Below are 68,266 nucleotides of genomic sequence, written 5' to 3'. Positions count from 1 at the left end.
CCAGGACAGCCAGGAGGCTACACAGAGAAACCCTGTCTCAGAAAACAAAAACAAAAAACAAAACAAAAGATTGGCTTAACTTCCCCATTCCCAGTTCTCAGTCACTGAGCACTTTGAAGCCTTTTAGAACTCTCACTAGATGTCCTGAAGCCTCCCAGGTTTATCATTTTATCATTTGTTAGTTGCAGCTAACACCCAAAGAAACTCTCACAAAATATCTTTGAACATTAAAATAAAATGCGGTGGGGAGGGTGTCTTGGTATCGAGTAGATATGGTTCTCAATCTAAAGAGATTGCAAATAGTGCTAAGAGTATGCCCTCCTAATAAGACATCACATTTCCTTTTCTCCCACAGGCTGACCAGTGCACAGGTCTGCAGGGCTTCTTGGTTTTCCACAGCTTTGGCGGGGGAACTGGCTCTGGGTTCACCTCCCTGCTGATGGAGCGGCTCTCTGTTGATTACGGAAAGAAGTCCAAGCTGGAATTCTCCATTTACCCAGCCCCCCAGGTTTCCACTGCTGTGGTTGAGCCCTACAATTCCATCCTCACCACCCACACCACCCTGGAGCACTCTGATTGTGCCTTCATGGTAGACAATGAGGCCATCTATGACATCTGTCGTAGAAACCTCGACATCGAGCGCCCAACCTACACTAACCTTAACCGCCTTATTAGCCAGATTGTGTCTTCCATCACTGCTTCCCTCAGATTTGATGGGGCCCTGAATGTTGATCTGACAGAATTCCAGACCAACCTGGTGCCCTACCCTCGCATCCACTTCCCCCTGGCCACTTATGCCCCTGTCATCTCTGCTGAGAAAGCCTACCATGAGCAGCTTACAGTAGCAGAGATCACCAATGCCTGCTTTGAGCCAGCCAACCAGATGGTGAAATGTGACCCTCGCCATGGTAAATACATGGCTTGCTGCCTGCTGTACCGTGGTGATGTGGTTCCCAAAGATGTCAATGCTGCCATTGCCACCATCAAGACCAAGCGTACCATCCAGTTTGTGGACTGGTGCCCTACTGGCTTCAAGGTTGGCATTAATTACCAGCCTCCCACTGTGGTACCTGGTGGTGACCTGGCCAAGGTCCAGAGAGCTGTGTGCATGCTGAGCAACACCACAGCCATTGCTGAGGCCTGGGCTCGCCTAGATCACAAGTTTGATCTGATGTATGCCAAGCGTGCCTTTGTGCACTGGTATGTGGGTGAGGGCATGGAGGAGGGGGAGTTCTCTGAGGCCCGTGAGGACATGGCTGCCCTAGAGAAGGATTATGAGGAGGTTGGGGCAGATAGTGCTGAAGGAGATGATGAGGGTGAAGAATATTAACTCATGTGCTGCAATTTACACTTCTGTGGTCTCATCTTTGTCTTTGTGTGTGTTTTAACTGTCCTAAACTGTCAATAAAGGTATTTCCATTTTAAATGGGAAACTGGTGTCTGTCTGGTTCACAGCTTTTTCCCTTTGAGATTGCATCTTGCTAGATTGTCCAAGATGGCTTCCTGTTTGTACACCTTGAGTGCGGTCATATTACAGCTGCCACTGTCCCTTATTTGAATCATGGATTCATGACCCATTGAGTGGGTCCAATGGAGACTAGTGACTAGTTGACCTTTTTCAAATACCTTTTAGGTGCTGTGTTCTGTGCTTACTGATTAAAAATAATTCATAGTTTGGACTGGGGAGATGGCTCAGCAATTAGGAGCCCTGAGTGCTCTTCCAGAGGACCTGAGTTCAATTCCCAGCAACTACATGGTGGCTCACAACCACCATATGTGTCTGAAGATAGCTATAGCAGTGTACTGTTAGGTTAATCCAGAAGGAACTTTATCCAGTCTTCCTGCCCCTGACAAGGTGTCCCAGATCCGAAGGGGGTCTCACTACAGCCCTACAAGGAAGCAGTGGCAGCTTTGATAGAGAAAACATCTGTGCTTTAGGTCAGTGTCTGCCACTTGAACCCAAGCCAGCTTGATATTAGATCCATCAGATCTTAACATCAATATGCTGGCTCTGTAGTGGGACTGTGTTTTAGTAGTAACTAGGGGCGTTGAACTTTGGTTCCATGTGCTGGAGCCGATGAAGGTAAGTGTATATTGATGAATGGATGGGTGAGGAAGAAAGACCTGGCTGAGACAGTCACAGTCTTACCAGGTTGGCGGTGTCTGGGCACTTGACTGTCCTTAACAGTCAATTGTGAATATTTGAAGAAAATCAGGGAAATAGGTCTGAGTCCTCATTTGAACCTTCAAAATGGGCCAGGGTCTGTCCATTACTAACTGGTCTCCTGTAATAGTCGTCACTGACAGGATGATATAAATGAGGCAAGGTAGCGGTGGCTGTGCGCACCTTTAATCCCTGCACTTGGGAGGCAGAGGCAGCTGGGTCTCTGACTTTGAGGCTGGTCTGGTCTATAGAATGAGTTATAGGACAGCCAGGGCTACATAGGACCCATGTTTTGAAAACAAATTGCTAGAGTAGGTGGGGCTGCTATGTGACCCAGACTATCTAGACTTAGCTGTAGTCCTGCACCCCCAGTTAATACAGTCAGGAGCACAGCTCAAAAGGTAGAGTGCTTTCCTTTGTGTTACCAGCTTTCCCAAGATCCCTGCACCACATGAGACAATGCTGCACCGTCTTCCTGTAAGCCAGCATTCTGACAGAGCAGGCAGTGAGAAAGAAACTCAAGACCATTCAAAGCTAGCTTAGATAAGGGAGACCTTGCCTCAGGATGGGTAACATTCAAAGCATTTAAGGCGCTCCCACAGAGCAGCGGTGAAAATTAATGGACCCTGCAATGTCTGCGCCCTTCAGGTACTGTCACGAGCTGAGGTTTAAATGGAAGGCACAAATAAGGGGTTTGCCCCTTACTGACTGGTCTATGCCGTCTCCACTGCCATCTACCATCAGGGTGGCCGCCCTCAGAACTGTGTAACTGATGTCCTCTGTCACCAGGGCACAAGGCTGTGCTGTGGGGCAAGCAAGCAGAGTTGCTGATGTGGACACCTTTGTCCGGTGACCTACTCCAGTGGGGCCGGGTTACCAGCTTTCCCAAGACGGCTTTGTACGGTCTGGCTGCTGCAGCCTCCGTTAAGTGTGTGCCCTGAGGAGCACACCTAGAAAACTGTTCACTGTGCAGGCGTGGCTCCTTGTCTGCAGCCCTGCACTACGGAGACTGAATCCAACGCCAACCTGGGCGGACTCCTGAGTTTAAAGTTGTTTAAGAGAGATCTTAGCGCTCCCCCCCAACAACACACCCACTCACCCACAGCACCACTAAAACCCACAGGCCATGTGGCCTGAACTCAGTTGTAGGGGATTTGACTCCCCCTTCAGGTCTGTATAAGCAACTGCAAATGGACTTACATATACTCTTTTTTTTGTTGTTGTTGTTTTTTGTTTTTTTGTTTTTCGAGACAGGGTTTCTCTGTGTGGCCCTGGCTGTCCTGGACCTCACTCTGTAGACCAGACTGGCCTCGAACTCGACATACAAACTCCAATATAGCCGGGCAGTGGTGGCACACACCTTTAATCCCAGCACTTGGGAGGCAGAGGCAGGTGGATCTCTGAGTTGGAGGCCAGCCTGGTCTACAGAGTGAGTTCCAGGACAGTCAGGGCTACACAGAGAAACCCTGTCTCGGAAAAAAAAAAACCCAAAAAACTCCAATATATTGTGTAAGGCATGTCTGTGGGCTCAGCATAGCAAGCACTCTTTTCTCTCTCTGTTTCAGATAGAATCTCTGCTTTAGACATTTCTGCAGCATTCCCAAGTGCAGCATTGTGCTTCCCCCGCTAGGGGGTAAGCCTGCTGCTGAGCCTCCGCTCCCTCTAAGCTGAACTTGACCTGTCAGCTGCTTCTCAGGCTTGTACTTCCTGAAGCTGGGGTGTGTGTGGGGGGTGTTAGCTAGGATGACAGCTAGATGTCTGTATTGGCCACAGTGTGTGACTGGAGAAAATGGGACAGCCAGGAATGGGGGGTCAGATAAATCTGTGTCCGGCTAGCATGACACCCCTGGACTCCTGAGGGGCTCATTTTCCAAGCCTGCATTTCCCGTTAAAACTGCCCCCAAAGGAAGCCCATTTTCAAATGGCCATACGTACGTGGTCCCTTCAGCCCTCAGAATGACCTGGTGCCGCCTGAAGCCCCTGCCCCCACTCCCCAGCAGCCAGCCCTAGCCAGGAGCAGCCCTTGCCAGTTCCCTAAGCAAGTCTTTGGATGAGTCCTTTTATACACGAGCCAAGATGTGAGGAGCTCAGAAGCTTTCAGCCGGGTGAGGAGAGGTGAGCGAAGACCTGCTTAGCTGAGGAAAAATATCTCAGAGCCGCGCCCGGGGAATTGAAGAGCAAAGTGCCAGCGGTTGGGGAGGAGGAGTATGTCCTTGTAATGAAGATTTTCCCTCTCCTGTGTGGGTAGGAAAGTGCTTAGAAGTTAGCCTCCAGCAAGAACAAATATACCCCAAGGTTCTGGTCTCTGCTTTGTGGCTGACAATCATATGATCTGCCCTTGAGCGCAAATGGAAAGTCTGGGCTCAGAATTGCTCTGGAGGTCTGAGGGGATAAACGGACAGAGCCTGAGAGGGATGCGTGCCTCTGAGGGTGGCCGTGGCTTCCAGCCTCCTCGTCCTGACTGGGAGCTTTCTCTGCCCTCACCTGACCTCTGCAGAGTCTCTTCTGCTGCCCCCCCCCTCGTGGTGGTCCTGAGGGGCAAGTGGGGCAGTAGCAAAGGTCTTCTGATGTGAGCAAGCAGAAACAGGAGGAGCGAATGTGTGCTCAGGCCTGCGGGCAGCTGGTGGTGAGCGTCCCTGCGCCTGGACAAAGCGGTCAGGCCATGGATGCTTTGTAAGTCAGAACTGAGATCCAGGCTGGAGAGATGGTGGCTCAGCACTTAAGAGCACCTGCTGCTCCTGCAGGGGACCCGTTTGGGTCCCAGCACCCCACGGCAGCTCTCTGTCATCTGTAAGCTCAGTTCCAGGGGCCACTCCTGGCTTCCATGGGCACCAGACACACACATGTAAGTGCTCATACACTTAAAAAGAAAAAGCCTGCAGAGAGCCTAGTCTATTTTAAAAAATTATTATTATTATTATGATGATGATGTGAGTATACTGTAGCCATCTTCAGACAACCCAGAACAGGGCATCCGATCTCATTATGGATGGTTGTGAGCCATCATGTGGTTGTTGGGACTTGAACTCAGGACCTTAGGAAGAGCAGCCAGTGCTCTTAACTGCTGTGCTACCTCTGCAGTCCCCAAGAGCCTAGTCTTTAGACCTCTGACCTCTGGAATGTTCTGCGGGACCCTGAAGGGCTTGTGGGAGGAAAGGTTACATTTATAGCTTATCTTCACCTGGAGTTCCAGATGTTGATAGACAAAGCATGAAGAAATTAAATATCTAGCTTGGAGCTGCAGAGAGACTAACTGAAGTCTGCCCCCAAACTATGACGGAAAGTGGCTCCTGAGAAGCACCTGGGGACATCGTCATTGTACCTGGCAGGCAGCCTTTCCAGGTCAGGGGGGCTGTGCCACAGCGGTAAGTGCTGGATGGAACTATAGCCTGAAGAGACCTGTGGTCACTGGTCCTTCCCATACATCCCAAGAGTTCCTGCTAGCATTAAACAGATCCTGAGTGCTAAAGCCGGGTGGCCCAGCCCCCAGGATGAGGCTTCTTTAGTGAACAGGATTGCTTTTTCTAGAAGTCAGAGACTCTCTGTGAGTAAATTCTCCAATCGAGGGGAGATACAGTGTCCTTGAGAGAGGACAGCTGATACTCACCTGGACTCCTGCTGATGAAATAGCATCTGATATCTGATGGGACAGCTCACGTCTGGAATACTGCCCCCTTCACCATCAGGCCAGGCTAGTCGCTGCCTGCCAGCCAAGGCCACAAGGTGGGGTGTCCAGAGATGACCTTGGCAGATGGCGTTTGGGTAGCTGTCCAGGAGACGAGGCAGCGGAAGCTGAGAGCAGAGCCCTGTGTGCATGTGGGCAGGGTGTGGAAACTCACCTTCAGCCTCAGCCTCATGGAGAACGTGATATCTCAGCCTGTCAGCACCCAGTTCATTCCAGAAACCTTGCCTTCAGAGTTAGTCAATGCTGTGCAGGTTCCTCCCCTACTGCTCAAGTCAACCTTCAGCAGAACTGGACGTGTCTGCTTGAGGCGAGGCAGGAAATCTACGACCTTACATAACAGCATTTAACTCTTTAAAAGATTATTTTAGCCTGGTGGTGGTGGTGGTAGTGGCGGCGGCGGCGGCGGCGGCGGCGGCAGCAGCAGCAGTGCACGTCTTTAATCCCAGCACTTGGGAGGCAGAGGCAGGTGAATTTCTGAGTTCGAGGCCAGCCTGGTCTACAGAGTGAGTTCCAGGACAGCCAGGGTTACATAGAGAAACCTTATCTCGGACAAAGAAAAAAGAAAAAAAAAGATTATTTTATGTGTCTATGTGTCTGCGGTGGGGTGGGTCTGTGTACGTGCCCAGGGAGGCCTGGAAAGGGCGTAGGATCTCCTGGGGCTGGAGATGCCAGTGGTGTGAGCCACCCTGTACCATGTGTGGGTGCTGGGAAATGAACTCAGGTTTTCTAGAACGCTTTGGACAAGTCCTGACCAAAGAGTCATCTCTTTGGCCCTTGGACACATCTCTTTAAGTAAGACAGGAAGTGCTTTGAAAGGCTTGTCTCACCACCAGATTATTTCCTTCTCCTTCCTCCTCCCACACCACCTTCCTCTCCGTTTTTTCTCTCACCGTATAAAACTCCAGGCCTCTCGCATGCAATGGACAATCATTTTATCTCCTGGAAGCTTTCTTTCCCTCTGTCTCTCTCTGTCTCTCTTTCTCTCTCTCCCTTTTTCTTTTTCTTTGTAGTTGTTGTTGTTGTTTTGGGTTTTTTTGTTTGTTTGTTTGGTTTGGTTTTTTTTTGGCTTTCTGAGACAGGGTTTCTCTGTGTAGCCTTGGCTGTCCTGGAATTCACTCTGTAGACCAGGCTGGCCTTGAACTCTCAGAGACTGCTGCCTCTGCCTCCTGAGAGCTGGGATTGAATGCTGGTGTGTGTGTGTGTGCGCACTGTGTGAATGCGTGGCCTGTGCAGGGCACATGTGTGTGCACTGTGTGAATGTGTGGCCTGTGCGGGGCACATGTATGTGCACTGTGTGAACATGTGGCCTGTGCGGGGCACATGTGTGTGCACTGTGTGAACGTGTGGCCTGTGTAGGGGCACATGTGTGTGCACTGTGTGAACGTGTGGCCTGTGTGGGGGCACATGTGTGTGCCCTGTGTGAACGTGTGGCCTGTGTGGGGGCACATGTGTGTGCACTGTGTGAACATGTGGCCTGTGCGGAGCACATGTGTGTGCCCTGTGTGAACGTGTGGCCTGTGTGGGGGCACATGTGTGTGCACTATGTGAACGTGTGGCCTGTGTGGGGGCACATGTGTGTGCACTGTGTGAACGTGTGGCCTGTGCGGGCACATGTATGTGCACTGTGTGAACACGTGGCCTGTGTGGGGGCCCATGTGTGTGCACTGTGTGAACGTGTGGCCTGTGTGGGGCACATGTGTGTGCACTGTGTGAACGTGTGGCCTGTGTGGGGCACATGTGTGGAGATCTCTTCTTCCACTGCTGTTCGGGTTCCAGAGAATCACCTCATACGACTTCAGAAGATTCCTTCTTAAAACTGGAACAGACAGCAAGCAAGGAGACTCACACGCTTGGGAGACTGAAGCAGGAGGGTTGCCGTGAGTCTCAGGCTAAGCCTGGACTAGAGTAAAATCCTATTTAAAAAGAAACTAAATAAACCTGCATGGCAGATGGGACGCCTCGTGCCCACCCCAATACAGACATTCTGGAAACAGGTAGGCCAATGGACATGAGTTCCAGGGCGACCATTCTACATGGCACAGTCCACATCAACAGGCATGGTGATACCTGCCTTTAATCTCCCTGAGACTAGAGTTAAAGACAGTTGTGAGCCACCCGTGTTGGTGCTGGAAATCAAACCCCAAACCTCAGGAAGAGCAGCCGCTACTCCTAACCACTGAGCCATCCCTGCAGTCCCCCCCTCCAGTTTTGTTTTTATTTACCTACTTATTTTATAATCTAACAGTCATTTTTTTCATTAATTAAATTTTCAAATAATTCATTTATTTTTATTTTATGTGCATTGGTGTTTTGTCTGCATGTAAGTCTGTGTGGGGGCATCAGATTCCCTGGAACTGGAGTTACAGACAGTTTTGAGCTGCATGTGGGTGCTGGGAATTGAACCATGCAGGTCCTCTAAAGAGCAGCCGGAATTCTTAACCACTGAGCCATCCCTCTGCCCCCCCCCCAATTTTTAATCATGCATATGTGTGTGCATGTGTGTGCATTAAATTCCCCTGGAGCTGGAATGGATGGCTGTAAGCAGAGCAATGTGTGCCAGGCTGGAAATGGAACTGTGGTCCTTGCAAGAGCGGTGGGCACTCTTACCTGCTAGCCATCTTTGTAGCTCCTGTAAAGGTTTGTCAGAGTGCAAAATTTTCTTCATAAAATGTTGTCTGTGTTCACACATGAGTGTAATTCATAGAGAATGGGTATAAGTAAGTACAATTTAATCGTTATAATTTTAATTAATTAATTAATTAACTTACACTCCATATTTTATCCTCTCCATGTCCACCCTTCTACTGTTCCACATCTCATACCTCCTCCTAATCATTTTTTTTTAAGATTTATTTATTATGTATATAGCATTCTGCCTGCATGTATGCCTACAGGCCAGTAGAGGGCACCAGATCTCATTACAGATGGTTGTGAGCCACCATGTGGGTGCTGGGAATTGAACTCAGGACCTCTGGAAGAGCAGACAGTGCTCTTGACCACTGAGCCATCTCTCCAGTACAATCGTTATCATTTTTACCTCTTTCCTGTCTGTGCTCACTGATTTTTATCCTGTAGCTTACTGTGATCACAGATGTCAAACACTAGGGTAAGCAAACCCTAAAGTGCCCTTGGTAAAGGTGGTCCATTCTTCCTGTTTCTGGTCTTTCCGTCCACTCATTGGCTATCGAAGGCACACACTGAAGTGTAGCCACCAATCCCTAGAGCTTTTCTCAATAGCATCAAATTGACAAAATTAAACAGCAGAAAGCTGGCGATGGTGGTGTTTGATTTCTGCACTTCAGAGACAGAGGCAGGCAGATCTCTGAACCCAGCTTGGTGTACAGAGTGAGTTCCAGGACAGCCAGGGCTGTGTAGCGAAACCTTGCTTGAAGAAACAACCAAGCCGGATGTGGTGGTGCATGCCTTTAATCCCAGCACTTGGGAGGCAGAGGCAGGTGGATTTCTGAGTTCGAGTCTGGCCTGGTCTACAGAGTGAGTTCCTGGACAGCCAGGGTTACACAGAGAAACCCTGTCTCAAAAAGCCAAAACAACAACAACATAAAACCAAAAAAACCCCAAAATCAACAAACAAACAACAACAACAACAACAACAACAACAAAAAACCAACCAAAACCAGCCAGCCAACCAACCAACAACAAAAAATGGTTATACAGGAATCCACTATAGGAATGTTATGTGTGAGAGCCTGTGTGTGCCTGTAGTTGGCTTTATGTTTAAGCAGAGTATCACACTGGCCTAGGCTGCCCTTGAATTCATAGCAATCCCTTCCTGCCTCAGCCTCTGAGTGCCTGGACTGTAGGCCTGAGCCTGCTGGCCTGGTTCTAGTTCATTGATAACCTGGCTAACAACTGGTTCTAGTCCAGTCCCAGGCATTCAGTACACCAGAGCCAGGCCTTCCGTCACCAGGGTAAACCCTTGCTTAAAGGAGTCAAGGTAATTTTAGTCCCCTTGCCAGGGATTGGTTGAGGAACCAGCAAGTGATGTCATTATGGAAATGGGAGATGAGGTAATGTCTGCTGGGGTGGGGGATGGGCCAACGGAAACGACTCTCGCTCTGGGAAAGGAGTCTGGGTCAGGGTCCTTTTGCAACCTTTGGACAGCTTGTGAGTGTGTGACACTGTGCGAGCTGCTTGCTGCTGTTACAGCTTTCCTGAGACAAGGGACAAGCAGGAGAACAGAAGCTAACATCTTAAACGTGAGACAGCAGAAATATAAAAAAATAGTAACTGGTTCCTGACAACATTTTGAGCCGACTTAACTTGTAGCTCTGCCTCTCATTTCCTGCTGAGGGAGATTCAGATGTTTGAGATCGCCCCCCTCTTTCCAGCCAAAGACATTCCAACGTAAAACACTACGCAAGCATTCACAGAAATCCTTTTCCATTTATTTTTCTGCTTATGGGTGAGGTGGTGTGAAGTTCAGAGGTCAACTTGTGGAAGTTGGGTCTCCTTTCATCAAATGGGTCTCAGACCAAGTTATGGCCGGGTCTCAGACCTGGCCAATGTATGTGCATGCTGTGTGTGTGTGTCTGTGTGTCTGTGTGTGTCTGTGTATACAGGGTCTTACATAGCCTAGTCTAGACTGACCTGGAACTCAGGTAGCTGAGACAGGCCTTGAACTCCTGAATCTCCGGCTTCTACCCCTCAAGCGCTGGGTTTACAACATGAACCACCAACACACTGGCTCATAGAAACTTTTAGTTACATGATAATAACAGTATGGCCCTAGCAGGGTGTAGTGGCTCATTCCCATAATCCTCTGCACTGGGGAAGCTAAAGCAGGAAGACTAAATTTGAGGCGGGTCTGAGCTACAATGTGTTTCAAAAGACAGCGGGGAAAAGATGCTAGCACTTCAGCTTGTTTTTTCTTAGAGACAGAGTGTGGCTGGCTATCTATGTTCTGGGCTGAGGTGATGTTCACTCGATCTTTCCTGAGCTGGTGCTCGGGCTTGTACCATTCTGTCCTGTGTCTCCTCCTACCCCCCCCCCCCCCCTTCGAGCGTGCCTGCCCCTCTAGGGACTAAATTCCCTTTTAAACAAGTGAAACCAAGCACCAATGCGTAAGTGCGAGACAGAGTAGATTCATCCAGCGAGAGAACATCCTAACCCACTGAGTCCGCTGTCCACTGCTGAGATCTACCTGAGAAAATCAAGTTTAGCCCACTGGTTCCAATGCTTTCAGGCTTGTGCCAAGGCAGATCTTATTGTGGAAGGGCGTGGTAGCAGGAGAAGAATGCTCAGCTAGCTCCTCTCCTCATGACAGCTGGAAGCAGACCCAGAGAGAGGAGAGGTCCAGGGACAAGATCTCACCCTCAGGATAAAACCGCCATGGCCAGTTTCCTGTAGACCCTCTGCTTCCTTCTCCCTCACTTAAAGGTTTTGAAATTATGTGCTTATGTGTGTGGGTGTTCGCGTTCGAACACTACAAACGCAGGAGAGCTTCTGGAAACTGTCCTGGTAGGCACACGCCGCTGTCCTGTCTCACCGAGACTTCCCTTCCACTATCCTCATCAGGAAACAGGACTGGATGCACTCCATGTTCCCTCCCATTTAGCCCGGAGTTCTAGGCTGCAGAGGAGCCTTGGGAAGGAAGAGAGGGAGACTGCTGGGTGGACCTCACACAAGCTGTACTTCTCCAGACAATCCAACTGAATTCTGGAGAGTTAACAGTGTGGGGGTGCCCCCTCCTTGGACCACTGACTGATCTGCTTCAAAGGCAGCGGGGAGGGTAATGGCAGAGTAAGTGCTTAGTAGGCACAAGGTTCCACCCGTCGCCAGCAACACACAACACACACAGACAAGAGAAAAAAAGATGGCGGGTAATGGAGGGAGGGAGGAAGGGAGTGCACCAGAGGTCAGGTGTGGTGGTGCATGCCTGTAATACTGGCAATTCAGAGGTGGAGGAAGAAGGATCATGAGTTCAAAGCCAGCTTCAGCTACATAGTAAGGTTGAGGCCAGCCTGGGCTACATGAGATGGTATCACAAAAGAAGAAGGTGTTAGGTTGGAAGCATAGCTTAGTGTTTGCCTTAGGTTCTATTCTCAACACACACACACACACACACACACACACTTTTTTTTAAAAAATATTTATTATTATATGTGAGTACACTGTAGCTGTCTTCAGACACTCCAGATGAGGGCGTCAGATCCCATTACAGATGGTTGTGAGCCACCATGTGGTTGCTGGGATTTGAACTCAGGACCTTCAGAAGAGCAGTCAGTGTGCTCTTAAATGCTAAGTCATCTCACCAGCCCCCTCACCACATATACTCTTTTTTTTTCAATTTATAGGCTCAATATATTTTTTACGTTTTGCTTGAAAGAAATTTCAATATTTTATAGTCCTTCAGTAGACAATATATACACTGCACTTTTTGCACTTTATGACATTTAAAGGGTATTGAAATAAATCTTTCCAACATTTTGGTAACAAAACATACAATGTTTCTCCAAATACTTATGCTATCTACATGATCTGTTTGCTCTGATAACCACTAATCACAAAAATCTGCCCGTCCTCCTAACTATGATCTACTAAGGCCCTAAGCCCCCCAATCTTTCCCTTCCATCCAACCTCACATTGTTTTCAGTCTCACCTGCATTTCTCCAGTTTCTCACCGCGTCAGCACATCCTAACCTTGACCTTCATGCTCCTCCCTCCACTTGCCCAAGACAATTTTTGTTTGTTTGTTTTGTTAACTTTTTGACTCTAGGTCTTTCTATGTACCTGAAACTCTTTATGTAGCCTAGGCTGGGGTGAGTTTGAACATGGACTACACACATACATACATGCACATGTGTAAGTTTATATTGATGTTAAATGTCTTAAATAGAAGGTGGGCATGGCAGAGCCTGCATGTAATCTCAGCACTTGGCAGACTTCAGTGTGTAGCCACCCTGAGCTATACAGCAAGACCTCTTCCTTCCTTCCTTCCTTCCTTCCTTCCTTCCTTCCTTCCTTCCTTCCTTCCTTCCTTTCTTTCTCTCTCTCTCTCTCTCTCTCTCTCTCTCTCTCTCTCTCTCTCTTTTTCTTTTCTTTCTTTCTTTTCTTTTCTTTTCTTTTCTTTCAAAAGGTTTCACCCACTGGTCAGGTGTGGTGCACGCCTGTAATCCCAGCACTTGGGAGGCAGAGGCAGGCGGATCTCTGAGTTCGAGGCCACCCTGGTCTACAGAGTGAGTTCCAGGACAGCCAGGGCTACACATGAGTTGTTTATAAAACAATCCCTGATTATTGTACCAGCCTGTGTGATTGCTGATGTCTCCCTTCCTCTGGGGCGACTCTACCAACAGGTTCCATTCTGTCTCAATGTGTATGGCTGTATATGTCCATGTAGAAACAGAAGGTGCCTCCACCTGCTAATATAGCATTCCCACATTTGTCATGGAAATTAGGTGTCTGCTCCTGACGGCTCTGCCTTGCCACCACTTGCTGAAAACGTTTCAAACTTGGAGACAGCTTAGCGCATTGAGGGCCAAGGGCAACATTGGGGACACGAAGACAGAACTGAGGTCACCATAAAGGGCTTTTCTATGCCTACCCTTGCTCTCAAATAACGACTAAGAGACCTGGTATTTTGTTGTCGTTGTTGTCTTGTTTCTGTTTTTGTTTTTGTTTTCAAGACAGGGTTTCTCTATGTAGCCCTGGCTGTCCTGGAACTCACTCTGTAGACCAGGCTGGCCTTAAACTCAGAAATCTGCCTGCTTCTGCTTCCCAAGTGCTGGGATTAAAGGTGTGCCCCACCACTGCCTGGCTTTTAGGTATTTTGTTTTGTTTTGTTTTTCTTTTGGGGGGGGGCTGATCAGCTTTCTATTAGCCAATCAGAGATGATGGAAAACATTGTTTACATAGAGGCAGGATGTACTTGACCTATGTCAGCGTCCTGACTGCAACCAGATCTCTGAGCTCAGTAATCAGCATCTGAATACACAGTCCACAAAACCATCCTCCCCCAATAAACTAGCACTGCTAAGACTCTATTTTATACCTCCTTGTATAATTCTCCTTATCTGCGAAAAGGAACACGTTGAATATTTTTGAAGCATCCTAAACCCCAGGATCCCAAATGTTTTGAATAAACCACTCCTAAGTCTGTAGATATGTCATTTTGGCTTCTGACCAGTAGGTGGCAGCAACACCTTTATTTTTCAGAACACACCCCTCCCCCCCCCCCCCCCAAAAAAAAAAAAAAAGGTCGGAGAGAAAAGGAAAGATGGGAAAGCCTTATAGGCGTTCTGTTGGCGTAGGTCTGGGCTAGATAACCCAGACACAACGGTAAAAGCTGACGCCTGCTCTCCACAAGAGCGCGTCTTGGGGAGGAGGAGTCAGACCTAACCTACTGCGTGACTTCAAGCAAATGGTTTCATCTGTTCATCTTCATCTTATTTAACTTTATTTGAAGTTTTTTTAATTTATTTTTACCTTATGTGTTAGGATTTTTTGCCTGCATGTATATCTGCAGACCACACACATGCAGTATCCACAGAAGCCAGACCAGGGCATTGGATCCTCTGGAACTAGAGTTACAAAGGGTTGTGAGCCACCTGTGTGGAGCTGGGACTAGAACCCACTCCCTCGGGAGGAGTAGCCAGTGCTCTTAACTGCCAAGCCATCTCGTCAGCAGCATCTGCCCTCCCCCACACCCCACATTTTATTTTTTTTTAAAGATTTGTTTATTATGGGCTGGTGAGATAGCTCAGCGCTTAAGAGCAGTGACTGCTCTTCTGAAGGTCCTAAGTTACTTATAATAATAAATATTTAAAAAAAGATTTATTTATTATATGTAAGTACACTGTAGCTGTCTTCAGACGCACCAGGAGAGGGCATCAGATCTTATTACAGATGGTTGTGGCCACCAAATGGTTGCTGGGATTTGAACTCTGGACCTTCGGAAGAGCAGTCAGTGCTCTTAACCACTGAACCACCTCTCCAGCCCCATATTTTATTTTTTAAACTAAGAATAACAACAGCAGTGTACTGACCAGTTTTGTGTCATCTTGACACAAACTGGAGTTATCACAGAGAAAGGTGAGGAAAGCTTCAGTTGGGGAAGTGCCGCCATGAGATCCAGCTATGGGGCATTTTCCCAATTAGTGATCAAGAGGGGAGGGCCCCTTGTGGGTGGTGCCATCCCTGGGCTGGTAGTCCTGGGTTCTACAAGAAAGCAAGCTGAACAAGCCAGGGGAAGCAAGCCAGTAAGTAACATCCCTCCATGGCCTCTGCATCAGCTCCTGCTTCCTGACCTGCTTGAGTTCCAGTCCTGACTTCCTTTGGTGATGAACAGCCATGCAGAAGTGTAAGATGAATAAACCCTTTCCTCCCCAACTTGCTTCTTGGCCCTGATGTTTGTGCAGGAGTAGAAACCCTGACTAAGACACCCAGCAATCTGGGTAGAACATCATGATACTAGGAAGTGACTGAACGTGTCAAATGCTTGTCACATTTGGTGTTTGAAAATTACCAAATATGCTGGGCAGTGGCGGTGCACGCCTTTAATCCTAGCACTTGGGAGGCAGAGGTAGGCAGATTTCTGAGTTCTAGGCCAGCCTGGTCTACAGAGTGAGTTCCAGGAGGACAGCCAGGGCTACACAGAGAAACCCTTTCTCAAAACAAACAAACAAACAAACAAACAAACAAAAATCCAAGGGGGGGAAAGAAAATTGAAACCCTCTCTCAAAAAAATTTACTAAGCCAGGAATGGTGGTGCACACCTTTAATCCCAGCACTTGGGAGGCAGAGGCAGGTGGATTTCTTTTTTTTTTTTTTTAAGAATATTTTTAAGATGTATTTATTTTTTATATGTAAGTACACTGTAGTTGTCTTCAGACACACCAGAAGAGGGCATCAGATCCCATTACAGATGGTTGTGAGCCACCATGTGGTTGGTGGGGTTTGAACTCAGGACCTTCGGAAGAGCAGTCAGTGCTCTTAACCGCTGAGCCTTCTCTCCAGTCCCGGCAGGCGGATTTCTGAGTTCGAGGCCAGCCTGGTCTACAGAACAAGCTCCAGGACAGCCAGGGCTATACAGAGAAACCCTGTCTTGAAAAACCAATAAATAAATAAATAAATTACCAAATGTTGGTATTAATAAAGTTCATGGAGGCACAAGGAGGTAGTAAAGACGGCCCAGGATGTCCCCTACCTGGAGCGGTGGAGCTCGGGAACGGGTGAGGAGGGAGGACTCCTGCTCTTGGAGCACCTCTCTAGGTGGGAACCCTGTAGTTTGACTCTCCCTTGAAAAGTTGGATGCCACACCCCACTTCTACCAGATACCAGACCCTCCAACACCCTGAGGATCTTGTAATGCCCTCTGTGCCCACCAGGACAGAGAAGGCTCCTCCTGCGGCTGCAGGTTCTGTGTCCCTCTGCGCTCAGGTCCCACCTAAGTGATGGGGAAGAGACCATGGGAGTCAAGGGACATCGTGACAGTCGGTGGCACGGATCCATGTGTGAGGGGAAGCGTGGGGGTGGGTGACCACATTTCCAAGTTCACTTCGGAATCCTTGCCTCTCCTCCCTTTGCGGCCAAAGCTGGGACCTTAGATGTGAGCCCAGGGGCCTGAGTAGCAAAGAAATACTAAGGGCGTTACCTATCCTGGGGACATGGCATGAAGGCGTGCCCCAATCCTGGACCTGGACCTCCAGCTAATCCTCGGTTACTAAGACTTAGACATGTGCCATACAATATGCTCTCCTGTTTCTGGTCCTCTGTCCTGGGGCAGAGGTGAGTGACATTGACCACTCACTGTGAGTAACATTTGTTGAGCACCTACTGTGAGCCTTGCAGGAGACTGTCACCACCTCTGTTCTCTGGAGAAGAAAACAGAATTTCAAGAAGAGAAGACAGTACTTCACTTTGGGTCCTGCAGGTGGTAAGTATTCAGGCTGGTGGCCTGACCTCGCCTGCCAGGGCTGTTCCCTCTGTGCTACCTTAGCCTCTGCTACCCACATCCTCAGAAATACCTGGGAATCTTGCTGTCCATGAAGACTGAGCTCCCAAACCACAGGCCCCTGTGTTACACTCTCTCCTCCATGCGCCAGCCCCTCCTCGGCCTTGCCAGAGTCCACCTGCAGCCCCCTCCTCAGCCTGCAGACTACTTCTCCAAAGCCAGTTTTGGGTCCCCAGCATATAGCTGACTGGTTCCCACGCTGGTGACCCACAGGCCAACACTTGCCTTTTTTGCCACTCTTTTCGTGCTGTTTCTCTGTAAACCTGCAGGGCAACCGCAGAAGCAGAAGCAGAAGCAGAAGCAGAGAGAACAGTACAGCACTGGCCAAACACCAAGTGCCTAACATTTTATAACTCATCCGTTCTCCTAATGTTTTAGGATGTTTAGAATGTTTAGGCACTATTGTTAGCATTCCTGTTTATGGTTTGTGTCAACTTGACACAGGCTGGAGTTATCACAGAGAAAGGAGCCTCCCTTGAGGAAAGGCCTCCCCGAGATCCAGCTGTGAGGCATTTTCTCAATTACTGATCAAGAGGGGAGGGCCCCTTGTGGGTGGGGCCATCCCTGGGCTGGTAGTCCTGGGTTCTATAAGAAAGCAAGCTGAGCAAGCCAGGGGAAGCAAGCCAGTAAGGAACATCCCTCCATGGCCTCTGCATCAGCTCCTGCTTCCTGACCTGCTTGAGTTCCAGTCCTGACTTCCTTTGGTGATGAACAGCAATGTGGAAGTATAAGCTCAATAAACCCTTTCCTCCCCAACTTGCTTCTTGGTCCTGATGTCTGTGCAGGAACAGAACCCCTGACTGAGATGCCCTTCAAGAAAGCCCAAAGCATACTGCTCATTAGGTCGAACAGCCATGTCCCGAGTCCTAGCACACTAAGGAAGGGAAGTCCAGCTTCCCCTCCAGCCACCAGCTAAGTGGTACTTGGCTCCTTCTACCTGGGGTCCAGCACTACTCTAAGCCACCAGTGAGAACAATAAAAAAAAAAAAAATCCCAGATTCTCCCTGCCCCAGAGGCTGACATGAGAGCAGAAACAACAAACAAACAAAACAAAACACACCAATAAAACCTGTTACTTTTCCAGCCTTTACAATGCATGCGTGAGGCATGTACATATATTTATTAATTTAATCCGGTGTTTTTTCAGCTGGTGGGTCACAACCCTCACAGGGGTTGCATATCAGATATTTACAGTAGCAAAATTACATTTACGAAGTAGTAACGAGGTAAGTTTATGGCTGGGGGTCTCCACGGCGTTACAGCCTTGGGGAGGGGGAAGAGCTGCTGACTTAGCCCTCTGCTACTTTGCTGACAGGAAACGGAGGCCAACAATGAGGGTCCTTCTCTGGGGCAGGGGTACTTCAGGGAAGGACGGCAGCTACAGCCATCTTACCTGTGTCCTTTCCTCCTCTGTCTTTCTCCTCCAAGAGCTTCCAGCCTGGCTCCTCGCCACGCCACGAGGAGCAAAACCTTCTCTGCCTTTGCCTTGCTGTGTCCCTCACGCAGGCTGGCCCTCCTCAGGCCACACTAGCAGAGCCCTCCTGTGAGGCTTCCTGGTCCCCTCTCTTCTAAGGCCCTCTGGGAGTGAGCTGGGGGCTTAATCACAAAGGGCAGAGGAAGACAGGAACTCCATCTGCAGCCCCCTGATCTGCCCAGCCCTACTTCAGCCGTCTCGGAGCCACCAGCTCCACTAGGCAAGGCTCGTGCTGCTCCTCGCCTGCCCTGACTCCTGGCCTCACCGTTTGCTCTTAGAACTGGACTGCGTGGAGCAAAGGCAGCAATCACCAGAGCCCTGGACTGCTGCAGAAAACGCCGAAGGCACCAAGGCTCACAAGCTCACCTCTGACCTCCCAGCCCCTTACCCCAGCCCAGATGGGGTGGTACCCCTCTCCACTCCGACAGCTGGGGCGTGGCAGGCTCTGGTTTATTCGCCTGGTCCCCCCTTTCCAACACCCCCCCTTTCTCATCCCCCTAGCAACCAAACTAGATCCATCAAGGAGCAGGACCTGGCAGCCGAGCCGGGAGAGACTAATAGCCCGGAAGGAAGGAGGGGCCTGGAGAGGAAAGGGAGGCTAGGGACGTTAGCCAGCCCAGGGCGTTGGCTCTGGCCCATCTCAGAGGACACACAGAAGGTGGGGGAGTTCTCTGCTCTGCAGCATGAAGAACCTGGCCAGCAGGGAAGCATCCAGCCTAGAACCCCAAACCTGCTTCTCTTACACCCGTCTTGTTCTCAGCTGGGGTAGACTCATCCTGCTGGAGAGTCTCAGAGTCCCCAGTGGCAGCAGACACATGGCTCCGAGCAAACCCAAAGGGCCTCAGTATCCTTTCTCCCGCAGAGCATCCACACAGCCTCTGTCCACTCCTGGACCGTGTGTGAATGCATTCTGGAAGTTGTGTGGCACACAAAGGTCAGATGCCAGCCTTTCTGCTAACTGGGGGTGGGGGCACTGTTACGGGGCATAGTGGTGTGTTCCTGTAATGTCTGTGCACACAGGCCTGTGGGGCACGCTATGCACATGCGTGCTTGTAATATCTACAAGCTAGCTAGTGAGTAGCGGTAATCTATCTGTGGACCTGTCTGAGGACGTCTCTCTCTCTAACAGGCCGTAGTGGGTGGGTCTTTCCCGTCTCATCTCCTTTTATCTGCACCATGTCTGGGTACCTGCCCCTCCTCTGTACTGGAGGCTGGTGCCTACTAGTCTAAAGTCTTCCAGCCCTGGCAGATGATGTCCCCTCAACCCCCTCCCTTTCCTACTTCAGGAATTCCTCTGGTTCCCGTAAGGCCTGTGACTGATCAGCAGATGGTGTGCAGGGGGCCTGAATCCAGTAAAGGCCGAAAGTGAACCACAGGTCCACTCACTCAGCTTAGCCCCTGGAATGGCACAGACCCTCGGAGCCCTGGACACCCTCAACCCCCTGTGAGGTGCCCACTCTTTGGGGCAGGTGTTCCATCCAAGTTTGGGGGCTGTGTCTTTAAGGTGGAAACATCACCCTGCAACTTCTGCTGGGCCAAGGGGAGGGGGAGGGGACCTGGTCAGTCCATTAGCCGCAGGGCTGGCGCCAATCACCAGCCCTTTACTGTGCCCTGGGGAGTAGGCAGAGATAAGGCCTTTCCCAGCCCCCTCTGCCTCAGCCCTCGGTGTGGCCAGTGATGGGGGCAGCTGACAACAGGTGAAAGAACCCCGATGTCAGGAGACAGGAGGAGGCACGATTCCCTGGCTTAGGCCAGGCTAGCTCTCCCTCCACCTACCGCACTTCTCATTGCCCCAAACTTGCCCTTTAATCTCAGGTCCTCCTATTCCCTAATTTTTACCTCCTCCTCTGAGAAGGCCTCCCAGGTCAGCCATGTCCTCCCGCCATAGGCTGCAGCATTGGATGCACGCTCAAGGGCTCCGACCCATAGCCCACCTCCATCCTGCCATTACATCCTGGATCTCAGCCAGCAACAAGGGGGGAATCAAGCAGGCAGGGTGCCAGCAACCAGGAGAGGGAAGGGGTGGTGTCGCCGCTCTGCAGGGTGGGGCATCCCCCTCCCCACACAGCCCAAGGCTGAAGTCAGGCCAGTGGGAGGAGCTGTCGCGTCCCCGCACAGCCACCCGCCCCCTCTAGACCGCAGGGCTATAAAGCCGCCCCGCATCTGTCTGCAGCTCCTTCCCGCTGGCCTAGTTCTGCCAAGCGCTGAATGCCATCTTCCGCCAGCATGAGCCATCATCACTCGTCGGGCCTCCGGTCCAGCATCAGCTCCACCTCGTACCGCCGGACCTTTGGGCCGCCGCCCTCACTGTCCCCCGGGGCTTTCTCCTACTCCAGCTCTCGCTTCTCCAGCAGCCGCCTGCTGGGCTCGGGGTCCCCGAGCTCCTCAGCGCGGCTGGGGAGCTTCCGTGCCCCTCGAGCGGGGGCCCTGCGTTTGCCCTCGGAGCGCCTCGACTTCTCCATGGCCGAGGCCCTCAACCAGGAGTTCCTGGCCACTCGGAGCAACGAGAAGCAAGAGCTACAGGAGCTCAACGACCGCTTCGCCAACTTCATCGAGAAGGTGCGCTTCCTGGAGCAGCAGAACGCAGCCCTGCGCGGGGAGCTGAGCCAGGCGCGGGGCCAGGAGCCGGCGCGCGCCGACCAACTGTGCCAGCAGGAGCTGCGCGAGCTGCGGCGCGAACTGGAGCTGCTGGGCCGGGAGCGCGACCGGGTGCAGGTGGAGCGCGACGGGCTGGCGGAGGACCTGGCGGCGCTCAAGCAGAGGTCAGAGGGCAGGACCCGGCCTGCCAGGCGCTCCCTCCGCTCCCGTGCCTTTCCCTCGGGATCCTGCAGCCCTAGGGCGTGGTCAGGCTGGCCAACCCCAGGCCGAGCCGGCAGCATCCTAGCTGACCTCCTCCCAGCACTTTGCTTGAGCGCCCAGGGAAAGTGACAAGACATGAAGGGGATGTCCCTTCTCTGTTCCCAGTCCGTTAGACGGGCACACCGAATCCCCTCTTTTAGATCCAGAACAGCTGCATAAGCAGATGGGGGCGGGGTGCTGGGTGTGGCACGAGGTCTGGGAGGTCACCCCGCAGCTCAGCATCTTCCCATTTCGCCTGCCAGGTTAGAAGATGAAACCCGCAAGCGGGAGGACGCGGAGCACAACCTGGTGCTCTTCCGAAAGGTGAGTGAGGGGGTCACGTCGAGTCCCAACAGCCCAGCTGCACCCCCAGCTGCGTCTCCAGGGTGGCATCGATGGTTTAGGGGAGGCAACTCCGAGGCAGACCGGGAAGACCTGGCTTTTCCTTTGCCTGAGGAACCCTCCTTTCTCTTGAACCCCTGTTCCCTTTCACGAAGGACGTGGACGACGCCACGCTGTCCCGCCTAGAACTAGAGCGCAAGATCGAGTCTCTGATGGATGAAATTGAATTCCTCAAGAAGCTGCACGAAGAGGTGGGTGGGCGGGGGGGTCTGGGAAGGCTTGGTGTGGGGAGCTCGCTGAAGCTGGGGAGACAACAGGGATGCGTTGTGATGATAACCCCACCCTTTAACAGGTGTTTTTGACTCCCACCCATGCGCCACCTGTTGGTGAGAGGGGTAGCTACACCCTGAACCTGACAACTGCCTTAAGGGCAGCCTGGGCTCAGGTCTCAGAATCCAGAGCGGGTGCGCTCCCTAGCGCCCCCTTCTGTTCATGCAAAAAAGGGAGGAGCTTTTTTTTTTCCTATTCACAACCCCGCCCCCGCCCCCCGCTTCCCCCCCCCCCCCCCGCCTTTCCTGTCGTGTAGGAGCTTCGAGACCTGCAGGTGAGCGTGGAGAGCCAGCAGGTGCAGCAGGTGGAGGTAGAGGCAACAGTGAAGCCAGAGCTGACTGCGGCGCTCAGGGACATCCGTGCACAATATGAGAGCATCGCAGCGAAGAATCTGCAGGAGGCAGAGGAGTGGTATAAGTCGAAGGTGCGAGAGCAGGGGAGGACCCTGGGGGACCAGGGTGGGAGGCACTGGGAATGGCGGCGCGTATCCCAGCTGGGCTTGTTTGCTACTGTGCAGTATGCTGACCTGTCCGACGCCGCCAACCGCAACCACGAGGCCCTACGCCAGGCCAAGCAGGAGATGAACGAGTCCCGACGTCAGATCCAGAGTCTGACGTGCGAGGTGGACGGGCTTCGTGGCACGGTGAGCACTGTGAGGCTGTCTGGGGCAGTGGGTGGATGCTGAAACCCCTTCCGACGGCCTCTGCCTTTCCCCCGACCCCAGAACGAGGCGCTGCTCAGACAGCTGCGGGAGCTGGAGGAGCAGTTCGCCCTGGAGGCTGGTGGGTACCAAGCGGGTGCAGCACGGCTGGAGGAAGAGCTTCGGCAGCTGAAGGAAGAGATGGCGAGGCACCTGCGAGAGTACCAGGAGCTCCTCAACGTCAAGATGGCCCTGGACATCGAGATAGCCACCTACAGGAAGCTACTGGAAGGGGAGGAGAGCCGGTGAGTGGAGAGACTACCGGGACAGGGCAGACATGGCTGGCACTGGGGCCTGACGAAGGGAATGACCAGGCTGTGTGCTTTGCCCACAGGATCTCAGTGCCAGTTCATTCCTTTGCCTCCCTAAGTTTAAAGACAACTGGTGAGTCCTCCGTGCACGGGCTCCAGCCTGCATCTCCGTTATACCTTCTGCCCTGGTTGTTCTGGATATGTTCATTCTAGATTGATTCCTCCGCATGTACCGAGGTTCCTGGCCTTCAGGGGGTTGGCTGGGAGCCTGAAACTATAGACTCCCAAACCTTACCGTGTCCTCTCTCCTGCCTTCTCCAGTGCCCGAGGTGGAGCCTCTTCAGGATAGCCACAGCAAGAAGATGGTTCTGATCAGGACCATCGAGACTCGGGATGGGGAGGTGAGGCAAACTGCTTGATCCAGAACTCCTCCATTTCTAATGTTTCTGAGCCCCCAGTCTGGCCTTGCTCAGATCTTTGGGTATTGAGGGTACATTTTTCTTGGGAAGTTCACTAGATATAAAGTGTGTGTGTGTGCGTGTGCGCGCGTGTGTGCGTGCGTGTGTGTGTGCGTGTGTGTGTGTGTGTGTAGGCACACTTGTGTCATTGTCAGGAGTCAGTTCTCTCCCTTGCTGTGAGTTTTAGGGGTCAAACTCAGTAAGGTTTTTGTGACAAGTTCCTCTACCTGCTGAGCCAGAGAAGGACACCAGATAGATGAGCGGATAGCCAGGTGTTGGTGATACACACTTTTAGTTCCAGCACTTGGGGAGCAGAGGCAGGTGGATCTCTGTGTTTGAGGCTAGCCTGGTCTACAGGGTGAGTTTCAGGATATCCAAGGCTACACAGAGAAACCCTGTCTCAGAAAAACAAAACAAGGGGTCTGGAGAGATGGTTCAGGGATTAAGGGCATTGGCTGCTCTTCCAGAGGACATGGGTTCAATTCCCAGCACCCACAAGGCAGCTCACAGCTATGTTTAATTCCTGTTGCAGGGATCCGACACCTTGCCACAGACATAGTATGCAGTCTATCACTGATGCACAAAAAATAAAAATAAACAAATTATTAAGAAAAACAGAACAACTACAAAGGTAGAGTGTACAAACTGTACTTGTCAAGTTGTGCAGGCAGAGTATAGGATGATTTTTTTTTTTAGAGGGGGGGATGCTTATTGTCCCCTGTGTGCCTTGACCCCAGCAGGTGGTGACAGAGTCCCAGAAGGAGCAGCACAGTGAACTGGACAAGTCTTCTATTCACAGCTACTGAGCCCTCGGCCAGAGCTCTGACCCTGCCCTAAACCTGTTCTTAATCTTGAGTCCCTGTCTAGCACTAGTCAGTAACCAGCCCTGCCCTGCATGCGGCCCAGCCCCTCCCTGTCAAGCCCCAGCCTAATCCAGAGGCTGGGCCTCTCCCTGATGCATAGGTGTGACCCATAGCTTTCCTGTCCTTGGAAGAGGTGGAGGAAGATACCCAGGACAACGATTTGTTCAAGAATGACCCCATGGTCAGTGGGGTGGGCCAGAGTGTGAGACTCACTCTGAGTCAAATAAAATCGCTGCTGAGAGAAAATCCTTACTGTGTTTGTCTGGGGAGTTTCTTTTCTGTCTCGTTTCCTTGGCACTCATGACGCCAGCGGACCCTGTTGAGTTTTCTCAAACTCCTCTGTTGTTCCTTTTCAACTTTTTTTAAAAAGGATCTTTGGGTGTAGCTCAGGCTAACCTTGAACTAACTTGCAATCTTGCCTCAGTGTCTCAAGTATTGAGATTACGGATATGTGCAACTATGTCTATAACCTCTTCCATGTGAACACCATGGCACAGGGGTGCCAACACATACACACACATACCACACCACATATACACACCACATATACACACCACATATACACACCACATATACACACACACCACACCACATATACACACCGCTGGGAGAGATAAAGAGAGACACACACATACATAGCACACACAGACACCCATGCCCCCCCCCACACATCACACACACACACACATAGCACACACAAAGACAGACACACAGATACATACACAGAGATAGAGTCAGACAGACACACACACACATACATAGCACACACAGACACCCATGCCCCCCACACACATCACACACACACACACACACACACAAAGACAGACACACAGATACATACACAGAGATAGAGACAGACACACACACACAGACAGACACATATACACAGAAAGACAGATGGCCAGACAGACAGACACAGTTGCTGGATGTTGGTAACAGGCACTTTTAATCCCAGTGCTTGGGAGGCAGAGGTGAGAGGCTTTGGATCCATAAATCTCAACCCTGCTGTAAGGCATTTTCTCAATCAGTGAGTGGAGTGGGAGGGCCCAGCTCATTGTGGGCCACCCCTGGGTCTGGGCCTGAGTTCTATAAGAACGCGGGCTGAGCAAGCCACGAGGAGCAGGCCAGTAAGCAGCATCCTCATGGCCTCTGCGTCAGCTCCTGCCTCTAGGTTCCTGCCCGGTGTGAGTTCCTGTCCCGACTTCCTTTAGTGACGAACAGCAATGTGGAAGTGTAAGCTGAATAAACCATTTCCTTCCCAACTTGCTTCTTTTTTTATACAATCTTTTTTTTTTTTTTAAAGATTTATTTCTTTCATATATGTGGGTACACTGTTGTTGTCTTCAGACTCACCAGAAGGTGGCATCAGATCCCATTACAGATGGTTGTGAGCCACCATGTGGTTGCTGGGAATTGAACTCAGGACCTCTGGAAGAGCAGTCAGTGCTCTTAGCCATTGAACCATCTCTCCAGCCCCCAGGCTTTTTTCTTTTAAGATAGAGTCCTGTCTCAAGATAAATAAACCTAAAGGTTTGGCCTCCCATTAGGCTGGTTCAAGGTAATATATCCAAGTAGAGTTCCCCAGGGAGCTGTGGGCATCTTCTTCTCTCTGGACCCCCACCCAAAAGAAATATTGGAACTTTCTCAGGTAGAGTCCATCTTACCTGTTTTTCGATTGTTTATTTGTTGTGTTTTGTTGTGTTGTGTTTTATTGTGCTTTTTTGTATTTTTGTTTTTTAGTTTTGTTTTGTTTGTTTTTTGTTTTTTCAAGACAGGGTTTCTCTGTGTAGCCCTGGCTGTCCTGGAGCTCACTCTGTAGACCAGGTTGGCCTTGAACTCAGAAATCTGCCTGCCTCTGCCTCCCAAATGCTGTGATTTACAGGCGTGCACCACCACCGCCCGGCTTGTTTTGCTTTTGTTTTGCTATTATTTTCTAGACAGGGTCTTGAGACGCCAGCTTGCCTTTGAGCTCACTCTGTAGTTGTTGTGCGACACTATTCCTTGGGAGATGTGATGAATGTCTACTCATCCCAGCCATTGAGCTGATAACTGAGTGAGCTCACAATCCCACCAAAGTTCAGTGTGGTGAGCCACAGAGCTGACGGGCGGTGCTTACCGGAGTGTGGGTGAGGGGTCATTTATGGGAGTAGGGACAGCTCACAGGCAACTGTGCCACCACAAGTCCACCCTGCATGGATGACAGTTCATGACGGCCAGAGCTCTGGTTGCAGAGTCTGCAGGCAGCTTGACATTTCAAAGTCCTTACTGTGTGTGTCACCTCGGGGACGGAGCAGCATTGTGAATCTGGGATGTTTCAGAGACCTCCAGGAGCTTGTGAGTTCCTTACATCCTGAGTCGTTTTGAAATATATATATAGGCAGAGGCAGGCAGATTTCTGAGTTCAAGGCCAGCCTGGTCTACAGAGTGAGCTCCAGGACAGCCAGGGCTACACAGAGAAACCCTGTCTTGAAAAAAACAAATCCAAAAAAACCAAAAAAGAAAAGAAAGAGAGAAAAAATATATAAACAAATTTGTAAATAAACAAATATTTGTAAATAAACATATATTTGTTTATTTACATGTCTATGCACATGAGTTTGGGCACCTAAAGAGGCCAGAAGGGGGTGTCAGATCCCCCAGGAGCTGGAGTTATTGGCTAGTGTGATCTGCTCAATTTGGGTGCTGGGAAGTGAATTCAGGTCCTCTGGAGGAGCAGGGAACCCTCTTAACCACCAAGTCTTTTCTATATCCCCATTTTCTGAGTCTTAAGGAGTTTCCTTTAAAACCTTTTGCTTCTTTCTTCTTCCTTCCTTTCATTCTTCCTCCCTCCCTCCCTTCCTTCCTTCCTTCTTTTTCAAGACAGGGTTCCTATGTTTAGCCCTGGAACTCTCTCTGTAGATCAGGCTATCCTTGAACTCAGAAATTGGCCTACTTCTGCCTCTGGAGTGCTGGCATTAATGGTGTATGCCACCCCTGCCCAGATCTTTCTTCCTTCTTCCCTCCCTCCCTTCCTCCCTTCCATCCTTCCTTCTTTCCTTCCTTCCTTCCTTCCTTCCTTCCTTCCTTCCTTCCTTCCTTCTTTCCTTCCTTCCTTCCTTCCCTCCCAGAGATAGAACTTATTATAGGATAAAGTAGAGGACTCTCAAGTGGGAATAATAGACAATGGCCAAAGAGAATGTTGTAAACTGCTCACAGTGACATAAGCCTATAATCTCAGTACCCAAGAGGCAGAAACAGGAGGATCACCGTTAGTTCAAAGAACCCTAGTCTATGCATTTAGTTCTAGGCTAGCAGGGCTTCAGCATGAGACTGGCTCTCAACAAAGAAAGAGAAACAAACAAAAAAGAAAAGAGGTGAGAAGAAGAAGAGGAAGAGGAGAACAATGGCCACCCTCATTCAGAGTTGTCAGAGCTGTGTATACAGCACCCAGACTGTGGTTTAGGGAATTGTCAGAGCTGTGTATACAGCACCCAGACTGTGGTTTAGGGAATTGTCAGAGCTGTGTATACAGCACCCAGACTGTGGTTTAGGGAATTGTCAGAACTGTGTATACAGCACCCAGACTGTGGTTTAGGGAATTGTCAGAGCTGTGTATACCTAGCACCCAGACTGTGGTTTAGGTAAAAGGTGAGACTCTTTCTTTTTCAAGACAGGGTTTCTCTGTTTCAACCTGAAACTCACTCCATAGACCAGGCTATCCTTGAACTCAGAGATAGGCCAGCCCCTGCCTCTGGAGTGCTGGGATTAAGGACTTTGAAATGACTTTTGGGGAAAGGATGCCTTCAGCTAATTTGATGGCTGGAGTTCAGTCCCTATAGCCTATATGGTGGAAGGAAGAAGCTTACTTCCCCAAGATGTTTTCTGACCTTCACACACATGCCGGGACACATACATGCCCATATCCATAAACACAAGTACACCAAGGGAAAAATATTTATTTATTTATCAGAAGAGGGCATCAGATCACATTACAGATGGTTGTGAGCCACCATGTGGTTGCTGGGATTTGAACTCAGGACCTTCGGAAGAGCAGTCAGTACTCTTAACCACTGAGCCATCTCACCAGCCCCTTTAAAAACCTTTTAACAATGCTTTTGTTTTTTTTTTTTTTGTTTGCATGTGCTTATGCATCGCATGCATGTATGATGCCTGAGGTGAGAAGACAATATCAAGTCCTCTAGAGTCAGACTTATAGAGGCTTGTAATCCACTGTGAATGCTGGGAATTGAACCCGGGTCCTCCCACAAGAGCTCGTACTCTTCTTTACGACTGATCCCGTTCTCCAGCACCATGAAGAACTGTAATTTTAGGCCAATCATGCTGGTGTGTGCCCTAAACCCGGTACCCTAAAGGAATAGGCAGCCAGGCAGATCCCTGTGAGTTCTAGGCTGGCTAGAAGTACAAAGTGAGACCCCACTTCACATTTTTAAAAAATATATTTTTCAAAATGGTTGGAAGATTTTGAATGTTCTTATAGCAGATAAATAATATTTAAGATGATGGGTATGCTAATTAAGCCACCACAGGGGATACACACATAAAAAAGCACAAATACATCCCATAAGTATGTGTAATTATTATTATGTGTCAGTTGTACATAAAATCGGGCCAATGAGATGTTGGGGGTCAAGGTGCCTAATGTTGAGTGTGCCTGCCTGAGTTCCATCCCCAGGACCCACACAATGGAGGTAGAGAACTGACTGTGAAAAACTGTCCTCTTACCTTTAAACCTGTGACACTTACACACACATACACACACAAACATACACACACACACCCCAAATATGAAAAAAATGTTTAAAAATCAAAGAAGGAACCTATGAGACAACTCAGTAGATACAGGGACTTCCAAGCCTGTTGACCTAAGTTTGATCCTCAGATCCCTATAACTTCTTTAAGCTGCATACCTTGTGTGCACACACCCATACACATATGGATATGCACATACAATAATAAACAAATGTTCGAAAGTGTTGAAGGGAGCCAGGCACAGTGTTGCAACAGTGTATGCCTACACGTCTAGTCAGGAGGTTGGCCCAAAAGGAGAGTTATTTTTTTATTTATTTATGTTTTTACATTTTAAACTATTTTAGTGTGTGTGTGTGTGTGTGTGTGTGTCTCACCATGCATGTGCTATGTCACATGTGTAGAAGCCAGAGGGTAACTAGTAGAAGTCTGTTTGCTCCTTATGCCACGTGGGTGGGTCCTGGAGACCAAGTTGAGGTCCCTAGCTTGGTGGCAGGTGCCCTTACCCATTCCATTGTAGTAGTCACTTCCTGTTGGTGTGATAAAGTATGATGATCAAAAACAACTTAAGGGACAGTTTATTCTGGCTAATGGTTCCAGAGGGCAGCATGTTCACAATGGCAGGGAAGGGGGTGTAGTGACCAGAACAGAAAGCTGAAAGATCACTTCTCTACCACACACAGAAGCAGAGAGACAAGGCAGGAGAGATGGCTCAGCAGTTAAGAGCATTGACTGCTCTTCCAGAGGTCCTGAGTTCAAATCCCAGCAACCACATGATGGTTCACAATCATCCGTAATGAGATCTGACGCCCTGACTCCCTCTTCTGGTGTGTCTGAAGACAGCTACAGTGTACTTACATATAATAAATAAATATTTAAACAACAACAATAAAAAACTGTAGAAGCCAGTCCCTGGGAAAAGATAAGATGAGATCTATAGGCCCAGGAGGAAGAGGAGAAGAGAGAGGAGAGGTCGGACCAGGCTGTGGAGTAGACAGGAAGTAGCAAACATGTAACTCTCGGGCCATTAGTTTGTAGCCTCTGCCTGCTGCTTCCCCAGCTATTGAATGATCAGGCTAGTTTTTTAAAAACTAGGCTTTTTTTTTTTTTTTTTTTTTTTTTATTCACCACTGCTCTCTTCAGACACACCAGAAGAGGGCATGAGACCCCATTGCAGATGGTTGTGAGCCACCATGTGGTTGCTCAGAACTGAACTCAGGACCTCTGGAAGAGCACTCAGTGCTCTTAACTGCTGAGTCGTCGCTCCAGCCCATCTGGCTGGTTTTAAAATATTAAGGCTGCCTGGTGTTTTCCATCCGCGGTGACTCGGGTGGGCAGGAGAAAGGGCACAGGCATGGGTAGTGTTGTTAGAGGCTTGACAAAGCTAGTCAGCGGTGAGGCCACCGTTGCTGGCACCAGGCGAGGAGCAAGTGTGCTTTTTAAAATTACACGCAATACAGGACTTTGCCTTCTGTAACTTGAAAAAAAGAGTTTTTTGCTTGATGGTGTGTGCTATAGTCCTAGTACTTGGGAGGTGGATGGAGGAAGATTTGTTCAACATTATCCTTGGTTGTACAGCAAGCTCAACAAGGCTGGGGTATGTGACATTTTTCTGTCTCCACATTAAAAAAGAAAAAGAAAAAAGAAAGGAAGAAAAGGAGGGGGAGAGGGAGAGGGAGAGAACCGAGGACCAAGGCTGGAGTACAACTTTACTTCACAGGCATGCACCTTTGAGCTTTGATCCTTAGCACCTGGTAGGATGGGCCATAGCAGCCGCCCGTTTAGGAAGGCTTGGGAGGAAGAAGCAGGAGGACCAGAACTTCAAGGTCATATTGACTACTTTGAGATCAATACACAATGCTCAGTGCTCGTGGAGGCTAGATGACACTCTACTAAAAAAAAAATTGTGTGTGTGTGTGTGTGGAGGGGGTGCTGGGGAGATGCTCAATGGTTAAAAATCACAGATTACTCTTCCAGAGGAACCAGGTTCTATGGACACCAGGCACACACAGGCATACACACAAGCAAAACACTCATTCACATAAAATAAAAATAAATGAATATAACAAAAAATATAGGGAAGAAAAAGGCTGGGCGGTGGTGGCACATGCCTTTAATCCCAGCACTCTGGGAGGCAGAGGCAGGCGGATTTCTGAATTCAAGGCCAGCCTGGTCTACAGAGTGAGTTCCAGGACAGCCAGGGCTACACAGAGAAACCCCTTGGTGGGGGGGAAGAATTATTAGGCAACCCAATAGAATGAATAGGTAACACAATAATTCATTAATCGCTGGATAGAGCTGAATGTGGTGATTCACATCTTTAATTCTAGTTTCTGCAGAAACAGGGAGTTTTGAGGCCAGTCTGGTTTTCATAGCTAGTTCCAGGACAGTCAGAGCTACATAAAGAAAGACCTTGTCTTAAAACAAAGCAAAAAAAGTTGATTGGATAGAAATCAGTTACACATCTCCATGAACAAAGGATATAGTTACAGGGTTTATTTTTTCGTTTATTTACTTATTAAAGTTTTGTTTATTTATGTATATGAATATACTGTAGCTGTACAGATGGTTGTGAGCCATCATGTGGTTGCTGGGAATTGAACTCAGGACCTCTGCTCTCTTGGGCCCCACTTGCTCCGGCCCTGCTCTCTCTGGTGCAAAGATTTATTTATTATTATATGTAAGTACACTGTAGCTGTCTTCAGACACCCCGGAAGAGGGCATCAGATCTCATTAAGGATGGTTGTGAGTTGCCATGTGGTTTCTGGGATTTGAACTCAGGACCTTCAGAAGAGCAGTCAGTGCTCTTACCCGCTGAGCCATCTCTCCAGCCCTCATTTATTTATTTTACTTACTCACTTTACATACAATCTTTCTTAAAGTGCATAATGAGGGGCTGGAGAGAAGACCCTGTGGTTAAGATCACAGTCTGCTCTCCCACAGGTACTGAGTTCAATTCCCAACAACCACATGGGGTCTCACAACCATCTGTAATGGGATCTGATGTCCTCTTTTGGCAGCAGGTGTGCATGCAGATAGAGCACTGGCTTTAATCCATAGCACTAAAACAAAAGGAAGGAAGGAAGGAAGAAAGGAAGGAAAAACTAAAAAGGAGATTGATTGGAGGTTGATAGGTCTGGTCTTTCTATACACAACCCACCTGAGCACTGGTATTTCCTCCAGTGTGTCTGTGTGTCTGTGTAAGTCAACTGTATTTGCTCAGGATACTTCAAGATCAAGTGCTCAGCACAAAGAAGAGTTATTTTCCTGGGTGGGAAGGACAAAGGACAGGAATAAGAGACAAGATGGGGGGGCGGCTGGAGAGATGGCTTTGTGGTTAAGAGCGCTGACTGTTCTTCCAGAAGTCCTGAGTTCAATTCCCACAACCACATGGTAACTCACAACCATCTGTAATGGATGCTTTCTTCTGGTGCATTTGAAGACTCATATACATATAATAAATAATTCTTTAGGAGAGAGAGAGGGAGAGAGGGACAGAGAGAGAAAGAGAGGATGAGGAGAAGGAGAAGGGTAAGAGAACAAAGAAGGGGAAAGGTATTTGTCCTGGTGTGGAGCAGGAACTAAGGACAGCCTCTGAATAGAAACAGGTGACCCATAGACAAATGGCGGTTTATAGAGGTTAAAAAAGGGCAAAGAAACTCCACGTCAAGACAAAGGGTTTCATTTCAATTGGACATGTTAATTAGGGTGGCCAAAGTGGGCTTAGATTCCTGGACTTCAACACTTTGATAGCTGGACCTTGGTCGTCAGCCTCAGGAGGAGGAAGTGGTCAAACAAGGGAAAGGACCTTGGGCTCTAGCTTCAGGAATGGAATCTAATGGTTTTTAGTTAGGCAGGCAGAATAGGAGAGAAGGGTGGGGTCTACCAGAGCCGTGTTTGCCATTCTGGGGCTGGCTAGAGTCCCTTCAGTATGTATCTATGTGCAAGTACACATGTGTGCATATACCTGTGGAGGCCAGATGTCAACCTCCAGTGTTCCTCTTCAGCTTCTTTTCTTTAAAATTGTATTTATGTGTATATATGTTTGAATGTCTGAGCTTCTGCCACGTGTTTAGGTACCCATAGAGGCCAGAAGTAAATGTCCAATCCCTTGCAGCTGTAGTTACCAATGGATGTCAGGAGCAGCTGCGGGTGCTGAGAGCCAAACGCAGGTTCTGAGTGCATAGCCTGGGCTAGGAACTGTGGAGCCATGTCTCCAGGCTGAGTCTGGTGTTTTGAAACATTCTCACTAGAACCTAGGTCTTAATGCTTAGGTTAAGCTGGCTGACCATAGAGGCCCAGAGCTCTCCCTTTCTATGGCTCCTGAGTACTGGGATTATAAGCATGAGCCATGGGCTGGTGAGATGGCTCACTGAGTAAGAGCACTGACTCTTCTCCCGGAGGTCCTGAGTTCAAATCCCAGCAACCATATGGTAGCTCACCTCTCTCCATAATGAGATCTGACGCTCTCTTCTGGTGTGCCTGAACACTGTACTTACATATAATAATAAATAAATCTTTGGGCCGGAGCAAGCAGGGACTGAGTAAGGTCAACTCCAGTTCCAGAAGATGATCTGATGTCATCTTCTGACCTCTGTAAGTACACACACACACACACACACACACACACACACGCAGGCAAAACACAAACAAAATACATCGAAATAAAAAAATAAAAGCACATTGGTGGAAACATGAGAAAGAATACTGCGTGAAGGAATCTTTTTTTCTTTTTTCTTTCTTTCTTTCTTTCTTTCTTTCTTTCTTTTTTTTTTTTTTTTGGTTTTTTTCGAGACAGGGTTTTTCTGTATAGCCCTGGCTGTCCTGGAACTCACTCTGTAGACCAGGCTGGCCTCAAACTCAGAAATCTGCCTGCCTCTGCCTCCCAAGTGCTAGGATTAAAGGCGTGTGCCACCACTGTGTAGCCATGGCAGTCCTGGAACTCACTCTGTAGACCAGGCTGGCCTCAAACTCAGAAATCTGCCTGCCTCTGCCTCCCAAGTGCTAGGATTAAAGGCGTGTGCCACCACTGCCCAGAAGCAATTGGTTTCTTAACTGTAACATTCCACCAACTTCAGTCACTGAAGCTTTTTTTGTTGTTGTTTTTTTGTTGTTGTTGTTTTTTGTTTGTTTGTTTTTTGTTTTTTGGATTTGGTTTTTTTGAGACAGGGTTTCTCTGTGTAGCCCTGGCTGTCCTGGAACTTACTCTGTAGACCAGGCTGGCCTCGAACTCAGAAATCCACCTGCCTCTGCCTCCCAGAGTGCTGGGACACTGAAGCTTTTTTATGTATTACTTTTATTTTATGTACATTGGTGTTTTGCCCGCCTGTGTGAGGGAGTCAGATCCACTGGAACAGGAGTTACACACAGCTGTGAGCTGCCATGTGGGTGCTGGGAATTGAATCCTGGTCCTCTAGAAGAGCAGTCAGTGCTCTCAAGCGCTGAGCCACCTGTTTAGCCCCTGGTCGTTGACGTTTTAACCAGCCATTGTGCACACAGCTTCTTTTCAAGAATTCTCCTTCACAGAAGGCCAAGACAAGTTTGCAGAGCGGCCTGCTGCAGAATGCTAGGTTTAGTGTGCAGATAATTAAGGCACTGTATTTTGGAAGATTTCTCCAGCCACTATAAGAAGAAAGGGATTCATATGGACAGGAAGTCTTGGGGACTCCCAAGGGCTCAAGGAGCTATTCGGAAGAGAAAACAGATGTTAAGAGCCAGAGGGGGGCCGGGCAGTGGTGGCACATGCCTGTAATCCCAGCACTCTGGGAGGCAGAAGCAGGCGGATTTCTGAGTTCGAGGCCAGCTTGGTCTACAGAGTGAGTTCCAGGACAGCCAGGGCTATACAGAGAAACCCTGTCTCGAAAAAAACAAATCCAAAAAACCAAAAAAAAAAAAAAAAAAAAAAAAAAAAAAAGAGCCAGAGTGGGTGGACGACTCCAAAAAACATCATCTTCCAGACACAGTGGAACTGATGCATGTGTGAGCTCACAGAGACTGTGGCAGCAGGCACGGGGCCTGCACAGACTCAAGCCAGCCTGAGGGGCAGGTAAAAGAAGCCACAAGCGTTCACCCCTAACCACGAAGCTACTGAAGGGGTCAATTCAGGAACTTTGAAAAGGTCATAGAGCAGTTGCGGCCCCCTGGAAAGACAAGAGGGGTGGGGTGGGGGAGCCGACCTGCGTGTGGGGAACACATTCTGTAGGACCACTGCCAGACTGGCCACCTCCAGTCCAGGGAAGTCCCTGCCACCTCATTCCTTAGAAACTAATCAGTTTAAAAGTAACTCTTAAAAATAAATAAATAAATAAAAGTAACTCTTCTGCCAATCACATTGTGCCTAATGGCGGCTGCCCTGAGGACTGCAGAAAGGCTCGCTGGTGGGCTGCCCGTGGATGTTCTCTCCCCATGTGCAGGGTGGCCCTAGCATGCTGGGTTAAATAAATTTCCTCTTGCTTTATGCATGGATTCCCGACTGCGCATCGTTCACTCAGGGGGTCCCCAGTAAGCTATCAGCATCCTGTAAACTCCAAGCTGATGTCTATGCAGGACGAGTGCAATCCTAGCACACGGGACGCCGAAGCAGCAAGCTGCGAGTTTGAAGCCAGACTGGGGTAGAAAGAGCTTTGGGGATGCGGGGGAGTGAGACACAGTCTGATCCCATCTCCAATATCCGGCGGCCTCACACTGCCTGCCAGTGAGTAGCGAGTGAGCCCTCTGTCTAGACCACTGCAAGGCAACCTTAAGATGCAGAGATCTCCCCACACGGGAGGAGCCCTTCAATTCTGATTAACAGAGCTCCAGCCACCCTGGGTCTGACCACACCCCACCAGGTTGTGAGGTCAAATGATTTCTTGGCTCCTCGTTCTTGTTGGGCTCAGTTCAGTTACTTCCAGCCCTCTCACCCATTAGGTTCCTCATCTCTCGCAAGCCCATGCTTCCTGGACTGGTTCCCAAAACCCGGCCTTGCACTACTACGTTCAGAGTGTGGTCAATAGAGGGCTCGATGGCCATCCTTTCCCACAATTCCGCGGCCTTCATGAGGGGCCAGCCTTAGGCTGGCTCCAGATCTCGCGAGAGTACGGTAATGCCCGTTGCAGCCCAGACTGGCCTTCCCGGGCTTCAGAACAGCACCCTCCCTGGTTTCCCCCCAACCCAGCCACTCGCGCTCCGTTCTCGGATTGGCTGAGAGAGCTGGTCAGTTGTTCTCCCCTCCAGAAAACGTCTCGGCGACTTGTCTTTCTCTGGCCCCGCCTTCGGAGCCCGGGGATTGGGTGGCTGGGTGTGACGTCACGAGCCTTCGCGTCAGCGGGAACTAGCCAATCAGAAGCTTGGCGTATTTTACAAACCGGGGAAGCAGCAGCAGCACCACCAGCAGCAGCAGAAGCAGAAACCCAGAAAATCGGCGAAAAGCCTGAGAAAGTAGAGGTGACGCCGAGGGCCTCCTGGAATGGTGCGGCACGGGGATCGCAGAGGGGAGTCCTGCCGAGGTTCCAGGGTGGAGAACAGTTTGGAGTCCCGGGGCGAGATAGCCGTCTTGGGGTTTCTGGAAGAGTCGCCAGGAGAGCGGCCTTGCTGCCGGTGCGGGCTTCTAGGCACATGGATTGGGACCAAGGGAGAAGAATCAGGGATATCAGAACCCATGGCTTGAGAAGTGATTTGCTTTGGTCCTCAGTCCTGTCTGCTATCTTCTTTCGTCTCAATTATAGCCGCCATGACTACCCTCCAAACCAGTAAGGATCCCCACCTCCGAGGAGTATCTCCCAAACCCAGCAAGATTCCAGTACTCTCTCAAAGATGCCCAGATTTTTCCTCAGTCAAGTCGCGCTCTTTGGACCAAGAGAACCAAGATCCGAGGGTAAGAAGGCTTGATGGGTGAAGAGAGCAGCCACAGGAGGCAGCTCACTTCAGCGATGCACACCACCCCCAACTTTTTCCCCTTCCCCTCAGAGACCAGCACAGAAGCCACCACTCAGTACTCAACGTCGTCCACTCACTGACACAGCAGGCCTCAGATCGAAAACCTTGCACCAGACAGAAAGATCACCGAGACTGAGCACCACTCAGCTGCGGAACCCTCTGGAGGAACTCAAGCCTAGCTCTGGGGAATCAAATGTGGGGCTTGTGACCCACCCCCAGACAGGTACCTGTTGGAGGCTTGGGGATAGCCTACTTGGCTGAGTGAGACGAGGAGACACAAAGTGGGAGGTTTGCATACCTTCTGGTCTCTGGCATACTGTAAGAGTCCTGGGCCTTGTCCAGAAAGCTCTTTGCTCTAAGAAGCCACCACCTCCAGCAAAATGCCATCTTTTGCTTGGCATGGTGGCTCATGCCTCTAATCCCAGCACTTTAGAAGGCAGAGGCAGGTGGTCTCTGTGAATTGGAGGCCTTGTCTACACCATGAGTTCCAAGTCTACACAGTGATATTGTATTTAAAAAAAAAAATTCACATCTTCTGGGCCTTTTCAGCAACCCCAGTCGGGACAGTTAGGGTCATTTCAGTATTATGCTGATTCTTTATAATATGTCCATACTTCAGTTTTGACTCCTTCCTTTTCAATAATAGATGTTTCTTTAAAGATCTATTTTCATTTTATGTGAGTCCGCGTGAATGCAGTGCCCATGGAGTTCAGAAGAGAATATTGGAATTCCTAGAGCTCAAGTTGTTATAGCTGGCTGTGAGCTGTTATGTAGGTGCTCGAAATAGAACCCAGGTCTCCCAGAAGAACAGCCAGGGGCTCTTAACAACCGAGCCATCTCTCTAGCCCCTAAAAAGAGATTATTTTTGATGATGTGTATGTGAGAGCGGGTACCGGTGGAGGCCAGAGGTATCGGATCATCCTAGAGCTGGAGTTCCAGGCCGGCCACCTATTGTAGATGCTAAGAACTGATGCCAGTCAGTCCTATGCAAGAAGAGTAGTGGTATGCTCTTAATCCCCAGGCATCTCACCAGCCCCTGGTGATATGTTCTATAGAGCAAAACCTTTGTTTTATCTTATACCCCAATGTTCAGAGCAGTGACTTACATGAAATTCTTCAAACATTTGGTGAGCTTAGTTTCGATCAAATAATCTCTTCCCTTCTCTCAAGATCTCTTGTAGCCCAGGCTCTGAGCTCTCTATGAGCTGGTAGCTGGCCTTGAACCCCTGGTTCTCCTGCCTCAATGTCCAAGATTCTGGGATTGCAGGTGTGCACCACGTAATCTGGCTTGGATAATGTTTCTCTTGCTCTCTGTTGCTATGTGAGCAACACTGTCTCTCGGCCTCCCCCATTCCTGTTCCTCCTGATCCTGTCTCTTCCCTTTCAGAGGCCACAGGGGCTATAGAGTTTGTGGCTGACCCTGCAGCCCTGGCCACCATCCTGTCAGGTGAGGGAGTAAAGAGCTGTCCCCAGGGGTACCGGTCCAGTCTGGCTCAGAGAGTGCTAGTCCGTGAGAGAAAGGGAAGTGCCACCCAGAGGGACCAGGTAATGAGAAGGCTACGAGGCCAGGCCGGGTGGACTGAGGGGTGAATGCTGAGTTGTGCTGACAGCCTCTGTTGGCCATCCAGAGTGCACGGTCTTCTGCATACCTGGCTCGTAGAATCACCACCCATCAAGTGGGTCCTGCCAGGGCTTCCTGCTTCTCAAGACTGGAGGGTCCGGGACTCCGAGACCGCACTTTGTCCCCACAGACGTTAGAGGCTCTGGTGAGTGCTCCTGAGGGGCTGACACTCAGTCCTAGAAGCTTTTCCCTGGGACAAAGTAGGCCTTGGGACAATGTCTGCAGATGAACCAGTGGGTTCTGTTGGGAGAGACGGGTGCCTAGCTCGGGGCCTGCTTCTCACTCCTCTCCTGTCTCCCTCTGGATCAGAATCCACCTCCAGGTTCCTCTCATTCCTCCACTCGCCCCAGTTTACAGGAGCTAAGAAGGAAGATCCGTGGAGGCGACAGGTAAGGAGCGTGTAGCTTCCTTCCGACCCCAGATGGGATGGGCAGACTATCGCTGGGCAGGCGGTGGGGTTCAGACCTTGGTAGCCAGGCCTTAGCTATGACTGTAGAGACAGAGGGACAGGCATGTGAAGTGCTATCCCATCTGGCTATAGCGTAGACTGACAACAAGTGGCTTTTGAGTTTAATTCCTGACCCTTACTACTACGTGCTGTGCAAGCTTCCCTTAACCTGCCTGCTGCCTTGGCTTCTGTATCCATTAGTGAAGTACGGTTAACACTGGTACCATTAGAGGCTGCAGAGATGATGTTTGCAAAGCCCCTAGCTAATGCCCAGCCTATGCTTGACACTCAGGGACAGCAGGACCCCAGCGAGACAGGCCTTGCGAATACTCCTGAAGACCCCATTGCAGCCTGGTGAGTTTGTGTGGCTCCGGGAGCAAGGCAAGGGTGGGTGCCCGCACCAGGGACAAGGCAAGGGAAGGGTCAGCAGGCCTCCGGGTGGGCTAAGGAAGCTGGAGGTCTGGCTCGGTGGGAGAGTGCTTGGCAAGCATCGCATCCCAGAAGCACACACACACACACACACACAGCAGACAAGACTTCCAAGGAAGGGCAGAGGTTGGCCTGCTTGTGCGTGTGTCTCTGTTTCTCTGCCCTTTCCCTGCCACTTCCTGTAAGACAGTTTCTGCTGTGTTCTCTGTCCCAGTCAGTCCTTGGTGAGCCACCTCCAGCCCGCCCAGGGCACTGGGATTGATAGTTTGCACAATTGATAATTGTGCCCTCAGGGGATGCTGAATGGGTAGAGTTTGGCATCCTAGATACTGCAGTAAATGAATGTCCTGTCTTCTCCCAGCTTCCTCATCCCTCAGAGGAGAACACAAGGCTGTCCCTCACTCAAGTGGAGGAGGAAGACCCCATCTGGGTCTGGCTCAACGAGTACCAGTAAAAGAAAGTCTAACACACACCATGGTGAGAAGAGACCCTCCCGGGATGGAGGTGGGGTGTTGAGGCGATGCACCAAGGATTGTGGGTAGAATCGGCAGACCTAGGAGTCCGGGTATTTGGTCTTTTGCTGGAGTTGGGACCAAGCCCTCTTCAGGGTAGATCTGTCTGCCTTTATTGGGTATCTGGGGCCCAGAGTGAGAGATGACAGATTGGTATGCGTGTCACTATCAAATCAGTACCATGGCCGACACACGACCAGCACTTACCAACCAAACATATTAATTCCTTCATTCCACAGGTATTTGCTGATTGGCTTTTGAATGTAGCCAGAGTTCTAGTCCCAGAATATGTATATTCTAGGAGGTGGGGAGCAAAAAAACCCAATAGACAAAAAACCCATAAATGTAAAATATAGGATGTCACGTGACGAATTCTTTCTAAAATGAAATGTGTAAGGAACTGAAAGGATTTGGGGCAAGGCGGTGGTGGCACACGCCTGTAATCCCAGCACTTAGGAGGCAGAGGCAGGCTGATTTCTGAGTTCAAGGCCAGCCTGGTCTACAGAGTGAGTTCCAGGACAGCCAGGGCTATACAGAGAAACCCTGTCTCCAAAAAACCAAATCCAAAAAACCGAAAAAAAAATTGTTTGTTTATAAAGGGAAAGTTAAGCAGTCTCTTTATAAAGTGTAGTTTGGTTAGGGCACTGTCATAGGGAAGATGAGGTTTTTGTATGAGAGCACGAGTTGAGGCTGTGACTCAGATGGACGAGAGGGGGAGGATATTTAACCTCGGCCTGCAGATGCAGAAGCCCAGAGGAGAGCAGGCATCAGACCCAGGAGATTGAAGCCTAGACGAGAAGAGATGACTTTACAGTGACTACAGGTGAGATGAGGTAAGGACAGAAGGACAAGCCAGTGCAAGTTCTTGGTAAGGAAAGATGAGCAGAGCAGTGCACGTTCTTGGTAAGGAGGCACACACCAGTGTACGGTTTTGGCTCTTTCCTGGGCTGACCAGAAAGCCAGGGGTAAAAGCGTGACTAGGGAGTGATAGTTGGTTTCTCTCTTGAAAAAACCGTGCAAGTGCTGCACATGGTGGCACATGCCTGTAACCCCACCCTCTGGAGGTAGAGGCAGAAGGATCAGAAGTTCCAAGCCAGCCTCTTAGCTGCATGAGCCTCAGGAGAGCAGCTGCTGCAGTGGTGAGGATAACAGGGAGAATAAGGCCCGGAGGTGGGTCCGGAAGGCCATGCTTCCTGCCGTGTTTCTCCCTGGATAGCGATGCCTCCCTTCTGCTACGCTCTCCGCCCCCTGCAGCCCAGCCTACACCCAGCCGTGCGGTACCACCTTCCACCACCGTGCTCACCAGTTTAGATAGGCTGAGGGTGCTCCCCAGGCCTCTCAGCTGTGATTTCTGTCAATAACCCCTGGGCTGGGCAGGATGAGAAGAGTTTGGCTGGAAGCCCTGCTCAGCCAACTGCATCTCTCCTCAGACCACATGTTCATCCATGAAACGCTTTACCATTCGGCGGAAAACCCAATTCACACCCCTCCAGTCACCGCCTACAGTTCAGCAGGTAAGAGAAGTAAACAGTGGAGGACTAGGGAGGAGGGGAGAGGAGCAGGCAGGTGCTGGATGGGAACTGGGGGGTTTATGACAGGCCAGACGAGTGGGTGTCACTCATGGGTGGTCTGTCCTGTCTGACGCAGGCCCAGTGGCTGAGTGGCCTCTCCCCTCATTCCTCCCCTGAAGAGCCTGCCCTGCCCTGGGTAAGTATCAAAAGCCCTTCCTGTGCTGAGGTCTGGGGCACCGTCCCACTGGCCTGGAGGGCTGGCAGCCTTGTGATTTGAGGTAGGTGTATTTGCCTCTTGCCCTCCTTCTGTCCTTCCTAGTCTATAGAACGCCTGCCTGTCTCTGTGTCTATCTTCCCATAGTCTCAAACTTTGAAAAAAAAGTTTCTTCTGTGTGTGTGTGTGTGTGTGTATGAGCATCTCAATAGCCTGAGCCTCAAACTTTTGATTCTCCTGCCTTAGCTTCTTGAGTGCTAATGGCAGCCCTGTTGTAGGCCTGCACCACCATACCTAGTTTTTAAAAGAACCATCAGGGAGCTTTGACCTGTTCCAAGAGGGCGAGGGCAGTATTCTTTCCACCTTAATGGCCTCCTCACCCCGCCCCCTTTCCTTCTGTGGCAGGAGCAAATTGCTGTGAAGTTGTTTGACCAGGAGAGTTACATCACCTCGCAGAAGGGACCTGGGAAGCCATCTGTGGCAAGCACTTCTGGACCCCACCCCAAGAGAACCCCCAGTCACCAGGAGCTCAGGATGCAGGTGGGCATAGGCACAGCAGCTCTGATGGCTTCTCTTCCCTGAGAAGGCTGGGGGAGGGGGAGATGGGAGGAAGGGTGGGGTGTGGGAGATGACAGTGGGGGGCGCTTGTGAACACGCAGTGGTGACATGCTGGGTACTCTCTCCCACCACAGCGCATCCATATTTTGCAGCAGCTCTTGCAGCAGGAGGTAGAGGGGCTGGCCGCGGGCAGCTGCACCCCTCTGAATGGAGGCTCCGCTTTAGATATGACTGAACTTCAGCCCCTGGTGGCTGAAATGTCTAGAACTCTGAATGCTCCAGAGCACAATTCTGGAACTTCCCTTCTTGAACTGTCAAAACACTCTGGTGTGACACAGCCCCTCGTAGCAGATCGTGAGGAATCACATGCAGAAAAGCATGGGGAACCACAGGCCTGCCCTGGGGAGGGGACTAAGGCAGCTCAGCCCTGCCCTACCACAGATCTAAAGCCTCCAATGCCACACAGAGCTGAGCCAGAGCCGCCGGAGCCTTGCCTTCCAGCACTGTCTGGACCCCCTCTGCCTAGTTGTCCGGAACAGGCTGAGCCCCCCGAGGCCGGCCCTAGGATAGAGCTGGGAGCATCGGCAGCCTGCTCTCTGGAAGCTGGAAACCAAGAGTCTAGCCCACAGCCCTGTTGCAGTCAGGGGCCTCCAGCAACCACCAGCTTGATCTTCTCGTCACAAAGCCCAGTCTGTGCCAGCCCCCCTATCCACTCTTTGAGATCCCCAACAGGCCATTCAGGTAAGGAACCAGCTGGCAAAGGACATGGAGAGAAGGCTCTGTCTCTCTGGAGTGGACCCTGCCATGCGTTCTTGCCCTTCTCTCTCAGTGGCTGTGCTCGTGGGGGAAGGGGAGGGGGAGGGGCAGCACTGGAAGAACTATAACTCTGAAGGCCCCTCTGAATTCTCCATGGCCTTCAGGCCCCAGCAGTGTGGTCTCTCGCACCCTGGCCCTAAGGCAGCGCCTCAGAGCGTGCTTCACCACCATCCACTGCTTCCATGAGGCTCTCCTGGATGACGAATGTGCCTTCTACACTAGCCGAGCCCCACCTCCGGGGCCCACCCGAGTCTGCACCAACCCTGTGGCCACGATGCTTGAATGGCAAGATGCCCTGGTGAGCTTTCAGTGTACTGCCAGCATGCCGCCAGCCTGCGGGACAGAGGCAGGCTGATGTTGCTTCCTCTAGGAAGGTCATGGTGGAATATGACAAGCCCTCTCTTTTTATCTCCAGCGTTTCGTTCCAGTCGGCCCTGTGGGCCCACAGGACTCTCCGTCATGACTCCGGCCTTTACCAGGCTTCTGTCCTGTCGCCCACACCACTTCCTTTCACCTTATTTATTGTTGACCTGCCCATTGGACTGGGAACCAACGCCCTTTATCCTTTAATAAAGTTTCTATTAATTGTATTTGAACGGGGCAGCCGGTGCTGTTGCTCTCCGGTGGCCCACATGGTGGCAGTGTGCTCCAGTTTAGAGACGGTTAAGCCCTCAGGGCCATAGGCTTCCTCCTCCGCAGCTGTGCTCCAGAAAGAGGCTGCCGTCCAGCCTACCTTCTCAGAAACTCTTGAGTGGGTTAGGGGGAAATTACGGAGCCTGTTCTCTCTGAGATCAGTCCCACTCCGGGGGCTACCAGGTATTCCCTCATGTAGAACACCGTTGGCCTGGCGGTGGTGGCACATACCTTTAATCCCAGCATTGGGAGGAAGAGGCAGGCAGATTTCTGAGTTCGAGGCCAGCCTGGTCTACAGAGTGAGTTTCAGGACAGCCTGATCTACACAGAGAAACCCTATCTCGGAAAATAAAACAAACAAAACTCTCAGCTGGACACATGTGGCCCTAAGCTACTTGGAGGCTGAACCAGGGAATCACTTGAACCCGGGAGTTGGAGTCAACCCTGGGCAAAAAGCAATGGCCCATCTCAAAAGGAGAAAACCCACAAATCAACACCAAGGAAGGGGAAACAATGGCTAGAATCTTTCCGGTGCAGCACACCAACCCTGTACACTTAGTCTTCCACACCCCGCCTTCTCGGGCAGCACTCCTGAAGGGGGCCCTTCCTTCATCATGTGTCTCCCCTAAGGTACTCCTTTTCTGGAGAGGCCGGCCTGGCCAGGCTTAACTGCATAGATCAGATCCCTGCTGAGATCGAGCAGAGCGAGAGGCCTTTCTGGGTGTCAGGGAAAGGGCAGGCCAGCCACTGTCCTGCCTGCCCTCTGTACCAAGGTAGGCAGGCACACACAATCCCCAGCCTCACTTTATTGGAGAAGTGACAGCATCTGAAGCTCCAGGATCTAGCCTGGAGAGGGGTGCAATGGGAACTATACAAAATGGGTTCTTAATGCTAGGAAGTCCTTGGCTCCTCCGCTTCACAGGAAGGAGGCCTTGGTTGACGGAGATGGGGGAGGGGACGGGAAAGGAAGTGGCTACTGAGGTCCGCCTCTAACCTGTGCCAGAGTCTCCTCCCACCTAGACAGGTTCCTTCTGCTTCTGCCCTTTCCCTCCCAAGCTGTCAGGACGTCCCCCTTTCCCTGTTGTGAGACTTTGATCTCCATTAGTTCAGCTCCAGGCAGAAGGGAGGGCCACGCACGAATTTCATCTCTCTCTGGCCCGGTTTCGTTGGATCACAAGGTAGTCCCTCCCTAAGCGGCTTTCTTCATCTTGGCCTTCCCATCTCTAGACTCCCCCAGCCACTTAAAATCCTTGAGCCCCAAGAATCCAATCGCCCCCCGTTTAGGTGGCCCGGGGAGCGGGAGAGTCTGCAGGCTCTGAGGATGGAGCCTTGGGTAGGGCTAGTTGGAGGTGGGTGTGGATTAGAGCGAGGGGTCGAGGGGGCGGGCGGGCGGGCGAGCGTGAGAGTAGGAGAAGGTGCGGGGCTCAGTCCGGGTAGATGATGAAGCCCGAGAAGGTGCTGTACTTGTTGGTGTTACCGCCGTGCACCTTTCCGCCGTCCAGCTTGATGAAGACCTCGTCACCCACATCTAGGTGCAGAATGACGCTGTTGCTGGCGTAGTCGTAGTTCTGATCCGCATCCTGAGCAATGGCGCTGGCCCGGACCTAGTGAGGAAGAAGAAAAAAAAAAAAACAATCCCATTGGTTCTTATGCCCTGTGCAGAGCTGAAGGGACCAAGGGGGTTAAGTTGTTTGGCTGCCGGAGCAAGGATGGCTTAGGTCCCCGGGGAGCGGTTCTCAACCTGTGAGTCTCAAGTTGTATATCAGATATCCTACACAACGGATATTTACATAATAATTCATAACTAGCAAAATTATAGTTATGCAATAGCAACGAAATAGTTTTATGGCTGGGAACCACTACAAAATGAAGAACTGTATTCAAAGAGTTTCAGCATTAGGAAGATTGAGAGACACCAGGCTAGGAGACCTCGGAGCTTCTCAGACATGACTTGGACACACACATCATGTCGTCTCTGGAACCAATAAGGGTTAATAATAATGGAACCTACTTCATGAGGTGGTTAAGGTTAAATGAGTAATTACTCATGGAGTTCAGAACCATGTTCTGTATGTAGAAAATGTTATATAGAATTGCTATTCTCGTGCAAAAAAAAAAAAAAAACTTTCAGGATACTTCTAGGATTCTATGTTGGCTTGGAATTCCTAAATTAGCTTTCCTGAGGTGCAGGGGCAAACATGTCTACACCTATGCTACACCTGTGTTGTATCAGTAGGAAAGTAAACTGTTTCCCTCTGGCTTCCTGGGCTTCCCCGGGGAGTGTCACCTGGTCCCCCACTATGTGGGGACTGCCTTTGGTCTCTGATCTCTGGTCTGCAGCAGTCACACCACCACCAGCCCCTTCCCCCAGTTTCCATCCCATCGGGACTGGTTATTAAATCATTAATTATTCATCATTATTCTAATCATTATTTACCATTCCCAGGGCCGCAGTGTCGGCTCCGTAGAATACAGAGTGGGAGCTGCGCCGCCCTGCCCCCTCTGAAACCACCACAGTCCGAACTGATTGCTGGCACAGACCGAGTCTACCTGCTCAGCGCCACGAGCAGGAAGACACTAAGCTCTCCTCATGCTCTGGCATCCCAGGTCACAGGGACACTTGGATCATGCGGATACCCACTCCCTTCCAAACACTATCAAGTCCATAAAGACTTGCTTAGCCTGCCAACCCTTATCCTCAGGCTCGGGTGGGAGGACTTGCTAGGAACAGACCCCAAAGATGAAGCAGAAGGTGGGCTGAGGTGGTGTTCTCTTGGGGTCCGGGAGCTTTTCAGCCATTCGGTGGGGCTCAAGGCTTAAGGGATCCCAAGTAGTAGGCCTGGTGCACCAGGGCCCCACCCCTTCCATGGAACATTCAGAGGTCACTGTTCAGTCCAAACCTTCCAATCATCCTGCAGGGTAGAGACAGTTCTCTCCACCCAGCCTGTGGAATCTTGCTTGTGCAATTGTGAATCTTTTGGGGGGCTATCCCCTCAAACCTGAGGTGGTAATGCTTTATGACTACCCACTGGGGCAACACCTTGCAGAGTCTGAGAGATTGCCAGGGAGTGTGTAGGCCCCGTAGACCAGGCCTCCTTTCTTCCTGTCCATTGTTGCCTAGCTTTTCCAAACCCAAATCCAAACTGGTTTACCTCACCACTTATCTAGCCTCTGAGGCAGCAGATCACTGTCCACATCTGCCTACAGACTCGGTGTTAGCTGAGGTCAAGTCTTGGTCTAGGTTTGGCCCCAGGCCTTGGGGATAAACAAATTGGACTTAGCAAAGAGGCCAGCTGGTATTTTTTTTCCTCCCCCGCCCTTTCACCTTTCTTTGAAAATCCGAGCTGAATGACTTCACCTGGGGGAGACTGCCACTACCCAAAACAAGAGATTCCATTCTATTCCGGAAACCAGGTTCTCTAATAGCTTGTTCCACGCTAGAGCCAGGAAACCCACTGACTGAGAAGACTGCCCCAGTAGAGAGGGCAGCTCAAGGCACAAAGGAGAAGCTCAGGCGTGGGTAAGGCGCCACGGACATCTGATTTGGCAGCTACAGATGGGGGTTGGAGCAGGAGGTTGGGGCCGCAGAGAAATTATACTTTGAGTCCTGAGTTCTAGGGCTGACCTCAGTCTAACTGCCCCGAGAGACATTCAAAGGTGATTTTCTTTTCCAGATCCCCAATTCCTCCTCTTTGACTAAATTAAGAGACATTAGGAGTTTGGTAGTCTGGCAGTCTTGGATACCCTGATAGTGTTGCAGGGGAGGAGCTGGGTTGTAAACTGAGCGCAGGGAGTTTTAGGAAGTCATTAGCAAGATCTGGGGCTAAGTAGAGAAGTTACCTCACCTGTCCGTTCTTCATCAGATCAGCCCACATGCTGGTGCCGTCACCGCCGCGCATGAGGACATGGTAAGCGAAGAAATAGACTCCTGGCATGGGACAGGTGAACTTGCCGCTGGCTGCCTCGTAAGCGTTGCCCACGTTGGTCACCACGTCGTCAAAGCGCAACACTTCATAACCCTCGTGAGGCCGCCTTAGACCCGCGTAGAAGGCTATTCGGGGTACATAGCCGGCAGGGGGCGCTGCCCCTCCAGGGCCTGGGCCAGGAGGACCTGGGGGACCTGGCCTGCCTGGCTCTCCAGGGGGCCCTCTGGGACCTGGGGGTCCTGGTGGCCCCCGCAAGCCTGCCTTCCCTCGCCGTCCCACCTCTCCCTTGGCACCTGGAGGTAAGGGAGGCACCGAGGCGGGCGCGCCGTCGGGGCCTTGGCCTCGGGATGCGTGGGGGTCACACACCATGCGACAGCGACCTAACATCTCATAGTGCGTTGGTCCGCGAGAGCTGTGCACCAGAAGCGGGATGGCTACCAGCAGGAGCAGCACCATGGCCACCCCGACGGCTGCGCCCGCCACCCGCTTGCGGCGGCTCAGCCGTGACGCGGCCAGGGCCAGCAAATCCTCCTCACTTTTGGGCGCAATGGCGGCGGGGGCCCGGGGCTCTCCGCGGGCTCGGGCCCCGGTCTGGATCTCCCGACGGCTGTGCCCGACCACCTTGCCGCGGCGAATTCCTCCTGTGATAGCAGTGCTGTTCCCCAAGCCGCCTGTCAGGGTGGCGATCTGCCTCGTGAGCTGGGCCGAGGACAGCCCTTGAGGGTTCAGAACCTATAGTCTGATATTACCCTCGGGTGCAGCTCTAATGATCCAGGGTGCCCGAGACCTGCAGCTTCTTGGACGGCTGGTTTCTCACAGGTCTAAGATGCCACCTCTCCAGACAGTTGCTTTCTTGCGGACGGCAGTGTCTGGGTCCCGGGCTCCCCTCGCTGATTTCTCCTGGCTAGACCGGGGACCTTTCCCGGCTCTCCCGACGTCCCAGGCTCTGAGCTGGCGCAGGGGGTGGGGTGGGGGCTCTCCCTGGACGCGACCTCGTCAGAGATTTCGCACTCTAGCTCGTGGAAAGCACTACCTGCTTCCTTCGTCAGCGGTGGCCGCAGCCCTCATCAGAGCCCTATCCAGGCGTCCCTCTCCAGCAAGCGCGCTCCCTCTCTGCGTCCCTAACCTTCCTCCCTGGCAGCAGCGCGGGTGGTGTGAGTCGCTGCGCGGCAGGAGCCACTATAAGCGGCCGCAGGCGGAGCGACCCCTGGCGCCCAGAGCGGGAAGCACGGGGGCGGGGCAGGCCGGGCCACCTCCCCCCACCTCCCCGCCGAGCCCCCGGCCTCCAGGTTCCTTGCCCGCTCCCAGGGCTCTGCAGCGATCCTCAGCCCTCACCGTATGTATCCTCACTTTCACCCTGTACCTGGAGTTTGGCGTTCTCAGAGCTTAAAGAAAGATAGGATAAACAGGGGTCAGGCTACAATATACATATAAAACCTCAGAGGGGACTGCAGAGCTAAACAAGGGGCAAGGGGACTCATATATAACAAACAGAAAACAGAAATAAATAGCAATTCGCCATCACACGTCCCTCGGTGCCCCCAACCAAATACCGAATATGGCAAAGGGTTCAACTGGTACTTGTTGACCAGTCTGGGAAAAGGCAAATCTGCCGCCGCCGCCGCCCCCACCCTGGTCTCTATGATTGCGGGGGGGGGGGGGAGTTCTCATAGCACATAGCAGCAGGAGAGAGAGAGAGAGAGAGAGAGAGAGAGAGAGAATGAGAATGAGCAGGAAATGGACAGCTGAGAATTCAGAGACAGAAACAGAGACAGAGAGAGAAAGCTTCGAAAAGAGACTGACAGCCCCAGAGCGGGAGAGGGAGAGACAGAGATAGAGAGAGAGAGAAGGGAGCCCAGACAGGTTGACAGATCGAGAGAGAAATGTAAATGGCGCGCTGCAGAGAGACACCCAGGTCCGTGTTCGGACTCCAATGTGACATATCAACTGTGAAGAAGGCGCGGGGGCGGGGCAGCTCTGCAAGCCGAGGAGTGGTAGGCTATGGGTTTGTGTTTTGTGACAGTGCTGGATATTGTGTGTGTGGTGGGATGGGCCGTAAGATCCTGGCCTTGCTGTCCCTGGGTGAGTAGGACTGTGAATTGTGGGCTGTCCTTGTGTTTGCGTGTGTGAGGCTGCTTGAGGAGGGTATTTGTGTGTCTCTGTCTTAGTACTGAAATCTGAGACCCACAGAAACCAGTTATCCTGTCTGAGGACTGAAGCCTAAGGAATCTCCTGAGAAAGTCATAACGCTAGTACCCCTCGCCCTGCCCAGACTGGCACAACCTCCATCTCCCCCAGTCCAGTCTTCCTCCTCCCTGCTCTTGGCTCCTTTTGACCTCCCCAAATGTTTATTAGCTAGAGAAAATCTAGAAAAATTGGGCTCCAGATAATGGATGTTTGGTTGATTGTGCATAGTTAACAAGATTCAGATATGGATTAGGTATTGGGTGACAGGGCCTGTAAAGGTGACTATGCCTGCTTTCAGAGTGACCAGGAAGGAATCCTGGCTTTTGGCAGATGCAGAGGGAAAGCCAGTAGCTGTGTCTTCTCAGGGGATAGAAGGTCAGGTCGGAGGCTGGGAGAGTGAGGCTTAGCACTGAAGGCTCTAGGGGTGTTTGGAGACCTAGCAGGAGCCAGCAACAGAGGTCTCTGAGAGAGTGTGGACTGTGGACGACACAAGGCATGCATGCCCACCAGGGCGTAGTTGTCGCAGTAGAAGGAGATTTCTTCATCTCTCATTTCCTGCACTCCTTCCTCGGACCCCCATCTCTTCTTTCTCAGTCCGGAGAAAGAAGGGGCTGGGACTGGGGCTGGGCCTTTGCTGGGAGTGGGGTGAGGTCCCAACCTGCCTGAAAGGATTGGTGGATAACAGATTGGCAGCCAGTGGGGGAAGGGCTCCTCCTCCTCCTCCATAAATACAAATTTTATTCAAGGTCTTTGTCACCATTTGTCTTCCTCGGGGGGCTGAGGGCCATGTCGGCCCTGTGCATGTCTAATGCCATATCTGGTCCCCCAGGCTGCATGATGGATGGATCAGAGAGCGCGAGTCCCAGTGCACACCAGTCTCCCCTGCATAGCCTCAGGCCTCACCCACCCCAAGTCCTGACACCCCTCTTCTCTCTTCATTCAGCAGAGCCCAGCTCTTCATCCACCCAACTAATCCTAGTTCCCAGCAACCCCCTTTTTGACCCCCTCACCTTAACCCCTTCCAGATGCCAGGTTTTCTCTAGAGCATCCCCTCTGCTATCTCCAGCCCAGGCTGTGAGCAGCGGTGACCGGTGACCAGCCGGGCTGCAGGAGGAGGCTGCAGTTGTGTTTGGTGTGTGTGTGTGGGGGGGGGGGGGAGCAGGCTTGTCTCATAGGGAGCCAAGGGGCCAGCTCTATGAATTTATTCATGTTCTGTTGCTCTTTTCCCAAGCTCTGGAATGAAGCTGCCAGCTCACCAGGCCCTCATAGCTTGCTTCCCCTGCAGCTGTCACACTTGTCCAAGGAGGTATCCAGTTAGGGCTAGCAAATCCAGGAGGTCTTCCTGGGGCCAATATCTGAGAGAATGCTGGAAAAAGGAGAGGGGTCAGAGATGGTTCACCTAGAGCCTCTCTGGGGATCAAAGGAGGAGGTCCCAGTGAGCCTAAGAATGGAAGGAGGCATCAGAGGTGCAGCAAGACACAGGGGTGCAGGGCTGGTGGGAGGGAGGCGAGAAGGGATGACTTCCACAGTCTCCTAACCAAACAAGACCCAGTCTGATCCTGCGCCAACCTCTACCAAGGACTCTGCATTTGATCCTGATACTAATCTCAGATCACACACTCAATTTCTCTCCAATCTTAAAAAAAAAAAAAAAAACGAACATACATTCCATAGCAAGACCCTAAGGGGAATCCTTACCTTCTGGGAACCCAAGGGTTTCCCCAGAATTTCCCCCAAGGATATAGAGCCAAGGTGCATGTCAGAGCTCCAAGGGCCGGACTTTAAATTAGCATGCGATTAGCATATGATTTGCATGTGCTATGTGCCTTCTACTCTGCAGAAGTTTTCATGTTAAATTTTTATGAAGTCTAGCAGAAAGGTCCTGGCTCCTTGAAGGTTCTTTCTTTTCATTCTTTCTCTCGTACTTATTGTCACTGACCCAGGTGCCCTCTAGGGAAGAGAAGGGGCAAAGAGGTTGGCAACAGAAAGGATGGGAAGACTGGAAGTGTGACTTCGATTACTGTGCAGTCCTCAGTTTCCTCATCTGGGGTGGGGAGAGGACACCAGGCTGGTGTCCCAGCAAAATGCAACAATCCCTTCCTTTCCTTCTCTTCAGAGCCAGTAGACATTTATATCCTCCCTCCCCTCGCATGGTCTGGCTTGCAGTTCCATGGTTTAGAGGACACACGTGCTGCTAGAAGCAACTTGGGTTGCCTGGTGTTTGACCCATGTGCGAAAAGGAGAGAACTTTGTCCATCAAAAGGAGAGAACTTTGTCCGTCTTTGAGCACAGACCATTGCTTAGGACCGGAGATAACATTATTAGTGCTTATTTTACTTCAAGGCTTTGGACACATCCTTGTCCTCCTGTCATCCTTTCTGCATCTCTGAGAGGTGGCTTTTACCCCTGCCTGTAAGGGGTCTAGAACAGGGGAGTCAGTTGTCCAGTTACTGCCCTGTAAGGAGATCTTCATAGATGGGCTTGGGAAGGAGACAATGGTACCAGAGTCGATGCAAGGGTGAGAGAAACTGGACGGGGCAGGCAGCCAGATGTTTATAGGGACCCAACAACCTACAAGTTGAAGACAGTGGTTGTCCCAACTCAGACAGCCCCAGACTTTAACTTCTTAGGTTCCCAACCTGTGCCCCGGGGGTCAACTTCGATGCCCACCAAGGTTAAAATATTGGCCAAGAGAGGCTTAAGTTAGTTATAAAGAATGGTTCAGATATGGGGGTGGGGGTATGGGGGGTACAGGAGGAAAGTGTTGCTGACCACCTTCAAAAGGAAAACGGAAACTCTCTCCCTTCGATGCCCAGAAGCTGGTGGCTGGACCTAAGCAAAGGCCTTTTCTTCCTTTTGGCGACTCTGTGTTTGCCGTAAAGGCTCAGGGGACACTTGCAGACAGGCGTCAGCTAGTCAGAGCCCTTGGCCTAGAGCTCTAGACTGCCTTTGGTTCAAACTCCCTGTGGCCTGGGAGCGGGCTCCTTGCTCCCTGGAGTAAAGAGAGCTTCCAAAATGTTCGTTAGGCCGGGTGGGGCTTCTCTCCGCGGCCCTGTACCCATCCAAGGAGGTTTCTTTTCCAGCCTTTTGCACCCTCTCCACCTCCTTGTGAGCTGGTAACCCCACCCCTTGCCCCCATCACCACCTCCGGCCCTCTCCAGCCTCTGGTTAATGAAATGAGGCAATTGATGCACAGACAGCTGTCACACCCCTCGTTTCTCCTCTGGGATACTGAATCCCTCGCCGGGAGACCAATGCGTGGAAGGAGGTGGATAAGGTGCAGGAGGGTGCGGGTTGTAGAGAGCTGAGAGCCCGGGAGGAAGCTCGCCAAGCTCCCAGTCTCCAGGGCTCAGCTAAGTGAGGTAGGCCCTAAGATGCTCTTTCTCTCGGGGGGGGGGGGGGGAGCTAGTTCTTTGACGAGCAGCAGACTTAACCAGCTCCATACCCACCACCCTCAGACAATAGCCGACCTCACACTTCTTGCCCTACACCCTGGGCCAAGCCTGGCTTCAGTGAGCTCAGCAAGCATCGCCTCAGAGCCCGCAGAGGCAGCCCAATGCTTCCTGCCATCTCCTTCCATCCCTTCCCACTCGCTCCCCCTCCTTCCTGAGCTCCCTCCCCCGCGGCCGCGGCCTTTATTAGGGATTCCGCGGCTGTCGGTCCCGCCATCCATCCTGTCCGCCAGCAATTAGGCGGCCAGACAAAGAGCAGCTTCGGATGGATGAGGGTCCCGGCGGATCGGAAATGTGAAGGGTCAGCGCTGCCGCCCGCGGCGCACCCCGCTCCCCCTCCTGCATAATCACCCGCTGCCCGTCACTCAGCCCGCCGCCGGGGAGCTCGGGGGCCCGGGAGAGGGCGGGGCTGGGACTGCAACCTAGGCGCCCCGGGCCGGGCGGGCGGAGCAGACTCCTGCAGGTGCGGCTGCAGTTTGAGAGGAGCATCCCTCCGAGGCATCCTCCGAGGGAGGAATTTGGGCAGTCCCTAAGGGGAACTTGGTACCTGCGACCCGAGGCCTTCTTGGGGCGGGTGGTGGTGAAGGAGGTGGGAGGGGAGAGAGAGTGGAGACTAAGTAGTTGCCCAAGACAGGCAGATCAAAGTCCTGGGTGTCCCCTGCTGGGAGACTGGAGGGCTACGCCTTTGGGGGGGGGGGGGTGTCTGTCAATGGAACTATACCCAAGGCCACCCCTTTCAGGAAAATGCCAGGTCTCTAGTCTATGGCGCCTCCTATCGGACTAGAATGACACTGCGCTTCTTATCCCCGCTCTCCTGAGTAAAATCCAAACCATCCACATCAAATCAAGAAATGCTCCAAATCCGGTGAGCCCAAGTGGAGCCAAGAGGAAGTTCAAGGAGTCCAGGTTTTACTGCGGATTCTTCGGCTCTGGCTCCCAGCTGACAAATCAACATCTCAATCTGACAATTAGTGGTCCGGGGTTGGGGGTGGGGGTGGAGGGTGGGGGGAGCAGGGCCCTAGCTGCTGTGGAGCCCTCCCGGCGGGAGGCAGAGGTGGGCGGTGCTGGCAGTGATGAACGACTCAGGGGGGGCCCAGGGCCCCGAGCGCGCATTCATTACTCCACTGACAGGCGGACCGGGCCGGGTGGGCGGCGAGTGGACGTGCTGGGAAAGAGGCCAGTGGCAGAAACGGGAGCAAGGGAGCGTTTAACAGTCCCATCGCTTCCTCTGTTCTGGTTTTTCACTTCGACCCCCGGCCCTGATTACTCTGAACTTGGACTCCCGGTTGTTGGCCGTCTCCTTAATTAAAGAATGAGGGAGTGAGAGGTGGAGACAAACTCTGTCCTTGGATTAGGGGATTTAAGGTCAGATACCAAGAAAGGATCTAGCTAGGTTTTAAAACCCGGCGCTTTGGGGCCTGACCTCGGAAGAATAGTGCGTGATTGCTCACTCAGACAATGGCGTGCGTGGCATGGCAGCGATGGATAGAGTGGATGGTGTGGCAGTGTCGGTGATGTGTCCCACTGATTTTGTCAGTGGAGGGTGAGCCACCACACCCCTCCTGGTATATGCCCCCCTCCACTTGCTGTCAGCTCTGTCTGCAGAGCTCAAGGAAATGGCTGCGCAGGGTGACAGCTGAGGTGTGCTCCTGAGGGTGTGTGGGGTGTTAACTGTGAGAGTGCTGTGACAACGATCCCTCCCAGTGTCCCTAACCCAAGCATGGGAAGCAGTGGACACTCTCCCCTCACCCAAGTCTAGATATCTAATTGCGTAGTCTTGGAGAAGTGATCACTACAAGAGTTCTCCATAACCTACAGCCCTACATGGGCAGCACATGCAGTCTCCAGTATGGGATCTCTAGTCCATCTGGTTTCCCCAGCTGGTGGTGATCTCAGAGAAAGGTGTGACTACTGAGCAGACACCTGTGTGATGCTCGGGTGAGAAAGACCAGATTTTTTCTTTCTTTCTTTCTTTCTTTCTTTCTTTCTTTCTTTCTTTCTTTCTTTCTTTCTTTCTTTCTTTCTTTCTTTCTTCTTTTCTCTTCTTTTTTTTTCATTTTCGTTGTTGTTGCTATTGTTGTTGTTGTTGTTATTGTTATTTGAGACGGGGGTGGGGTGGGGTGGGGTGGCAGTTTCTCTGTGTAGCCTTGGCTGTCCTGGAATTCACTCTGCAGACCAGGCTGGCCTCGAACCCAGAGATCTACCTGCCTCTGTCTTCCCAGTGCTGGGATTAAAGACATGGCCTGGACTGCAGACACCACTACTAAGCAGAAAGATCAGATCTTTTGCTCACTAAGCAAGAATCCATCTTGTAAGGCCCGGAAAAAGCAGTAGTTGCTAGAGACCCGAATCTTTGGAGTCTTGGGTCTAGCTAATTACTAGTGTACACCTTGGGAAGACATTACTAATTACAAATTACACTACCATCATCTCTTTTCCACCTATCTCTGTCTCCACACTTCCATTTCATTCTCAAACCACTAAGAAGTTGAGCCTCGCCTGACCAGGGCTGAACCTCCTGGACATATCCAGAGAGCAGAGGATTCTGGGTCTCTGAAACATTGCTTCATACAGGGCACCTTTAAGGCAGCTTCCATTCTCCATACTCTTCCCAGGCCTACACTGTCCTTGGAGCCACTATAGTTTTGTCTCGTTCCCCCATTTTAACCTTTAGGGGTCTCTTTCAATTTTGTCTCGTCAAGTTTGCTCCTCTTTGGGCTCCCGCCCCTGGGAATGACCCAGTGTAATAGTGACCAGCTGTGGAATCAGGCAGTAGGGGTAGAGCTTCCTTGAATGGTCACAGGAATGACCAGGCCATGCCAGGGCACGCCCGCCATCGCTTTTTATTCCGGGCACAGGCGCCCGGTCGATGCCCTGCTGTCCACCCTCCCTTGCAAACGGCCCTCCTCCTGGCCCCCGCCCCCTCCACCCGCTTGGAAAAGGCAAATTTGACATTTTTAAATCCCGAGCCTTAGAGGGATCGATGCAGCCCAAGGGCCCCGCCCGGGGTCGATATTCCTGATTGGGAAGCGGCCGCTGAGCGGAGCCCGGGTGTAAATCACCCGGCCTGGGGGGGGGGTGTGGGGGGCGAGCCGGATAACCCACTGAATCCCACGCGCGCTCAGCGGGAAGGGTCCGGCTCAGGCTGGACCGAGGGCGACTGGCTGAGAAAGACAGGATTTTAAAGAAGCCGAGAGGAGCCCACCCAGGGCTCCCCCTCCCCCGCCTAGCCCTGCCAACTCCCGCGGCCGACTCCGGTCTCGCTTCAGCGGCCGCCATCCTCCGTTGCCCCTGGAGCCGCGAGGGAGGCCGGTGTCGGAGGCAGCCATGCAGCGTCTCCTCTCCGGCCGCTCCCGCGGGGCCCGGGCTTCGGCGGCGGCTGTCACGGAGCCGACAGGCTGGGCTGGCGGGGAGGAGGCGGGAGGGGGGTAGCTGGGGACTCAGAGGGGGCAGCTGGAAGCTAGCGCAGTTCTCTCTCAGTGGGCGCAACAGATGTTTGCAGAATTGAGGAGCGGCAAGGTGGGCTAGGGTAGCGAGCGGCGCGGGGGCGAGGGGACGTGGGCACACTTAGGAATCAGAGTGCAAACCTGCGGCGAGAGCAGGCACTGAGGGCGACGGCCGAAAGGCTAAGCAACTTCTGGTCCTACCTGGTCATCGCCTCGGCCTCCAAAACCTGCCGCGTTCGGTTGGGGAAACCGAGGCAGCTGAGACCCAGGGAGGCCTGGAAGGTGAAAATCGGAGTCAGTGGCGAAGGTTGAGGTGACCATCAATTTCCTCACGGGTTTTTGTATCAGCCAAGGCCAACCCTGGGCCAGTGGCGGGTAAATATGTTACGGTGCCCTCGACAGCTGCTCACACGCTCCCCTCCCGCTTCGGCTTGTCAGACCCCCCCACCTCCCACCCCGAGCCAGTTTATAGAACAACAATTTGGGGAAAACAATCCCGGGCGAGTGACGGCCCCGTAATTGTGACAAAGTGAGTGCGGACGGCTGGAGAGAGCGCTAGGGCGGGAGCGAGGCAGGGCGAGGCGCAGGCAGGGACGCCTCTCGCCCACCCCGTCACCCCTGTTCTCATTCCGGTCACCTCCCATCCCTCTCCTGACTCTTCTTCAATTCTTCTCCTCTAGGCCCCCCGTGCCTCCCTTCTCGTTTCTCCATCGCTCTGCCCTCTCCTCACAGTAACGGTCCTCCTCTCGTCCTCACCCTCCTCCAGATGTGCCTTTCCCTCGCTCATTTCTCACTCTCTTCTCCACCCTCCACTCTTTTCTCCATCTTTTCCACGCTCGTGCATTGCCCTTGGGTCCCAGGGCTCTACGGCAAAATCTGCTTCGCTCCCTCCCTAGTCCTTCCTTCCAGGCTGGGCCGGGAGCCTCCACCCTCCCGCGTTTCGGGGCCCCTCCTGCGGGGAGGAGACCTGGCTCCCCAGGGTCCCCTCCCCCTTCAGGAGGTTCGCACTGGGCTCCCGAGCGAGTTTGTTTGTCCAGCGGCGGCGGTGGCTGCTGCCCGCGCTGTTTGCCAAGCTTAGCGCGCCGCCGCGCAGAGCGGGGCCCAATTAAGTCTCATTCATTATTCAGCGCCCCTGTCCGCCCCCGTTGCCAGCCGTGGCTGGGTTGTCGTTTGTCGCCCCTCTTCAGCCCTAAAGGGGCCATATCCTGAGTCCCCAGCTAGAGCTAGACGGAGGGAGCGGAAACATTCTGCCCAGTGTTGACAGGTGACCCCAAATGAGGCCCACGGCTCCATCCCTACCTCTAACCAAGCCTGGGAAATCCTGTAGATCCAAGCTTCTTTTAAAAAGAAACTGAAGCGCAGGAAAGGGTGTGACTTGGCCAAGGTCGCGGAGCTGCACCGGGATTGGAGCCTGGAATATTGAAGGCATCTAGTATGCCAGCTGCATTCTCAGCCCAGGCGAGAAGGCAGGCTCCTCTCCCCGAGTCCTGGGTTGGCCTCACTCTTCTGATGGCACGCCCCCACCTGCATCCCTCGCTGGCACCTTCTTTTCCTTTGCTTCTTCAGGCTACAAGGGCTAGAACAGCTTCGGGTTCTCTGGATTTCTGGGCTATGCAGGCTCAGACTCTCAGGTCTGGATGTGGGGTCCCCTAACTGGAAGGCCTGCAAGCAAGGTAGTGAGGCAAAATTAGGGGTCTTGATGGGCTCTCCCCCTTGCCTATGGATGAATGTCTTTCTCCCTTAAGAAATTAGAAGTGGGGCTGGAGAGATGGCTCAGCGGTTAAGAGCACCGACTGTTCTTCCAAAGGTCCTGAGTTCAAATCCCAGCAACCACATGGTGGCTCACAACCATCTGTAACAAGATCTGACTCCCTTTTCTGGAGGGTCTGAAGACAGCTACAGTGTACTTACATAAAAGAAATTAGAAGTGAGGCAGTGGTGGTGCACGCCGGTAGGATTTGCTGAAGGAGGCAAAGGCAGGAGGATGAGGCCAGCCTGGGGTACACATTAAAGAAAGGAAGGAAGGAATTAGAAGTGAGCCGGGCAGTGGTGGCACACGCCTTTAATCCCAGGAGAGGCAGGCGGATTTCTCAGTTCGAGCCTAGCCTGGTCTACAGAGTGAGTTCCCGGACAGCTAGGGCTCTACAGAGAAACCCTGTCTCAAAAAACAAACAAACAAAAATTAGAAGCGATCCTGTAATGTCCGTCTTGGAGTATAGAGAGAAGCGTGCAGCCTGGAGAAGGGAGAGAGGGATCACCTCCCATTCGTGGCAGAGAGGAGGAAATGGAGCTTTTAAATTTTATTGATAGGGTCGCCTTTTTCCTCCCGCCAGGTAGCGGCCCAGTCCGGACAGCTTTGACCAGGAATGTCCCAACCTTGTAAAAAGGAGATCTGGGACTTTTGGGGACCCTCCCTTCTGTAAGCGGCAGCGCCACCTGGCGGGTTTATGGACGTGCTGCAAGAGGTGCGCTCTGCCGAGAGTGGGGTGCGGTTCCAGGCCCTACAGTAGAAAACTGGGTGAGCCTGGGGAGAGCTTCGCTGCGAGGGCAAGCACAGGAAGCACAGGAAGCACAGGAAGGTGCCTCCGAAGGGGCTGAGCAGGGCTTTCGGGGCGGGGCCTGAAGGAGGTGGCCTGACTTCAGACACACACCCCTGAGAGACAAAGTCCACTTGTGTGGACGTGGGAGCAGTAACAGAGGGGCCATTTTGAATCGGTGGTCAAAGGAAATGACTGGTGTGAAGCGCCTGGCAGCCAGAGCAGCCAGGTACCGCGGCCCTCCTGGGACTGCCTGAGGGTGTGAGTTCGCTTGAAGTAGGTAAGACACACTGGCAGGCAGATTTGATATTCTGAGGATTTTTGCAGCCTCTTTGTAGAGTGGCTTCAGTCTTGATAGGGACAGGTTGGCTGGGCGGTGGGGTGCTAAGGTCTACATCAAAATGTTTTCCAGAATGTTTAAGTGGAAGGAGTTCAGGATCCCTTCCAAATTTGACTTGTGGGAGAACCACGTGGTCTAGGGAGAAGGGAAAGCTGGAAAAGGCTAAAACCGTTGGCCAGGTTACAGAGAGCAGACACACACACACACACACACACACACACACACACACGGTGTTAAAGGGGTGAGTATGGATGAGACACTGGCTTTCAAAGGGGTTTGAAACAGTGAAAAAGTCTTCTCTTCAGCCTTTTCCCATGAGCCATTGCTATTCCAGAGTCTGAGGGGAGGACAGAAATTTAAGCTTCTTTTTTTCCCCTTCTTATTCTTATTCTTTTTAAACTTTACTTTATAAGCATGGGTGTTTTGATCGGATCTTCATGTGTGCACTTTGGAGACCAGAAGAGGGCATCTATGAGCTGCCCTGTGGGTGCTGGGAATTAAACCCCTGGGTCACCCTTTAGTCCCAAGCTTCTGATTTGGTTTTTGTTGTTTGTTGTTGTTCAGGCGCCTAGTTCTCATTGTGCCAACCGAAGTCACTTAGAACCTCCTCTCCCCTGGACACGGTGGCACATCACTATGGCCGCAGCACTTAGAGAGGTGGGGGCAGGAAGATCAGGACTCCTCAGCTATGGCCACATATGTCCAGTTTAGGACACATAACAGGACTGTGCCTCAAATATCAATTAATAATAAGTAAACTAAGCCGGGTGGTGGTGGTGCATGCCTTTAATCCCAGCACTTGAGAGGCAGAGGCAGGCAGATTTCTGAGTTCAAGGCCAGTCTGGTCTACAGAGTGAGTTCCAGGACAGCTAGGGCGACACAGAGAAACCCTGTCTCGAAAAAACCAAAACCAAAACAGCAACAACAACAAAAAAATAAGTAAACTAAAAAAAAAAACATGTAATTGAGGGGCTGGAGAGATGGCTCAGAGGTTAAGAGCACTGACTGCTCTTCCGAAGGTCCTGAATTCAAATCCCAGTAACTACATGGTGGCTCACAACCATCTGTAATGAGATCTGACGCCCTCTTCTGGTGTGTCTGAGGACAGCTACAGTGTACCTACATATAATAAATAAATAAATAAATCTTTAAAAAAAAAAGAAGTAAAAAAGTAAAACAAAAATTTTTTTTAAAAAAGTAATTGAAACATTTTCCTCCCCTAAATATGGAATCCCTGTGACTGTAGATAACAGGACTGGGGTGCTAACCAAAGATATCTAGTACCTGAGAGGCCCTGGGGCAGGGTTAGCTTGACTTTTATTACCCCTGAGTCTTTCTCCTTGCTCCACCTCTCAGGTCGAACTCCGGATTATGGCGGCTCTCAAAGGGGACATTGAGATTTCTGCAAACTGATCAATGTCATACACCCCACTGGATTTCTCTGAGACTCTTGCCCTAGAGGATGGCCAAAGGGCTCCTGATGACCTATGCCCTTTGGGCTTTGGGGGGTCCTGTTGGACTCCACCACCTGTACCTGGGAAGGGACAGTCACGCCCTGCTCTGGATGCTAACCCTGGGAGGTGGGGGATTGGGCTGGCTCTGGGAATTCTGGCAACTCCCCAGCTTTGTGGCTCAGGCCAATAGAGCCCAGAGGTGGCATCAGAGGCCTGAAGAGGAGAGACCGCCCCCGAGTCTCCTTCGCTTTGCTTCCCAGATGGCAGTGGGTGTCTATTTTGGTCTTGTGGCTCTGGTTAGCCTTTCTTCCATGGCCAACTTCTATATAGTGGGCCTCCCACTGGCGGTCGGCTTAGGGGTCTTGCTGGTAGCTGCTGTTGGTAACCAGACCTCAGACTTTAAGAACACCTTAGGAGCGGCCTTCCTCATTTCCCCTGCGTTCTATGGCCGCCCCATAGCCATCCTGCCCATCAGTTTAGCTGCCAGCATTACAGCCCAGAAGCATCGCCGATACAAAGCCTCAGCGGGATCAGAGACACTTAGTGTCCGGCTCTATCGCGTGGCCTTGGCTTACTTTGCCTTCACAGGCCCACTGGCCTACAGCACCGTGTGTAACACAGCTGCCACCATTAACTACGTGGCGGAAACCCTGGGTTCCTTCTTGAGTTGGTTCAGCTTTTTCCCACTTCTCGGCCGCCTTGTGGAGTCCATCTTGCTCCTGCCTTGCCAGATCTGGTGGCTACTGGTTGGGGATCCTGGCTTCAACAGCAGCCAGTTCCAGGATTGGGAAAAGCTCTATGAATTTGTCGACAGTTTTCAGGATAAGAAACGTCAGCTGGCTCACCAGGTAAGCCTTTCTTCCTTCTCTTCTGGTAAGTCTCCTCAGGGCCTGTGTGGACTCTGAGAGATGGAAGTCCTGTAGGAGCTTGCACGAGCAGCTCTGCTCTGGGTTGGCGGGCTATGCCCCGAAAGGGGGTCCTGGCTTCTTTGGGCTTCTGTACGTACTGCATGAGGGCACATGAGGGCGACACAGGAATAATACCTTTTGTCAAAGTCTAATGCAGGTTTTCTCCCCCCCCCCTTTTGTTAAAGATTTATTTATACTGTAGTTGTCTTCAGAAACTCCAGAAGAGGGCATCAGATCTCATTATGGATGGTTGTGAGCCACCATGTGGTTGCTGGGATTTGAACTCAGGACCTTCAGAAGAGCAGTCAGTGCTCTTAACCACTGAGCCATCTCTCTAGCCCCTAATGTTTTTCTAGGGTTGTGCACATGCCCCTCGGGTTGAGGAGAGGAGCAATACCAGCTCCGAGAAGATTCCTTCCTGTCCCTTCCCAATCTAGACGCCTGCCTTGGAGGTTGCCTCCTTTCTGACGTCCACCACAGTGGATTAGCGGTTCTGTTTGTTTCACAGTGTGGGAGATTACATTCAGAGCCCCTATGTATGCTACATGGGCCCAGGTAACACTGAGCCACACCCCAAGTCCTATCAGGATAGATTAGGCTTTAAAATGTATCATTGTGTGTGAGTTCATGTGTCCTAATGTGAATGTAGAGGTCCAAGGGCAACTGGTAAGACTGGAATCTCTCCTTCCACCACGTGTATTCCAGAGATCGAAGCCATGAGGCTTGGCAGTAAGTTACCTACTGATCTACCTCACCTGCCACCACCACCACCACCACCACCACCACACACACACACACACACACACACACACACACACACACACGTTTTTTTTGTTTTGTTTTTGTTTTTATTTTTGGTTTTGGTTTTGTATTTTTTTAGACAGGGTTTCTCTGTGTGGTCCTGGCTGTCCTGGAACTTACTCTGTAGACCAGGCTGGCCTCGAACTCAGAAATCTGCCTGCCTTTGCCTCCCAAGTGCTGGGATTACAGGTGTGTGCCACCACGCCCGGCGTTTTTGGTTTTTTGTTTTAGTTTTTTTGAGACAGATTTATCCTATGTAGCCTTTAGCTGACCTAAAGCAGGTTAATGTGGAGGCCCAGACTGGCCTCAAATTCGTGATCCTCCTGCCTCTGCTTCAAGAGTGCCGGATATTATCAGCACATACCACCATGTCAGCTATATGAGAGGTTTAGTTTCCCTTTCTTCCTTCCTTCCTTCCTTTCTTTTTTCTTTCTTTCTTTTCTTTCTTTCTGTCTTTCTTTTTCCCTCCTTATTTTTATTTCTTTTTTTAATTGTTTATTTTATGTATATGAGTTTACATGTTAAAATTACATACTTTTTATTTATTTATTTATTTATTTTGGTTTTGTTGAGACAAGGTTTCCTTGTGTAGCCCTGGCTGTCCTGGAACTCACTCTGTAGACCAGGCTGGCCTGAAACTCAGAAAAGTTCTAGGAGTAAAGGCATGTGCCACCACCGCCCGGCTTTAAAAAATATTTTTTAATTAATTCGTATTACACACACACACACACACACACACACTGTTGCTGTCTTTAGACACACCAGAAGAGGGTATCGGATTGGACTCCATTACCTGTTGGTTGTGAGCCACCATGTAGTTGCTGGGAATTGAACTCAGGACCTCTGGAAGAGCAGTCAGTGCTCTTACCCGCTGAGCCATCTCCCCCCTATTTTTCTTTGTCTAAGTTTTCTCTATTCTTGACCATCAAATAAACGGGATCACCTAGTATGGAATCTGTCATTTGCATTCGACATTCTGTTTATAAGACTTATTCAAATTTAACATGCAATTTGAAACCGGCTATGTTCCTTGCTGTACCGGGGATCCTGCCCGCATCTTATTTTATTCACTCTATTGTTAATATTTAGGTCATTTCTAGCTTAGGAGTTTTTTTTTTTTTTGATGAAGTTTCTGTAAACATCTTCTCAGGTTTTTGGTGGGCAAGCATACAACTTATTTCTCTTGTGGGGAGGATATAGAGTTCTAGGCTGGAAATGGCAGTTGCAATTAAAGGAATCCTGGGACTGACATGATACCCTGAGGGGGTTTTTTGGGGGTGTGTGTGTGTTTGTTTGTTTGTGTTCTTTTACACTTCTCTCACTGCTGTGGTTCAAACCCAGGACCTTGCTCCAATCAGGGGCATGCTCCATGCTCTACGACTGAAATATCCCCTTGGCGGAGGACTGAAGTTCTGTCTGAGGCTCTGGCCATTCTAGTACTAACAACTTGATTTAGCAGGAAGCAGGGCGAGGCTCTGGGACCCCAAGCACTTATGAGATGCTCATTTGTGAGTTCTTTCCCACTGAGGTTCTGGGCGTTCCAGAAGGAGCAACCAGTGAGGAAATACATCGGAGTTACCGGGACCTGGTGAAGGTCTGGCACCCAGACCACAACCGCCACCAGACGGAGGAGGCCCAGAGACACTTCCTGGAGATCCAGGCCGCATATGAAGTCTTGAGTCAGCCCAAGAAGCCCAGAGCATCGTGGAGGTGAAAAGCAGGCCCTCGAGGATGGGCTCAGTCTTGTCAGCACCATCCTCAAAACCCGCTCGTAGCAGAGGCGAGGAAAACCTCGAGGGGATGAGAAGGGTAGACAATATATTTATGCGTTGAATTTCTAAATTCTTGGCTACTGTCTCCTTGATTATACTTTTGTTTTGTTTTAGGTTTTTGGATTTTTTTTTTTTTCTGAGACAGGGTTTCTCTGTGTAGCCCTGGCTGTCCTGGGACTCACTCTGTAGACCAGGCTGTCCTCAAACTCAGAAATCTACCTGCCTCTGCCTCCCAAGTGCTAGGATTAAAAGCATGTGTCACCAATGCCCTGCTTGATTATACTTTTTTAAGACTGCAGAATAGGGGCTGGAGAGATGGCTCAGTGGTTAAGAGCACCAACTGTTCTTCCAAAGGTCCTGAGTTCAAATTCTAGCAACCATATGTAATGAGATCTGATTTCCTCTTCTGGAGTGTCTGAGGCAGCTACAGTGTACTCACATATAATAAATAAATAAATCTTTAAAAAAGATTCCTCTAAAAAAAAGACTGCAGAATAAAAGGGATATTATAAAATTAATAAAATATATCTTTCAGAGGGTGGAGAGATGGCTCAGTGCTTAAGAGCACTGCTCTTCCGGAGGTCCTGAGTTCGCATCCCAGCAACCACATAGTGGCTCACAACCATCCATAACAAGATCTACCTCCCTCTTCTGGAGTGTCTGAAGACAGCTACAGTGTACTTACATACAATAGATAAATAAATCTTTAAAATATATATATATATCGCCGGGCGGTGGCAGCGCATGTCTTTAATCCCAGCACTTGGGAAGCAGAGGCAGGTGGATTTCTGAGTTCGAGGCTGAGTTCGAGGCCAGCCTGGTCTACAAAGTGAGTTCCAGGACATCCAGGGCTACACAGAGAAACCCTGTTTCGAAAAAACATATATATTTTTTTCAAAGACTGCACCATGGAATCCTACCCCAAGGTATTGATGTATAATGAAGCATATAATGATGTATATAATGAAGCAGTTATTTAACTCCTATACTTGTCTGCAGCGCTGAGTTAGGAAGCTGAAGGAAAATATGAAGACTCTGATATTTCATATGCTGTCTTATGACAAGAGGGATTTCAACAGGTGAGACAGGAGGTCAAATATCAAAGTGCCAGAAAAACTTTTTTATTCCATTTGTAGTTTCTGGTCTTATACTTAAGAACTGAAGAAAGAAAGAAAGAGAGAAAGAGAGAAAGAAAGAGAAAAAAAGAGAAAGAGAAGAAGAAAGAAACATAGAGGCTCAGTGAGCCACTGTCTAGATCAGGTTGGCCTGTGGGTAGATCTGTGAGGGACTTTCTTAACTAACTGGCATGGGAAACCCACCTCGATGGCAGGCACCCAGGGCTGACTGAGAAGAGGAAACATTGGCATACTGGCACGCATTCATTCAGGGCGCTCTGCTCCGGATCATGTGACCAGCGCCCTCGAGGTCCTGCCTTGGCGGCCCAGACATGATGGACTGTGCTTGACCCGTGAGTCAGAATGAATCCTTTTCTCTTAAGCTGTTTTTGTCAGGGTCTTTTATCACGGCAACAGGAAATGACACCGAGACAGGCCTCAATGGAAGATTCATGATTTTATATCCCATGTGTCTTTGAGGCAAGCTGGGGGAAGCCCGGGGGAGATTGCAGTTTGTGTAGTTCAAAGAAGCCTTATTTAATTCTAGTGAGATGTGGAAAAGGAGACCAGGATGTCTCACTTTGCAGAGGAAGGCTGAAAACCAGAAACGTGTTAAAATTACATACCTTTTAAAAAAATATTTTTAATTGCTGGGGAGCGGTGGCATATGCCTTTAATCCCAGCACTTGGGAGGTAAAGGCAGGTGGATTTCGGAGTTCAAGGCCAGCCTGGTCTACAGAGTGAGTTCCAGGATAGCCAAGGCTACAGAGACACCCTGTCTCGGAAAAAAAATAAATTAAAAAATTAAAAAAATTTAATATACGTATATTCTTGCTGTCTTCAGACACACCAGAAGAGGGCATCAGATCCCATTACAGTGGTTGTAAGCTACCATGTGGTTGCTGGGATTTGAACTCAGGACCTTTGGAAGAACAGTCAGTGCTCTTAACCGCTGAGCTATCTCTCCAGCCCCATGGCTCCCTTTTAAGAGTGCTATTGAGGTCCCAATTTGATCCTCAACCCTGGACAGGAGAAAAAACAGTCATTACTCTTTTTGGGGTGGGGTAAATTTTTCTTTGCTATAATTCCTTTTAGACTCCACCTCTCGCTACAACAAGCAAAAGTAACACCTCTTTCTGGAGGATAACCTGTCCTTTGCTTCCCTCCATTTTCCCTTTTCCATATTAAATAAGACATTTCTGGAAATGTACTGCAGTTCAGCAGACACGAGTGAAAAGAGACGTGAGGAGTTGGGCTCCCCTGCTGCCTCCTCATGCTGGGTCTCAAGTCGACCTCCCTCGCTATTCAGCTCACAATTCTCTTAAACTGGGAGATGCTGGCCGGCCGGGTGTCCAGCCACCAGGCTCCGCTCCTCCTGCATCTCCTGCTGACCGGGAGGGTGACTGGATAGCCTTGACTGTCACTGCCTTGTTCTCTTCCTTGTAATGTGAGGAAGTGAGACTTTGGTGACCTTTAAGATAACAGTGAACATTGGGTCCTGTGGTTCTTTTGGCTTGAGGCTTATGTTAAACAATCTGGCTTGTCACCTTCTGTCTGCCTTCCCTGGACATTAATTTGGTAAGAAAATAAATCAGCAGGGTGTAGTGACCGCAAGCCTCTAATTCCAGCACTTGAGAGGACGAGGCAGGAAGATGTCTGTGAGTTCCAAGCCAGCCTGGTCTTCTTAGGGAGTGCCAGGCCAAGGCTATGCAGTGAGACCCTCTCTAAATAAATAAGTCATTTAATTTTTGAGTCGGGGTCTTGTAAGCTGCATAGAACTCAGCTCTTCCTGAGTTCTCTCCCGAGTACTGGGATTATAGGCAGGTCTCACCATATCTGGCTAAGAAAAAATTAAAAAAAAAAAAAAAGATTTATTTCTCTTTGCTCTCTGCTCTCCCACATACTCTTACCTTTCTGCCCCTGGGGCTCTTCACCCCCCCCCCCCCACATGGTCATGGCCGGCCTCCACTTCTCTCCTCTCTCTCCTCTCTCTCTCTCTCTCTCTCTCTCTCTCTCTCTCTCTCTGCCTTTCTCTACCACTAACTCCCATCCCCTATTCTGAATAAACTCTATTCTATACCAAAAAAAAAAAAAAAGATTTATTTATTTTATGTATGAGTACACTGTAGCTGTCTTCAGACACACCAGAAGAGGGCTTCAGATCTCATTACAAATGGTTGTGAGTCGCCATGTGGTTGCTGGGAATCTAACTCAGGACTTCTGGGAGAGCAGTAAGTGCTCTTAACTGCTGAGCCATCTTTCCAGTCTGAAAAACAATTTTTTTAAGTTAAAAATTTTAATTAAATTTATTATTATTCTCATCGTGCGTGCACCTGTCTGTGAGTATGTCACAGAGCATATCTGGAGGTCAGAGGGCAGCCTTTATTATTCAGTTTTCTTCCACATTGGGATCTGGGGATTGAATGCGGGCTGTTGGGTTTGTGCACACAATGCTTTTGTTCACTAAGTCATCGCACTAACGGGAGGTGGGGGGGGGGGAGGGGGGAGGGGGGAGAGAGAGAGAGAGAGAGAGAGAGAGAGAGAGAGAGAGAGAGAGGTTGGGGATTGTAGCTTAGTGGTAGATTACTTGTCAAGAGTCCCCAAGGCTTTTGTTTGATTGACAGCATAGTCCCCTAAAACAGTGGTTTTCAAATGGTGGGTAACATCCCTTTAGGGGGTCAAATGACCCTTTCACAAGGGCCCACTAAGGCCATCAGAAAACACAGATATTTACATTATGATTCATAATAGTAGCAAGATTACAGTTATGAGGCAGCAACAAAAAACATTTTATGGTTGGGGGTCACCACAGCAACGAGAACTGTGTTAAAGGTAACGGCATCAGGAAG

At 50.9% G+C, this 68,266-nt stretch overlaps 5 protein-coding genes and 1 pseudogene across 9 annotated transcripts in view; 4 read left to right on the top strand and 2 right to left on the bottom strand.

Annotated features, from left to right (window-relative positions):
- Positions 1 to 1,433, top strand: part of Tuba1c (tubulin alpha 1c) — an 8,741-nt gene extending 7,308 nt beyond the window's left edge. The window contains exon 4 of the mRNA XM_052160787.1: positions 356 to 1,433. Within this exon, the coding sequence (XP_052016747.1) occupies positions 356 to 1,330 (975 nt within the window). The 3' untranslated portion in view covers positions 1,331 to 1,433. The remainder of the gene's footprint in view (positions 1 to 355) is intronic.
- An 11,667-nt stretch (positions 1,434 to 13,100) lies between these two features.
- LOC127667401 (cytochrome c oxidase subunit 7B, mitochondrial-like) lies at positions 13,101 to 13,357 on the bottom strand (annotated as a pseudogene).
- Positions 13,358 to 20,442: 7,085 nt separating this feature from the next.
- On the top strand, positions 20,443 to 24,320 carry Prph (peripherin). Of its 4 annotated transcripts, none has more exons than XM_052161451.1 (9): positions 20,446 to 21,054; positions 21,394 to 21,454; positions 21,628 to 21,723; positions 22,059 to 22,226; positions 22,320 to 22,445; positions 22,527 to 22,747; positions 22,837 to 22,886; positions 23,075 to 23,154; positions 23,952 to 24,320. In XM_052161451.1, the coding sequence occupies exons 1-9, from the start codon at positions 20,501 to 20,503 to the stop codon at positions 24,015 to 24,017; spliced, it is 1,422 nt and encodes a 473-aa protein (XP_052017411.1). In that variant the 5' UTR covers positions 20,446 to 20,500; the 3' UTR covers positions 24,018 to 24,320. The 4 variants fall into 4 exon arrangements, with proteins under 4 accessions (XP_052017409.1, XP_052017408.1, XP_052017411.1 ...); XM_052161450.1 differs by having other exon boundaries at positions 20,447 to 21,054; positions 23,949 to 24,320; XM_052161449.1 differs by having other exon boundaries at positions 20,443 to 21,054; positions 22,059 to 22,445.
- Positions 24,321 to 36,161: 11,841 nt separating this feature from the next.
- On the top strand, positions 36,162 to 43,442 carry Troap (trophinin associated protein). Of its 2 annotated transcripts, none has more exons than XM_052161149.1 (14): positions 36,162 to 36,245; positions 36,527 to 36,675; positions 36,768 to 36,960; positions 38,125 to 38,282; positions 38,366 to 38,503; positions 38,668 to 38,747; positions 39,099 to 39,160; positions 39,597 to 39,712; positions 41,178 to 41,261; positions 41,395 to 41,454; positions 41,878 to 42,012; positions 42,165 to 42,771; positions 42,951 to 43,144; positions 43,262 to 43,442. In XM_052161149.1, exons 2-14 carry the CDS (start codon positions 36,532 to 36,534, stop codon positions 43,307 to 43,309), a joined length of 2,019 nt encoding a protein of 672 aa, XP_052017109.1. In that variant the 5' UTR covers positions 36,162 to 36,245; positions 36,527 to 36,531; the 3' UTR covers positions 43,310 to 43,442. The 2 variants fall into 2 exon arrangements, with proteins under 2 accessions (XP_052017109.1, XP_052017108.1); XM_052161148.1 differs by having other exon boundaries at positions 36,162 to 36,270.
- Positions 43,443 to 44,903: 1,461 nt separating this feature from the next.
- Positions 44,904 to 47,861, bottom strand: C1ql4 (complement C1q like 4). Its single transcript, XM_052161373.1, has 2 exons — positions 47,325 to 47,861; positions 44,904 to 45,083 (listed from the first exon to the last, which is right to left on the bottom strand). Exons 1-2 carry the CDS (start codon positions 47,859 to 47,861, stop codon positions 44,904 to 44,906), a joined length of 717 nt encoding a protein of 238 aa, XP_052017333.1.
- An 11,300-nt stretch (positions 47,862 to 59,161) lies between these two features.
- On the top strand, positions 59,162 to 64,344 carry Dnajc22 (DnaJ heat shock protein family (Hsp40) member C22). The gene is made up of 3 exons (XM_052160977.1): positions 59,162 to 59,307; positions 60,724 to 61,669; positions 64,059 to 64,344. The coding sequence occupies exons 2-3, from the start codon at positions 60,830 to 60,832 to the stop codon at positions 64,242 to 64,244; spliced, it is 1,026 nt and encodes a 341-aa protein (XP_052016937.1). The 5' UTR covers positions 59,162 to 59,307; positions 60,724 to 60,829; the 3' UTR covers positions 64,245 to 64,344.
- The last annotated feature ends 3,922 nt before the right edge of the window (positions 64,345 to 68,266 follow it).

Source organism: Apodemus sylvaticus, chromosome 17 (genome assembly GCF_947179515.1).
Source record: "Apodemus sylvaticus chromosome 17, mApoSyl1.1, whole genome shotgun sequence".
NCBI lineage: Eukaryota > Metazoa > Chordata > Mammalia > Rodentia > Muridae > Apodemus > Apodemus sylvaticus.
The sequence above is the reverse complement of the archived record's forward strand: the minus strand, read 5'-3'. Positions and strand labels throughout refer to the sequence as shown.

Bases quoted from the DNA above. Each gene is read 5' to 3' on its own strand.
- Prph (XM_052161448.1), top strand. From the start codon at position 20,501: ATGCCATCTTCCGCCAGCATGAGCCATCATCACTCGTCGGGCCTCCGG. The intron at 22,748-22,836 runs GTGAGTGGAGAG...CTTTGCCCACAG, and splicing joins CTGGAAGGGGAGGAGAGCCG to GATCTCAGTGCCAGTTCATT. The intron at 23,155-23,948 runs GTGAGGCAAACT...CCTTGACCCCAG, and splicing joins TCGAGACTCGGGATGGGGAG to CAGGTGGTGACAGAGTCCCA.
- Troap (XM_052161149.1), top strand. From the start codon at position 36,532: ATGACTACCCTCCAAACCAGTAAGGATCCCCACCTCCGAGGAGTATCT. The intron at 38,504-38,667 runs GTGAGTGCTCCT...CCTCTGGATCAG, and splicing joins CACAGACGTTAGAGGCTCTG to AATCCACCTCCAGGTTCCTC. The intron at 38,748-39,098 runs GTAAGGAGCGTG...CTTGACACTCAG, and splicing joins AAGATCCGTGGAGGCGACAG to GGACAGCAGGACCCCAGCGA.
- C1ql4 (XM_052161373.1), bottom strand. From the start codon at position 47,861: ATGGTGCTGCTCCTGCTGGTAGCCATCCCGCTTCTGGTGCACAGCTCT. The intron at 45,084-47,324 runs GTGAGGTAACTT...CTTCCTCACTAG, and splicing joins ATCTGATGAAGAACGGACAG to GTCCGGGCCAGCGCCATTGC.
- Dnajc22 (XM_052160977.1), top strand. From the start codon at position 60,830: ATGGCCAAAGGGCTCCTGATGACCTATGCCCTTTGGGCTTTGGGGGGT. The intron at 61,670-64,058 runs GTAAGCCTTTCT...TTTCCCACTGAG, and splicing joins AACGTCAGCTGGCTCACCAG to GTTCTGGGCGTTCCAGAAGG.